Source organism: Hypomesus transpacificus, chromosome 8 (genome assembly GCF_021917145.1).
Source record: "Hypomesus transpacificus isolate Combined female chromosome 8, fHypTra1, whole genome shotgun sequence".
In the NCBI taxonomy this organism is placed as follows: domain Eukaryota; kingdom Metazoa; phylum Chordata; class Actinopteri; order Osmeriformes; family Osmeridae; genus Hypomesus; species Hypomesus transpacificus.
Genome location: NC_061067.1, coordinates 6,444,097 through 6,514,961, shown reverse-complemented (window position 1 = coordinate 6,514,961; position 70,865 = coordinate 6,444,097). Strand labels below are relative to the sequence as shown.

Here is a 70,865-nt window from a genome sequence, read left to right as displayed (position 1 = left end):
GAATAGGCACCGTCTTTCATTTCTGTCAGGGAAAAGTAGACATTTTAACTTTACCCGCCTCGCAATCTGTGAGGGGGACAGGAGACATTGAGCTGCACTTAGTGAAAGATATATGTGAGATGCTTTTCAGACAGGCCTGAGGGAGGGGAAGGGTGGTAAAGTGGGAGGGAAATCATTAGCTTTGTTTGCATGTTCCTCATTTACACTTCTCCCAAGTCTGGCGGGGAAGTGTAAAAAAGAATGAGATCAGCGTCTAGAATAACAATTTATCACTCGCCCTTGTGCCGCCAATGCATATGGCTTCAAAAACATCCTCTACTGGGCTGCTGAATTACGGCGGCGGCGGCCCTGCCAAGCCCCAATCAGGAAGCAACATTTCATAGCTAAGATGAGAACGAGCGACTCCTCGTCGTGACAAAACTATCGCTCATTTTACCTCTCAATATTTATCATGGTACAATCCTCCCCACCCCACAATCCACCCCACAGACATACTCTCAGGGCCTTGATTTATGACTGGCTTGCCCTGAAGCCTCATCAGAAACTGAGAAGTGTTCATCACAGGGTTTTTCCGAAACATCCGTTTTGTTTAATCCAAAGGAGTAAATGACAGAGACGTTGGGGGAGAAAGAGAGAGAAACCAACTGTGAGAGCAGGAGATGGAGTGAGAGAGTATGAGAAGGAGTGAGAGAGTGCAGGAGATTGAGAGAGGAAGAGATGAAAAGACAGCCAGAGAAAGAGAGCTAGAGGAAGAGACTGCAAGCAAGAAACAGAGAGAGCAGAAGATGTCGGAGATGGATGTTGGGAGAGGAGGAGGAAGAAAGAAGAGGAGTGAGCGGGAGATAGGAGCCAGCATCCACTTATCTATACATCAAAGAGGTGGCACTGCCTCGCAAATTTGCTAAAGCTCATTTGTAATGTTTTCCGCTTGTCACTGGGCTTAATATGTACTGCTCATGGGAGTTGCAGCCTGCCACATGATCAATGGGAGAACAGGAAAGTTACATCTCACCATTAAACGCTTTTGACTCACAATATGCAAAGCGCGGCCGACTGTGAGTGATGCTCTTTTTTCGGGCGCAGGCTGAGGTTAGTCGTCAAATAGATTATAAATTGCACTTTTGGCTCGCAACCTAAGCTTCTCTCTCCTGCATATGAAAACCCAGGCTTTTGTTGAGCATTCTCTCAATGTCACCCCGGAACCCCCACCAGTCCCCTGCGACATGCACACCACACCACCCATCAACCGGACCTCTTAGATCCAATGCCATGAATCTCCTGGCTAAGCCGATGAGGAGAGGTGACCAGAATGAGTGCTCGTTATCTACTCTCGACAAATGTGCTTCTATAAATAGGCAATGAGGCGGCCGTGGAACTGTCTTCAGTGGTCAGACAGGTCTCTTCTCCAAAATAATTTCGAAACAAGCCGCACAGCAATGTCAGGAATACTAATGACGAATGCGTCCCACACACTATGTAAAAAAAGTTTGTTGTTTCTTCTATATTAGATCTGTCGGATTTGTAGGCCTTACGACTTTCAGCCATTTTGACGGCTGTGCTTATTAGGCCAGTTGCCGTGTGCTCAGATTTTCTTTCGTCACCAAATGAAGCATTGTCCTTCAAAACACTTCTGGTAACGACAATGTACTTCTCAGATCTCGCTGAGAATTCCCTAAAAGGCACTCCACACAAAAACATTATTAAAAAGAGCTCCATCCGCATAGGCTAGCCTAGTAATTAAATTCCACTGGGTTAAAATCATCGATTAGAAAAGCCCCCTCATTTATTTATTTTAAATTGAATACCTGGGAGATAAATACCCACCTGAAGTGCTTTGACAGGTACAATGGCAGACATTAGAGTCCCAAGATGGGGAAGGCACTTTAAATGTTCTTGGTGTGGAGGCTGAGCGTCGGTGTGACATAACCTTACTATTGGACAACTGTCAACGCCTGAGAGCAGAGTGGGTAGAGATCTCATTAGAAGCAAGTAGCGTAATTGAGGATTCTACTGTTTAGCATGACAGCAGCTGATGCTTTGCGCTGTGCTGTGTTTCAAAGATGCTCACTGCGTGGTTGTCGATTACAGACCTTTGACTTGCTCATCCAAATACTGGTTGGCTTAGAGAAGCCTGGGAGCGGTTTTCAAATACATTGTTTTTTAGCAACAGCTGGACATGTCTTTCAGCTTACTGCACGACCTTTGGTATATAATTAGAAATAGATATTGGAATTGCAAGAGGTCACATTTGATCCAACCAACTGTATGTAATAAAACCAAAGTTGTTCCCCAATTGCTAATTGGTTCAAGTTGAATCAATCAGAATCAGAATCAGAAAGGGATTTATTCGCCATGAAAGTTTGCAGTCAAGGAATTTGCTTTGGCAGGAAGGTGCATACAATAAACATATAGGAATCTTACATTTAAACATGTGATCTAACTATACTAAGGGTACATAAACTAGCAATACTAAGTGGTATAGAATTAAAATAAAATATAGGTTGCCATAAAATAAAATATGAAGTATAGCTTTCCATCTTAGTGTTATGAGGACCTAATAGGACCCAAACGTCTTTTAAGAGTGCCCCAGACCTCTGTTTTAGAGGACAACTTGACTTATCTTTGCATTTCCTGCTGTCGCAAACATTTCACCGAATGTATCCATTCAATTTCCCCACACTCGGAAATCTATTTACTCTGTCTTGCCAAATACTCTGATGCAATGACTCACTCGTTGTAGCAAGGGAATGCCCATAATGATATAAATGACCACGTAAATGAACCTCGATTCCACCACGGTATGTCAGAAGGGTTCTATCAAACCCAGAGAAAAGGAGGGACTGAAAGCAAGCGTTGGTCGGTGGGTCTACAGCCCTGTGTGGAGCTGAGGATCCCTGTGGAGTGGCTCGTGAAAGACTTGGTTAAGCTGTTTATTGATCTTGCCAGAAAGGTATTCCCAGCCCTGTGCCTCCTGTGAAGACCAACCTTTCTGTCTGCGTGGACAGTCACTACTGATATACATCAGGTCTCCTTCCACCCACACACCTAGGAACACGAGAGCACACTGAGACACCAACACACCTTAACACATTATACACACTTCCTGGCAAATATCCGAACACATACAGACATGGGAATTCCACATTTACATGCACACACACACACACACACGCTGACTCATTCATATACTCTTCACTGCATAATAAGTTACATTTCAAACATCCTTATAGACGTGTGAGCAGCAATGTGCACTGACAATAGACCCGCTCATCCTCACATTCTCCTTTAAAGGCTATAAACTCCATATGGTGATGAAAAGATCTGCCAGAAACTCGTACAGACACATGGAAATACACGGTTATATTTCACCGGCAGGAATCGCATTATCGCTGATACCTGAATCAAAGCAGGAAATCAGTCCTCAAAATGAAGTGTCACAAAATGAAGTGTCACATTTTCTGAATAAAGATGATGAATGGGTTGAAAAGACAAACATGTACATAAGAAATGTGGAATCACAGCAGACAACTGCTTTTGCTGCCTCATTTGAGATCCAAGTGGTGGGAGGGTGGATTTGCATGACCAGCCACCTAGCTAGAGGTGGTTACAAAGGAGGTTCGAAAGTTTGATGGCGTGTAGTCCCATCGAACCCAAACAACATTGGTCGTCAAAGAGACAAAATATACTTTTGTATATAGTTGAAGTCCGCTCTGATCAGATAGACTGTGTGAGGTTCCCAAGAGTGCAAATGGTGTTTTAAGCTGTTTGTGAATAACTGCAAGATTTTTTCATTTAAGAGACTTCCTTGTTATCTCTCCATGTAAAGTGTTAATTAATTGATGATAATCATCAGTATAAAGAATTAGTGTATGTCTGCTCCTGACATAATTAATTACCTAAGCTCAGGCACTGGGGGATGGCACCATAATTAAATATGCACACTCGCTGGAAGTTTTCATAAATGTTTGTCTTAGTGCTTGTATGTATGTGTTTCTGACAAAAGAGGATGGCAGAGCAATAACATAGTATTGGATCCTGTGAAAGAAGAAGTGTTTAAACTGTCTTTTTCCCCCAGCACTTTTAAGATGCTTTGCCATTGTTTACTTTATTTGTTTTACCAGTGTTGGCTTTTGACATCTCCACGCCTGGTTCATTCAGCTCACCTCGGCTGTCAAATTGCATTGAGTGGAAGAGAAAATGGCTGGGATGCGAAGTTGTGACATTTTCCATTTCAGTTTCCAGTCTCCTATGCTGTATGTCCCCTGCTTTGTTGTGGCCCCTAAGCCACAGCCTCCAGTCACTCTATCTCTCGCTCTATCTGTCATAGCTCTCTTCCTTCTTCTATTAGCGTCAGCACGCTCTGTTGAGCTGCACTTGTCATACTGATACCAAACTAATCTAGACTAATGAATTCATTTAACTGATGATAATAATGTTATTAAAATGCAAATTGTTAATTTCTGTTAATTGCTCTACATCACATGTAATCAATCACAACAACTTTTATCGCTGTCTCAGATCTTTTTAACTCCCACCCATGTACCAGATTCTTCATTTTTCCTTTTGCTCTTATGAGTAGCTAGTTTGCGTGGTCTGGATACAAACTTGGATACAAAAAGCTCACTCTTAATCAGGCATGTCTCTGCTCGGGTAGTCATGAAGGAAACATTGGTGCAGTATTTGAAAAATTGTAAGATTGATTCTTATGAAATGATTTAAATATGAATTCTAGCTATAGTGTCAATATCAAATGACCCTAGATCAGGTAGCTTCATCATCCTGGTAATGAAGAACCACAATCCTAACTAAGCTTTGGTGGTGAATACATCAAATTGAAAGTGAAATTGGGCACATTTCACCTCTGTGTAGAACTCTACTATAGGTATAGAGCTACCAGTTTTTCCACAGAGAGACTTGTATTGCTGTGTGGGGTCAGAGTGGTGGGTAATCAGTACACAGCTGCATGGAAGACTTCTCACATTAAGTGTTTTTGATGTGTTCTTTTCACAGAAGCTAGTTTTTAGGGAATGTGATTTAAAACCAAAAGCAATTGTAGCATTATACTCAACACAACTAAACCATGTAACTGGTGGATCTACTCTGTGTGACTCCCACTGTGCCTAGCAAATAAAGTGTCCACTTCATCATGTGGTCAAGACAGGCTGGTACACGTTGTGCAGGCAGCTCTGGATCTTAGAAGGTATGAATGCACTCCCTGGACTGCCCTCTTGTGGTAGGGCAACGTCATTTCAAAATGTTGTTTGATCATGCTGTCAGTTCTGCAGAAACTGGAGAGAGAAAATACAAATTGTCTGCAGCTTGCTTCTAGTGCTGCTTGGCTCAGTTGGTGAACAGATCACTATCTCTGTGAAGTCATGGGTTCTCTCACTTCTAACTCCTACTGTGATCATTGTAGCCTATGCTGGGAGTGGTGCTGAGAGTGCCCTCTGCTCTACATCGCTGCTTCGGATCCCAGCAGGCTGTGCGGCTGACTAGGAGGGAGATTTAGCCAAGGTTATTTCTATTTCAGTTGTGTTCACAAGTGTAGGGTTGGGTTGTTGGTTATGGTTATAATGGCACAGTATAAATACTGTGCTAATGGATGGACAATGGGAGGTCAATTTCCAATAAGGAATGTAAAGTCATGTTTTCTTAATCCCCCGTGGCTGGTGAGAGTCACTTCAATAACATACATTCATGAATACACCCACACCCCTGTTCAGACTGCAGTTTCTTTTGTAGACTATGACAATGCACTGATTTATGAGAAACCTCTGGAAACCGTTGTCTCAGTCCCAGTGACTGCTAACTTTATGTCCCAGACATGAGCCACTCTACGCTTCCCTACAGGTGAAATTGATGCTGCCCATTGAAGATAAACTCTCCACAGAATTTCCCTTTTGCAAGGATGAGTTACTCATGTGTTTCTATTTCTCCTTAACCTCAGGTCACGGCTTAAGATGATCTTCCATCTATGTCATGATTCCCCCTGTGGTCCTGCCTCTATGAAAGGTTACCGTCTGCTTTCTGATACATGGCATCACAGATCAAATGAATTGTGCCCTGGGATTGGATAGGTTGTGGCCTCAGTTGGGCTTGAGCGATGGAATGTTTATGTGTACATTTCTGTGTGTGTATTTCTAAGTGTGTGTGTGCTTCTGTAAGTGTGTGTGTGTGTGTGGGTGTGTGTATGTGTACATGTGTTTGTGCAGTGTGTATGCATGAGTGTACATTCCCAGACAAAGCAGAGAGATTTTCAGGCTAGTTGCTCCATTTATCTGTCTGTCACTCACTTGTCGTGTACTGTGACTGTCAACGTCAAAGACAGGGGAAGGACAAAGACACTAATGGCACAATTAATCCAAGAAGCTTCAAATCACAGACTTGCGGACCATATCATCAATCAAATCAATTATAAATCATTGGTGAATCACCCACATCACTAACTCAGGCTGAGGTGTCTGTCATGTTGGGATGGGCTGTCTTCTGAAACAGGTCATCACTCGGCATTTACAGAAGTATCAGTTCCTGATCACCAACAGTTACTAGTACAACAGTAAGTGATTAATTCAATACTGTTTCCTGCCTAGTCCAACTGAGGCCTGTATAGGGCCAGGACTCCCCACCCTTTGGAATCCTAAATTCTCACACGGTCATCCAGTGGGGTATTCAACCTGAACTGATTATCCTTGACGCTAGGAATTAACACCTGGGAGGCAAGGATCTCGGTTGGTGATAAGGCAGGTGGATGGGAGTGAAGTGCCTGATGTGTATATTTCTTGGGAGACAAATTTTTTTCATAGCAGAACTGCTCTCTGGTGTCTGCAGTGGAGAGATATGCATTGGCTCTGCTGCATGCACGGCAGTTAGCTCTCCAAGGAGTAGTCATGATGAGGGAGGAAACATGCATGAACGTGTGTGAGGTGGGGGAAGGGTCAAACCTGCTTCTGGGAGCATTACTCCATACTTGCACCCTTTCACTGGTGAGGGTGTGCTACAGTACAACTGTAGCACGTTGATTAACAAAACATCCTGACGTTGCCAAATCCTAATATTCTGTATGGAGTTTCATGAATGACTTTGGAAGTGTTGAGACATGCTAATTTGTATAACTATCAATGTCAATATAAAACTGTATCTTCCTATCCTATGCCAGAGACAAAACTATGGCTCCTCAAACATTGAAGTCAGGGCAGGGGGCCTGATAGTGGAAGTCAGTCAACGTGCCATTTTCTAATTAAATTTCCCCCTTTCAAGCTGAGAAAATGTACCAATCTTTGGGAAAAAATCCACAATTTAAATATATTTCCCCTTTGAGTGATGGATGTTATAAAGATATTACATTTCCCATCAGTATGATAAGCGAGGGTTCTATCACTTACTTTAATTGAATATTCTGAGTAGACTATTTCTGCTGCAAAATGAGGATGGAGTATCAAGGGCCATTGTCTGCTTGACAAACTTGTCTAGACAAGGTCGCTAGTTCACATCAAGCTGAAATGAACTCCTTAGTGTGGAGCAATAGAAAAAATAATGTTGGTTCTAGATCTACCACCTTACCTATTATTTATATTTAATAAATACACTGTTACAGTTATTGCTACCTTTTTTTTTACATGTCTCGTTTTAACACTGAACAAAGATCCAATATAAAGGTTTCCATATATAAGCTAACCATATATTGTATGGGTGAGATCTGTAGAGGTATTTTAACCTTTATTTCCAAGAACGCATTTAAAGGTCAGGTTACAAAAGTGCAGAAATCTCACGTTTCACATGTACAGACAATACATCCAATAATTCACCTTACAACATGACTTCGGGGAGAAAACTTTATTCTAGTTTGAAGGGCATACCACCTAAAGTGCCAGACGCTAAGTATATTGTAGGAGCGTGAGACTATTCACACTTGTTTTAACACCCTTCCAGTGTCTTGCGTGTTTACCAGAAACAGAAAAATGGTTTCCCAAGTAATGCTCTGTGCTACTTTACAGTTGAAGCTCAAACTAAGCCTCCCTCCCAGACCCCCTCCCTCCCTCCCTACCATGTTTTTGTGTTTTATGACCCTGACTGATGAACAGCAATTAAGAAAGATGTTCATTAATTACGCATACGAGTCTATACAACTAAATGTCACACCCGGGGCACAGAGTGTGACCGAATTCGTCACCTGAATCCAATTTTGCCAGCTTTGCACAATATTCATGATTTGTTCAATCAAGACGTCACAGACAATTTGTCTTCAGTCTGTTCCTTGGCCGACGAATCTTCTCTGTGCAAAAAGAAAATTGGAGTATCCGTCAGCAGTCCCCGAGGATCCTGCCTTCAAGAGGCAGGCGGCCTCCACCTCCACTGACAAACCTGCCGCCTGCCTCACTTGTCACTCTAATTAGTTTTGTTTCTCTCCCATTGTGCTCAGCACCTTCCTTCATTGCCGCACAGCTGCCTTAAAAACTGCAGCTATTCCCCTGGACTGTAAAAAAGGGGTTGGGTCAAGATTCCCGGGTGTGAAAAAGCAAGTGTCAACCTCGCCATTGATCTCTTTCCTTCTCTTCTCAACAGCTTGTGATAAGTAAACATGCATCGTCTCTCGCTCCCCGACCGTTTGATGTGTTTGTTTCGAAAACAATAATGGCATGCTGTGTTGCTGTTCCATTGATTCATAAAGGGAGGCTTTCATTAATCTGTGAGATGCACTATATTGCCAAAAGTATTCACTCAGCTATCCAAATCATTGAATTCAGGTGCACAAAGCAAGGGCCATAAAGACATGGATGAGTGAGTTTGGTGTGGAAGAACTTGACTGGCCTGCACAGAGTCCTGACCTCAAGCCGATAGAACACCTTTGGGATGTATTAGAGCAGAAACTGCGAGCCAGGCCTTCTCGTCCAACATCTGTCTGACCTCACAAATGCACTTCTGGAAGAATGGTCAAAAATTCCCATAAACACACTCCTAGACCTTGTGGAAAGCCTTCCTAGAAGAGTTGAAGGTGTTATAGCTGCAAAGGGTGGGCCGACATCATATTAAATCCTATGGTTTAAGAATGGGATGTCACTCATGTTCACATGCGTGTGAAGGCAGATAAGCGAATACTTTTGGCAATATAGTGTAATACTGCATACCGACTGGCTCCTTATGACAAACTTGACTCACTGTGGATGGTAAAACACCAGTTGGTGAGATTGATCTGCGTGGTAGTTTATCAGGCCATAGGCATTCGTGGTCATTACAAAAAACAACTCTTATCTGGTGTGCACATAAAGCTCTATGTTTAGGATGTGTGAGTTTGTGCATGCCACAAAGGCGGCATTAATCATTAAAAAGTGTGCTCTGTAACTAATCAAGGATAGACACTGCTGATATATAAAAAAATAAAAAATTACACCTTTTCGTAGCGAGCCTTGACTTTTAAAGTCTTCAACACTTGGATATTTTTAGTTGTCTTAGAAAATGAGCCGTTTATACAGATTTAGACCAATTCTCTGTTTTCATTTTTTTGGATAATCTTGGAGTAGTTTGAGCACCTCCAAAGCAGTCACATGAAACAAAAACTTCACCAGAATTTCAAAATAACTTGAACACTGCCTCTACCCTCAACCAGTTTAAACAATTTGAGAAAATCATCACGTCTAGGTGATACATCCACTCTCCATCCTATCCCCACCCAGATAATGTCCTTCAACCAGCAAAACAGTATAATGAACTCGACTGGCAAACAGCAGACATCCTCTTGACCACATCTCCAGCCTAATCTGATTCACTGCAACCTGTAATGGCTTTCCCACCTCCCAAGGCCCCAGCATTACCAATACCACACACATGTTGTGGTTCATTTATAATCCCGGACAGCCTTTCGGTAATCAGATAGCGGCTTGATAGCAGCGAACTGCTGACTCCCCGGAGGAACACTTCTGAAGGACGATTTACCACCTCACTGCTGATGTGGTGTTGGACTTCTGTTGTGTGTGTGTGTGTGTTCATGTCTGCGTGTGTCTGTGTCTCTGTGTACCAGTCTGCAGTCACTGCTATGCATCAGCATGTGTGTGTGTTTGTGTGTGAGAGTGAAAGAGTTACATAAGAATAAAAGCTTCACATATCACACTGTCAAAGAAGCTAGACTGCAGTTTGAATCCACTCCCTCTTTGATGACACAGCATAAACATTAAATTGAGATGAAGAAAAAGAAGGCTTACAATGGCGAATGACATTGAGTGAAAATTCAAGGCACTTTTACAAAGCCTACAACCTGCAATTTGAAATGTCACTGGGGATTGACATGGTTGAGATGGGATCTTGAAGTAATGAGAAACACTGACATTCACACTCTTGGAATGAAAATGGCTCTTGCTCTCCTGGGGCTAGGTTAGATTTAGGCTAATTCCATTAGTGACAGTGTAACAACTACTGGTAAAAACGCGATATTGGTTGAGCAAGGGAGCAACCACACCCTGTTATCCAAATGTGGAAGTAATAGTTCAGTGTCAGTACCCTATTATGATACACGCCACACCCATAGTTTTGTATTGTAACATTTGAAATCCCTATACAGTCAGTCCTGGTTTGGTTTCACAGCTCTACAGCATTGTGATATTACACTTATAATTACTGTATAGGCGTAAGGCCGTTCATCGCTAAACCCGTGTTATTGTGCACTGTCTTGTGGTGTTTGTCATTCCAAAGATGTCAGTTTCTGTTTGCATGGGACTTTTGGCACCTGGTGTGCGCAAATACACGTTCCTTTGTTTTCCGCACACCTGCATGGAGGAAGCCAACCACACGCACAACTGTAGGCTATGCATTCACACGTTACATCTCACCTGTCTTCATTGTTCTTCCAATCCCAAGAAAGCTTTAAGCCTGTCGGTTGTTTCAATGCTAGGCTTCAATGATACATGGGGACTTCGATTAGGTCTTAGAAGTTTCACAAAGAGTGAAGCTTACTGCCTTTGTGCCTCCGCAGATTTATTTATTCGAGTTTTGGAAATGGGCTGCGGGAATAGCAAGGTTCTCACGAATTCTTCGAAAAACGGCTACGTTAGCTTTGTAAAGTCATTTGTGATCTGCAGTAACAAGGAAAGCGAGATAGAAAAGCCACGTAAATGTAACGGTAAACGAAATATCTCATGGGGAGACCACGATGGATCTATACAATCAACAGGAAGCATCCGGCAGCTGACAATCAATGATGGGCAGAGACAGAGAAAAGTTGAAAAGTACAGGGCTAAATTTGACTCTCGAGTGACAGCGAGGTAAAATAACTACAGTCATTTAGACCATCCTTTCCTTTGATTAATTCGTGCAGACTTTTCAAAGTAATACTTTCCTGTTGAGTAATTTTGACACAACTTTGTAACTGTGTGTAGCTCATGCATCCACATTATTCAGGCCAATTTAAATAAGTGTTGGCCATTTGAAACCATAATTGCACAGTAGAAGAACTGCGAACCTACTTCATCACTACAGGCTGTACTCCTTGCCCATATTCATGACCTATTGTGATTGCTTCTTGTATCAGGTATGACATCAAGGCCCTGATAGGCCGTGGCAGCTTTAGCCATGTAGTGCGTGTGGAGCACAGAAGCACACGGCAGCCCTTTGCCATCAAGATGATGGAGGTGGAGGCTCCGGAAGGGCGCCAGGTTTGTGCTTCAGAGCTGGCAGTTCTGCGCAGGGTGCGCCATGCCAATGTTGTACAGTTAGTGGAGGTGTTTCAGACCGCCCAGCGGGTTTACATGGTGCTGGAGCTGGCCACTGGCGGGCAGCTGCTGGACCGGGTGGTGGCCAGAGGGCACTTCACCGAACGGCACGCCACCCGCGCCCTGCAGATGGCGCTGGCTGGGGTGGCCTACCTTCACGCCTTGGGAATTACCCACCGAAACCTGAAGCCAGACAACCTACTGTACTACCACCCCGGGCCCGAGGCCAGGCTGCTGGTGACAGACTTTGGCCTTGCCAGCATCGGGGGAGGCCGGGACGCTGGAGGGGTTGGAGGAGGGACTGCAGAAAAAGGTGGGGATAGAGCTGGAGACAAAATTATAAAAGGAGGAGAAATGAAGAGCGGTGTAGAAGATGAAGAGAGGGTTGGAGGAAGCAGAGAAACAGAAGCTAGAGGAAACAGTGGTGGTGTAATAGCTGACTGGGCCTTGAGGACTACCTGTGCGACCCCAGAGTACATGGCCCCTGAGGTAGTGCTGAGGAGACCCTATACGTGTGCGGTGGACATGTGGGCCATGGGGGTCATCTCCTACATCCTGCTAAGTGGTTCAGTGCCCTTTGGGGATGAAAGTCGGCCCAGATTCTACAGGGCCATCGTGACAGGCAGATACAGCTTCCAAGGAGAGGTGAGTGTCTCGCCCATTTAGCCACAGCAAGTAAGCCTACTTGAGGTGCACTTGATTTACTCTGCCCCCGACAGAGAAAAAACAATGGATCCGCGCCAAGTAAACATAGACATAAATCAAATGCTCAGTGCTTAGTATAGGACCTATGCCTTTACAGTAACATCCAGGTCTGCTTTCCATGTTGTTAGCGTTGCAACAGTTTTGCTAAGTGTGTGTGTATGTGTGTTTTGTAGGCTGTGATCCATGAAACCATTTTCAGCTTTGCCACATAAAACACAGTCAGATACTATTACAATGTGTTCCCTCAGGCAGCACACACACACACACACACGCTCACACTCTGTATGCACACTATCAAATGCAAATTCTCATGATCTCTGCCTGCCGTGTAAAACACTGTAAATAATTGAACTGTCTATTCTTTGATAGGACTGACTTTCCCATTTATTGATCCCTTCCAGCGATCGGAGTGTGGTTAAACAACTGAAGGGGATGCATATGCTTGTTTGGGTGTCTCCGTTTTATGTTTGAGTTGGCGTTTTGAAAAGGCTTAGAGGGAAACAACGCTTTTTCTGTGTTGTTTACCTCCGCTCATCCCGCAGCTGCTGCTCCCAGTGTAAATGAACTGGATCTTTTGAACAGCCTGTGCTGTCTAGCCTCGGCTGTGGTGGTGAGTTTGGGGCTCTGTTCCTTCACGCCGATTACACCCAAGACTGGATTATTCAGTGGCTTTAAAGTCTGTATGACCCCAACTCTGGGGGATGTCGGCTGACATTTCCGTCTGGTGCTAGAGAGCTTCTCTTACACTGGCCATGGTCTGTTATCCTCCTGTTTACCGCTGCAATGACCACCAAGAGAACAATACAATCAGGCTAGAATTTTACACATCAGGCTTATTTTCTCTTATTCCGTAACGGGTTTAATGGGTCTCCTATTAAGGCCAAGACCACCTCGGGCTGAGGGAATGTCTGGGAGGCAGCTGCAGGGATTCTGCATGGCTCATTTTAAAGCTAAAAACGAATTTTGTATTCATTTTGTATAACTTTTTTCATTCTGGATCTGCTGAATAAGTTCAAAGAATTTCAGACAGCCTCATTCTCACAGTTTGAGAAGCTCTGTATGTGCCACTTTGGAAATCCTTTGTTGGCTGGAAAAGTCTCACAGCATAGTAGAAATGTGTCAATTATTTAATTGTGGAAAGAAAGTAAAGTAGCTGCGTGGGTAATTAATGAACAAAGCAATCAAATAAGTACAATAAAAGTCACATTCCTCACCTAAATGAAATAATTCAGATAGCTTAGTTGTTGTGCAAGTGAACTTTGCTGACATTAAGAATGAGATCTGGGGTTCCCTGGTGGCTCACCGGGTACAGCACATACCACAAAGGTTAAGATCTTACTGCAGTGGCCTGGGTTCAATTCCAGCCTAGCCGGTTTATTGCAAGTCATCCCCTCTCCCTCTCCTTGCCTTTCTTGTGGCTCTCAAACTGTCACTATAAACTACAAACAATGTTTTGTTCTGTAGGGGTGTCATAGCTATACCCTAAAAAAGGATACATTCACTTTACTGTAAATCCCTTTTGTATCATTTTTATTCATTTAATTCATTTAATTCATTTAATTCATTTAATTCATGTACTTGTTTCTATTGTGTTGCTTAGTGGTATACTGAAGTAAATATAAAATCCCTTATGGTAAATGTGTGTTACGGTAAGCTGAAGCACAAATTAGCTTGTGTCCTCCCATGACTGTGGAGGATAATATTGAGTCATCATGTAAGGCTGAATGTCAACACAGTGTTCTGTCTTTGATGGATTACACATCAATCACGTTGATCAGTGTGGCTGACCTCTGTTCACCACGCCATGCACACGTCTACCCCCACCCCCCACACACACTCTCAACTTGTGGATTAGAATGTGAATTCATGATGTCTTTAGTTTAAAAGAAATCCCTCGAAATGGAAAGCATTTTAAGTTGGGGGTGCTCAAGGTCAGTGGCATAGAGAGAAGCTACCTGACCACAGCCTGATGGGACCTGTCGCCCAGAATTTAGAAAGTATGTTCGGGTTTGGTCACGTCCCCGTGGTCTCACTTGATGTGGTCCTTCAACTTCTTTTGAGTAAAAATATAGATTAAAAATAAATAAAATGTTCAGTTCAGTGCTTCAGCTTACATGAACTGCGTCGGGCTTGGGTCGGGTTCTGAGATAAAGAACAGAATGCCTGTTGGGTTTGGTCTGGCTCGGTTAGGCTACTACTCTCTCAAACTATCAAATATCCCAGTATAGAAAATACTTTCATAATATTTCTTTCTAAATTGCCATCGCAGTTTAACAAAACAGAAAAGGCAGGGGGGGCTGCAGCCCCACCACCACCTCATTCCGCCACTCTGCCTTCCTTACATAGATGTTGTCTTAGAACAGAGCAAACGGAGGGGAGTTGAGGAGCGAGGCAGGAGCGTGGCAGGTGCGGAGGCGCAGACAGCAGAATAATAGATCCCATGTCATCCAGGGGCCAAACGGCGAGATGGGGTTGAGACCTGTTCAGCTGTGTAAACACCCTGGAGCACCTGGTCTCAACCTCCATCCCTCCATCTCTCCCCACATGGTCTGCCTACCCACCACTGCCCCAGTGCACCACAGGTGTGACATCTCCCACCCTGGGGCCCTGTGGTAGAGCCTCATGCTCATACGTTTACTGAGGGGAGGGGGAAAGGAGGGAGGGGGAGATGGATAGAGGGAAAGATGTGGAGGTAGCCTCGGGGCTTGTTACAGCTTATGGCTCAACCTGTGCACCGCGCGCAGGGTGAGAGCGTTTCTCACTCCTAATCAGAGCATCTCATCTGATGTGCATTCAGGTTATGGGGTAGGTGTGCGGGTCTATGTGCTGCGCATCCTTAAACATAAAAAACTGAGTTTTCCTGTTTTCCTGTGTCTGCAGCCTTCTTTTATAATTTGAGGGCTCATCGATTTTTCTGACTTTTGAGCAAAACAGAAACACAGTAATGACCCCTATATCTGCTATTTTAATTTAGCAATGTCAGCTCATCAACCGGGAGAAGCTCAGCCTGCCCCCTAGTGAGCGTGTTGTGAATTATTTCACCAGACCTGAAATGTCTCCTGCCTCTTTTCACATCAGAGCAAAGAGCAAAGGATATTTCTTGTAAGGCAGAAAATCTATACATTTTGATAAAGCTTTATGTACAAGTTAGAAAAATAGATCTCTGCTTCTCTCCTGTCCTTGATCTAAGTGAGATATTATACCAAAATGAAAATGAAAATCCCTCAGGGTGAAACAAGACTGGAAGACTGAGAATAAATTTGAATTGTCCGAGAGGCTTGCATGCAGTCTTACATTATTCAAGCGTGTATTATCCACATGCAATCACATTATAGTCAACCCGCCTCCAGCGCCTCCTTCATTTGTTGTAATTATGCGTTCTCAGGTAAGGCAGTAGCCAGATACTAACAGAGCTAGCGTCACAGTCTAACTGATGCCTCGTATTCCTGCTCTAACAAGATGTTGCTCAAGAATCCAGCAAGGCCCTGGAAATTCCCTGACCAAACTTAACAGTCTCTCCATCTGATATTGTACTTCTCTCTCTCTCTTTCTCTCTCACTTTCACTTTCTTTCACAGCCGCAAACCGACTCTCTTCGGCAGTGATGTATGACTCCCACTCTCTCTCCTTCCAAACCTAATAAAGCCTCAGTCTTTTTTGATGTGAAAAATGTTGGAAATAAAAGAGAAAAATAAAACTTCTTTAGGTGTCTCAGTTCCTAAGACATGACTCCTCTTCATAGATACAGTTTATTGACAGAGGTAGAACAAAAGAAATCTGCCCCACAAGATATATATAGATGCACTATATACACAACAAGAAACATACATAAACCATGCATTAAATAACTGCAAATCAAACAGCACTTTAAATAGGAGAGTCAGGACTGGCAGGTGTGTTCCCCAGAACTCAATCAAATACTTTTTCTCCTGGCAGTGTGACTGTCTCTCAGGTGTGAAATAATAACACAATGAGAGAAGTCTGTGAGATGCATGTTTATTGCGCTGCAGCAGTTGCTACCAACTTCGCCCTACTCTACCATGCTTTGTGGACTCTCTCTCCACAGCTCTGTGCATATAAGCGAGACCTGCTTCTTTGAATTCCTCACGTTGGCACCAATCTTGCAATTGTCAATTTCATGCTTGATTAATTGCCATTACTGTGTTAGAGACAGAAAAAAACTGGAGAAGAAATGCATTTCTGGATTAAAATGGAAGGCAAAACTTCTTTACTTGCATGTGCATAAGGTTGAATCAAGGATGAGAAACACTTTTTCCCCTTTCTAATCAGTGATGTGTCACAGAGAAATGTCAAAACAAAAACACTGACTTGATTATGGGAATATTTTTGCATTTGAGAGATTTCAAGAGAAATGAAGTTGATTAACATTATCGTTTTTTCCTCAGCACTGAGTGATACTAATCATTGCATGAATTTGCACAATAACATGAACTCAGGCTATGAAAAAAACACAAAATTAGCTAAATGCAAAACTTTAAAGTTTGAAAGATAAAAAATCTCTGGGGGAGACACACAGGCTAATGTGCCAAGCTGTTAGCGCAATAGGTATTGTAAGGCTTGTTTCTTACGCATTTCGAACAGAAGTGTCATTAATCTGTTACCCAGGAAAAGTTTACCTGCCTACCTCATGTCAGGTATTGGACTTAATCTCGAGGATGCTTTTCAGTCGGGTTGCAACATAATTAATGTAATCATTACATAAATATCTGCAGAAGAAAGGATTCAGTGATTCCACTCGGGTAATATAAAGGTCACAGAATAAGTGTCTGCCTTGCCCAGGGATTATACAATATTATCTACCTGACAGAAACAGAAGGATCATGTTGTATTGAATGGATTCAAATGGCCTTCTGTGCCGATATGAGATGCAGTGCACTGTTGTTGTGAAACACTCCTGAGTGGCATTTGGTTGGTGGCACAGGATATAGTTTGATATTTGAGTCAACAGTGAAGAAACCATTAAGATGTAAGGCAGTGTGGGGTTCTATTGTGACTCTCATAAAAGCTAAGAATAGTCCTGGGTCTCTCTCCCTTGTGTCCACCAAACGCCAGTCTTGTCATTGTCTGGCTCTACATTACAATGCCAAGGCCATATCTGATGCCCACTGACATTTAACGGTGCATTGGACTTGAGTCACAGAGGCCAGGTGGAATTTGTCTTACTTCCGTAGGTTTTGAACGTATTCCTCTGTGTAGAATATAGATTGTTAACGCTTAATACAAATACAATAATTTAGTCCTTCTGTATGAGTGAATGAAATTGAATCAGTAGTGTTACATTACATTATATTTACAGCAAGGTCAGTCACCCTCTCCTGTCTCCCTGTCACACAGCCCTGGCCCTCCGTGTCCAACCTGGCAAAGGACTTTATTGAGTGTCTGCTGGCCTCTGACCCCAGCTCCCGCATGACCGCTGCTCAGGCCCTCAGTCATCGCTGGGTTGTCACCATGGCAGCCGGTTCCTCCGTGAAGAACCTGCAGCGCTCCATCTCCCAGAACCTCCGGCGACGAGCGTCCCGCGCCTCCTCATGCAGCCCCAGCTTGGCAGGTTCTGGTGGGCTTCACCGCACGCCGGCAGAGAGAGAAATGCCTCAGCTGGAAGGAGACCAGGGACGGAGACAGTAGACAGAACATAAGCACACCACCCAGCCGCTCAGCCCTGGCCTGCAGATCCCCCCACCCCTCCCCCATCCTAAAGAAGTTCATCCCGGAGCTTCCTCCATGCAACACCAACCCCAGACCCACCACCTGCTGCCAGTCAGAGAATCTGAGTCTCAGGCAGGTTAATGTAGGGAAGAGAACATCTGCTCCAGCTCAAGCCAGGCTGCCATGGCAGGCCTCAGAGCCTCCCCGAGCTCACATTCTGTACCAGGCTCCAGTACCGTCTGTGGGTCATAGGAAGGCCATGGCAGCCCTGTCTGGTAGGGGTGTTGGGGAGAGGACGATCTTAGCAGCATCCACAGTGTGGACTGTAAACTCCCACTCAGACTTTCTCCAGGCCTCCCGGCCTAGATCACATACAGACTAACTGAAGGGTCCAAGCAAGTCCTCCAGGACAGCATCAGATCAAAACACAGAGATATTCAAGGTTTGCTCTACAGAATGGAATTAACTACTTAATTGTGTGTAATATTAGATAATTACATCCAACTTGCCATTATTTCCCTTAACTAAAAGTTCCATCCATTGAACAAATTAAGCAATAAGCCCCAAGAGGCCATGTTTTGCGCGGTAACAGGTAAGGGGAGTTGTTAGAAAAAAACCTTACCTGTTCTAAAATTGTTACTATAAATATTTGATATGGTTTCATAAATAAAAACAATTTGAAACAAAATAGTTTATTAATAAACCGTCATTCTTCCGCCACTACAAAGTATAATTCCTACATAAATCGTTGCCATGCAACAGCCAGATGGACACCTTTGCCGTGTTTTTTTATTTGAAATATTCAATGCGCAGTAATATGGAATGTTAAAGAATGTTATGAGGATAACCTGTAAGGTTATGCTGGATTTTACAACGGCATGGAACGCGATATTGCCAATATCACAATCAAGAATGGCAACAACCAGTTATAGAATTCCTCATAAAACCCCTCTGAAGTTGGGCTGATGTTTATATTTTTCAAGAAAACTTTCTGTCAATTTGTGGCCCCGAAAAAATACAAAATAGAAATCAAACTTTGAAAATACATAAAAATGCAAATAGGATGTGAGGTATAATTGCTAGTAAAGCTTCATTTCATCTGGCATTATTACAAAATATATTCATGGTATTTCTCTCCACATTGTTATCCATCTTGATGATTAATGTCCTCATTTGAAGACGACTGTCTGTCTGGCTTTCTCCCCTCTCCGTCTTACAGACAGGAAAGGTAACATTAAGGTTTGGACAGAAGAGGATATTTGGGTCAAAATCAGTGTCCCATTTTTGGAGTGCAAGGTGACAGAAACAAGGTGGAGTAGGAAGCCCAATGTAAATCTACACTGTATATATCATAACTTAGAACATGGCATGGAGTTGACATTTCATAACCAAAATTGTATTTGGAAATCATCTGGAAATAGGTGAACAATAGAGCATAACATGGCATTACACCGTATTTATACATCATTGTCTTTTTTGTAAAAAGAACCCAAGCAAAAAATACAGTTCTTTTAAGTAAATGTTGAACCGCCAGTGGATTGTACTAAATGAACAAGTTCCATTGTGTAGACAAATAATGTTTAACTAATAGAGAATGTGAAAACAGGTCTCAGTCTATTAATTTTCTCTCTGTAAATATCCCACTTAATGCCTCTGTCAACTTCTATCTTTGGAGCTGCATCATTAATAAGGATTATTTTAACCGATTAATTTACAGATCTCATTGCTCTGGAAAAAATGTCTGCTTTCCAATGGGATAAAACCCATCATAAATAAATCTGCCCTTTTCTCTGAATCGTGTTCCATTATTACTTATTTCGTGTATAATCCCACAAGGCTGAAGTAGGCATTTCTTTTTTATAAAGAAGTTTGACCTAAATCTGGGAAATGTGTACTGACACAAGACACAAACTAATCTGGAATGTGAATTCCAGTCACAGAATAAAGGCTACCTGAAGATTAAGATTTCCTCAGGGCACCTCCTCAACGTGTTAGGAAGAGGAGAGAGATAGAGACACACAGTTTGTTTTGGTGCACCACATCCCAGCTCAGTGGGAAGTATATGTGAATTGAAACGAGACGCTCTCTTTTTTTCATCTGTCTGCCAGCATGTGGTCCTCTTGTCTTTGACTCCACTTGCAGACATCACTGAGTGCCCATCACCCTGAAACATTAGGCTCTGAGCTGTACCCTGCTGTTGGAACTGGATCAGTAGAGAGGAGGGTGATCTTCAGCCTATGTCCTGTTCTTGGAAATAAAGAGGGAGCAATGGTGAGGTCCCTCCTCCCGAGAGAGGAGCCCAAAGCTGGGTTGGATAATGCCTGAGACCCCTACCCCACCACCACCACCTGCCCCGCCCAGCTCTCCCCAGGCACCACAGACATCGCTATTACAGTAGTACCAGATTCAGACATTTTGGTTGGTTCACTTAAGAGCATCGCCTACCTGTTAATTCGAAAAGGAAATCAATATTGTCGTTGTTATTAGAATAGTAAATGATGTTGAATGTCCTTACTAGATGAGAATAAATACTTCCTGTCGTGTTGTTATTATGCTGCCTGTCTGGTGGTAGGGGAAATCAAGTTAAGTCAATTCTACTCTCATTTTAAGATGCAATAAAAGTCACATTATACCTGCTCCTTTCATAATGTCCCATTGAGATTGGACATTAGATATGGGCGATAGTTTTGTCGCTGTGAATGCTTACTCTTTGTTTACTATGTCTCTGAAGTGTGTCCTGAATGGAAAGTACACAATCATATTACTTTAAGTGTTCAGCCCTTTAGCAGCAGATGAGAGTGTATTTATGACCTCAGGCAAGAGTCTCTTTTGTGCAGTGTCTTTTTGTGATGATTGCATTTTTATTACGGGCAAATCTAGAGAGCAAACCCCTTAACCAGGTATGGAGTCTACTTTATGTTGCACCAGCTGAAAGCTAGCTTTGTTGTAATTAATAATTATACTATTTTGGCCACAGGTGACATGGTCAGGGGGTGAGGATCCGTGGGGTTAGCCTGCTGTTGGACACCACTATCTTGACTTCATGTGAATTCCCCTCGCAGTATAATGTTCATTCAATTTCACATTATATTTACATGTCTAGACAAATGTTTAGTACTTTACTCTGTGACTTATTATATTTCCATGTGGGTTGTGAGTTTCAGGAATGTCATTCCCCTTCATGGCAGGGTTCCATTTGGGTTAGTGGATTTCACCTGGACTCCACCCAATGTGTGTGTGTGTGTGTGTGTGTGTGCGTGTGTGTGTGCGTGTGTGCGTGTGTGTGTGTGTGTGTGTGTGTGTGTGTGTGTGTGTGTGTGTGTGTGTGTGTGTGTGCGTGTGTCAGATTGGATGTGAGGGTGGTCCAGCAGGTGTTGGTTTGGTTGAGTACGCCTGGAGGAATGTACCTTCCATGATGAACAATATATGAGAAAAAGAGAACAGGGTTATTTCAGCACCAGACCGGAAGGTGCCAACGCTTATATGAACTTCAGTTTGATTCGTTTTTTCGATTGGGCTCTTGGGGGCACAAAAGTCAGTGATGTTTTACTTTATTTAAATTTGTACTATGACCCCTTAATAAACAGACCCTAAATGGAAAGACTGTAACTTATGTTTATGTATGTGTGTAAGTAAGTTATATTCAAACCTGCAAAATAGTTTTTGGCTACAGTTACATAGACTAACAGTGCAGGGCAATTTGCTGGGCTAATGAGGAGCAGAGAGCTATCCCGTTTGTACAGGCTGGTGAGACAGAGGTCAAAAACACTGATTTAAAGGCCAACATCAACTGTGCAATTCTGCCTACTACAGAGAACAGACATAGTCCCACACTGATGTAAAACAGCTGGAGAGGTTGCAGAATAATCCTGACAGAGCCTTTCATCTCTTAATCTGTCTGTGTCTGTGGGTGCTAAGGACGTGTGTGTGTGTGTGTGTGTGTGTGTGTGTGTGTGTGTGTGTGTGTGTGTGTGTGTGTGTGTGTGTGTGTGTGTGTGTGTGTGTGTGTGTGTGTGTGTGTGCAAAAAAATGTCCTTGTGTGTAAATTGTGGGCGTGAGAAAAAGACTTTCAGACAGAAATTGCCTTTGAGACCTTGTGTGTCTGCATATGCTGTATGACTGTCATCCTGTATGTGTTTGTCTGTGTTTGATATTTAAACTTCTTCTTCTAGACCTCTGTGGCTTTTGAAAGTGTCAAACCATCTGACCCACACACACTCTAGCAGTTGGTGGAAGTTATTATGGGTACATTATGAATATGTTTGAATGGCCACCCAGGGGGGAAATGGATGTGGGAAAATGTGGAAGCCTCTCACTCTCTGTAAATGGGATTTATTTATACTCCTTCTGAAGATGAAATTGAATGTGTGTGTGTGTGCGTATGTGTGTTTGTGAGGGAGAGAGAGAGAGAGAGAGAGAGAGAGAGAGAGAGAGAGAGAGAGAGAGAGAGAGAGAGAGAGAGAGAAGAGAGAGAGAGAGAGAGAGAGAGAGAGAGAGAGAGAGAGAGAGAGAGAGAGAGAGAGAAGGAGAGAAAGGGGGGGGGAATGGATGGATGGATGGATGGAGAGTGAAAGGAAGAGTATGAGAAAAAGGTTCATAAGTCAATTTCAGCACTCTACACTGCATTTCAGCAAATATAAATCGGATGTTCCACTTCTCTCAGGACTACTCTGTAACCCATCTGATGGAATGGAGAACATTCAGACCATTCACCATGCAAAGACCTCAGTCATCTGGATGAGGATAGGAGGTCTCATCTTTACATCCTCTCCACATACCCTTACCTCCTCTTTTTGTCTCATTATCTCCTCATCCAAGCTTAAGCACGAAATAACATGATCATATACCACAACAATCCATTTACATCAAAATACCATTACAGACGCTTTGGATAATACATATTTCCTCTGTTTGTTATCAAAATCAATTGGCAACGATGTAATTTTTATTCCTGCCACGGTCTGCCAAGATTCTTCTTGAAAAGAAATATCGGAAGACCATCCTTTAACTCCCACAACATTTTTCAGATAAAAGTGGAAGTTTACATTGTATATAAAGAAGGTCTTCTCATCCTTATAGATCCATTGCCACATATTCATCAGACCCTTGATACCTCCATCTCCAAGGTTGGAGAACAGCAAGCAGAGCCAGGCATCAAGGCTTTGAGGGCTCCAGTATCCTCATCAGTGAAGATGTAGGAGGGAGTTTGTGAGTTGGTACTAAAGTGTAAGTGCATGCGGAGCCACACAGCTGGAAACAATCTTGTGACGCTCTTTGTCTCGTTTTCTTTTTTTTACATAAATACATATGTGGTTGGTTTGGTTTATGGTAACTTTCTGTCTCTAACATCATTGTGGAAACCATTAGAATCCACTGGCAGGCTAAATGTCCACAACACTCTGATAACCATCCTTCACTGTGAACGCTGATGATATGATGACAGAATCCAAAACAAGTTAATTTATGCCGTTTCTGGGAGGCAGAGCTTGGCAGAGTGTTTGAGTGAAGGCTCAGCCTAGCATGTGTCCATCCACCAGAAGCCTAGTCTGGTCATCTGTAGCTGTGGTATCTGAGTCTGCCAGGATGAACATTTCCAGGATCCTTCCTGTGAGTTCTGCCAAACCTGCCTCCACAGCTGAACCCTGCAGACGTGAAGCGACAAAGATGGTGGTGCTCTTTTGTTCCTTTTCTGGTTTTAAAATAGCAGAAACTGATGGCATTAGTTTGTACAGAACATTAAATGCCAATTGTACACATAAGTACAAACCTTAAGTACATACATCTGTTCATGTTCCCTGTGGTTATAAGAATCAAGAACACACTTATAAATCAGCCCGTATGAGTTCTTTTAATCACACCTCCATACGATCTTAGATTAATAAAAGAGTTATGAATGGGAAGTAAAAAGGCACTTATATCCCATTTCAGTGTACTGATTAATGCTTTTCAGATTATCCCGAATTTGTATCCTAGGGAATGTTTTTCCACCTGAACGTCACTCTTGAGGGGGACTGAGAGCGAAATGGGTCTGGGTTCCAGAGTCATAAGAAGGGAGACCTAGAGGGCTGCTGGGTGTACTTCTAACATTGGACGAGGCTCTGGCTCGGATCCTGGCGTTGATGTTGGGCTCTCTGCTGCTATGGAAACTGCTTACCACTAGCCATGACTGAAGAGAGTTTAATGGCTTCCAGAGCTGAAGAATATCCACAGGATAACGGTTAGCTAGAGGCTTTCTTTACTCCTCCCCAAGCCTTCTCTCAACGTCAGACCAAACTCACCAAACTCACTTATTGCTACACATCTCTTTGATTTGATCATGATGCTGGCTTCTGTTGCTTTGCACAGTGACAATCCAATTTACCAGACTGTCACCATGACTAACGTCAACCCAAAATATAAAGCTTTGTGATTATGAGATGATGAAACTCAGTTAAACCCATTAAATCAATGGAGCACAACAAAACACACACACACAACGACATATTAATAAGTTAATGATGTATTAATTCAAATGTGTACGTTTAAAATAGCAGACCTGTGTCCATATGTGGATGTCCTCTGTGGGGTAAATGAGCTGTGACGTCAGACCATGAGAAAGCAGAGAAAACGTTACAAAGATGCTTGAGAATTTGCCACTACGTTGGTCTGCACTGCCCTCTAGATGAAGACTTGGTTCATCCCAATCTCTCTCACTCATTTTCTCTTTTCCTCTTTCTCACCACAACCAAAGGATATCAAATCAAATCAAATTTATTTGTATAGCCCTTTTTACACGCAAGCATGTCACAGAGGGCTTCACATGCGCCCATAGAACTGCCCCTCAACCAACCTAAACCCTCAAGGAAGACAAGGAAAAACTCCCAGAAAAACTCCCACCGGGAGAAAAAATGGAAGAAACCTTGGGAGGAGCAATTCAGAGAGGGATCCCCTCCTCCAGAGACGGTTGGTAAGAGAGAGGAGCAGAACACAAGCTAAACATAGTCATACAGTGTCAATGGGTTTTGAAACACCAAAATCCATTGTTCGGCTTTATAGACGTTGGATGGGACCGGGAAACTCGCTATTGGCCGTCATGGAGACTGGATTCCGGGTGACGACCTGGTTCAGCGTTGGCAGACCGACGACCAAGCAGGTCCTGACAGCTCAAACCCCCCACACCACAGGGAATGTGTGTGTGTGGGGGGGGGGGGGGACAGAGAGGAGAGCAGGGATTAGAGAATGCCAGGAGCAGCTAACAGTTACAGTCATAATAGAATGAGATCCCCACCGGTCAAGTGTGGACTAGTGCAGCAATTTAACAGAGCAAAAAGGGTATTTGATGCAGCCCCACACACCAAAACAACGACAGCCCCCCTCAGTTGGAACATGAAATCTGTTCCAGGGGAAAGAACTCTAAAGTAGGTTATACTTATACGAATAAGGATGAAAACAACCAGTCCCCCGTTGTCTCCAACTAGTAATAAAAACTATAACAGTAACAATATACAGCAACGGAACTATAATAATAATAATACTAACAATATACAGTAACAGGTTTACTTTATTTGTAACATCTAGCTGGGCAATGTGAACATAAGCTATAATTAAAATTTAAAAGTTACATGTGATGCACACATAGGCAAGCACACACCCCAGGTTTACATAGAAAGTACACACATACTTCCCTTTAACAATCATAGAATTGACTAAACAAGAACGTTTTTAATCTAGTTTTAAATGTCGAGACAGTATCAGCTTCCTTAATTGAGATGGGTAATTTGTTCCAAAGAAGAGGTGCTCTATATGAGAACGCCCTACCTCCAGCAGTTTTTTTCTTAACTTTGGGTATTACCAGATAGCCGGCATTTTGAGATCTTAGAGTCCTTGCGGGGCAATAGGGTGCAAGGAGACCGGAGAGGTACAGTGGTGCCAATCCATGCAGAGATTTGTAAGTTAGTAGTAGAACTTTGAAATCAGCTCTGGCTTGGATAGGGAGCCAGTGTAAAGAGATAAGAGTCGATGTTATATGATCAAACTTTCTAGTTTTAGTCAATAGTCTAGCAGCAGCATTTTGCACCCGCTGTAAGTTTTTTAGGTAGGTAATTGGGAGGCCAGAGAACAACACATTGCAGTAGTCCAATCGGGACGTAACAAAAGCATGTATTAGTTTTTCAGCATCGTCCTTTGAGAGGAATTTTCGTATTTTGGCAATATTACGTAGATGGAAAAATGCTGTTCTGGTGATTTGTTTAATATGGTACTCAAACGAAAGGTCTGGGTCCATTGTGACTCCCAGATTTTTTACCAGCTGGCTTTGAGATACTTTGACACCGTCTAAGTCTAAGGTTAGATGGGATAAATTATTTCAGTGTTTTTTCGGACCAAAAATTTGAACCTCGGTTTTATCCGAATTAAGAAGAAGGAAATTTGCAGTCATCCAAGTTTTCAACCCGGAAACACAGGTTTCCATAGCATGTGGAAATTCTCCCGGCTTTATAGACATGTATAGCTGAGTATCATCTGCATAGCAGTGAAAATCTACCCCAAAACTTCTAATTATGTTTCCTAAAGGCAACATATAGAGTGAAAATAACAGAGGGCCTAAAACTGAACCCTGTGGTACTCCATATTTTACAATGGAGCTCCTGGATGAGCAACCATCATAGTGGACATATTGTGATCTATCAGATAGATACGATCTGAACCACTGAAGTGAAGTACCAGAAATCCCAACATTGTTCTCCATACGTTCCAGGAGAATCTCATGATCTACAGTGTCAAAAGCTGCACTTAGGTCTAGAAGAACAAGGACAGAGCTAAAGCCCGCGTCAGAGGCTAATAATAGATCATTGACTACCTTGGCTAATGCAGTTTCAGTGCTGTGGTGAAGACGAAATCCAGACTGGAGAGGTTCATAGAGCTGATTTGAGGAGAGGTGCTCAGTGAGCTGTTTTGCCACAGCTTTTTCCAAAATTTTGGAGAGAGATGGCAAATTTGAAATGGGCCTGTAATTGCTAAGACAACCTGGATCCAGGTTTGGTTTTTTAAGAAGGGGCTTGATAATAGCTTGTTTGAAATCGTCAGGGACTTGTCCAGTTACAATAGATTCATTAATAATACTAAGCATGGGCGGTCCAATAATATGGAGAAGTTCCCTACAAAGTTTGGCAGGGAGGGGATCGAGAAGGCAGCTAGTGGGTTTCGAGGAATCTATCAGCTTGATGAATGCTTCCATAGAAATAGGGTTAAAGTGAGTGAGAGTCTCAACATGCAGAATGCTGGGTACAGAGGGAAAATCAGTGTTGATGGCCACTCCTCCAGGACTAGTCTGTAGTTTGTCCCTTATTGCATAGATTTTTTGGTCAAAGAAATCTAAGAAATCATTGGGAGAGAGATCTGAACTAACACAGAGTGTACTTTTCTTAGTGAGTTTTGCAACAGTATCAAATAGGAACTTAGTGTTGTGTTTGTTCTTACTAATCAACTTAGAGAAATATTCTGATCTGGACCTGATGAGGACTTGCTTGTACTCTATTTGGCTGTCCTTCCAGGCCAGGCGGAAAACCTCCAATTTGGTGGTACGCCACTTATGCTCTATTTTGCTAGTGGACCTCTTGAGAGTGCGGGTTTCCTCTGAATACCATGGAGCCAGTTTCTTGTCTATTCTTTTCCTTGGTTTGAGTGGAGCAACAGAATCTAGGGATTGCTGAAGAACCAAATTCAGATCCCTTGTTTTAGCATTTAATGATTTATTCGGAACATCAAGTGCTTCTAGTGCAGCGGGTAGAATACTAGCCAGTTCCAGAGCTGTATTTGGGGTTAAGCAGCGGCTAATAGAAATATTCTGGGTGCCTCCAAGGCTCTGGCAGAGATCCATTTTAAAGGTTACCAGGCAGTGGTCTGATAATATAGGATTGTGGGGATGGACAATGACATCACTAATCTTGATTCCCCGCGTGAGAACTAAATCCAATGTATGCGAGTGAAGATGGGTAGGTTTAGAAACCACCTGAGTGAGACCTGTGGAATCCATAAGAGCAGTAAAGGCCTTACTTAGAGGATCTTTTGGGTCATCTACATGAATGTTAAAATCACCCATAATTAAGATATTATATTGGATATAAGGAATGTCCCCTCATTGTTCTATCACAGTGAGATGATTACCAAGTTTCCCTTCATGACAGCTAAATGCAGGAATAGGACAGCAGACACGGAATAAAACTGCCTTGCATGAACATTGGTTTGGTGGGAGAAGGAGAGGAACACAGAGGGGAGACAGAGCCCAGCTTGCAATAATTGCCTCTGGAAAGAGAATGTTTCATAACACTGCAACAATATTGAGAATGAGATGGATAGAATGTGATGCTATAGCACTAAATCATTATGGACCAATCCTGTCAGGACTCATGAAAAACGTTCTTGAATACAAGTTCCCACTTGTTAGATAAACTGAAAACCATTGTAATACCCTCACAATTATTTATGGTATACTGACAGTTGGTAGCTAAGTAAATATAATTATGTATTATTATTGTTTCTCTACAATTATAATATACGATAAATTGAGCTTTCAGTATTTGAAGATATCTCACATGTCTAAAGGATGTACAATGTGATCCATAAACAGTAGGGCTGGCTTCCGCTGAACTCATCGTTCTTGAGTTTTCTCCACAGGTGATTGGTGGAATTTGCTATCCAATCACAAACCGTCTGCAAAGTTTTTAACCCTTCTAGCTTGGTCACCGACACAACTGTGAAGGTTCTCGAGCAAAAAAAAAATTCAGTCGTGAAAAATATCTATTTTAGAGGGCTGGTTAGCTAACGTTCTCTTTTCATACGGTCACTGCTGGATTATAACACTACTCATTTGAAAAGATTGGAAATCATTGCCTGGTTTTAGCTGGTCGATGCAAGTTGCTAACTGATCTCGATAGTTAGCTGGCACTACAAGATAGCTAGCTAGCAAGCTAGCATGACGACCAGAACTGTCATCATCCCCCTCCCTGGTGACGGCTTAATGGGTAAATTATCTGTATATCAGCAAGTGTCATCTTTCGCACTGTTTAGCCACACTGCGCTGAATTAAATATTGTCGTAATCCTGTAATTTATGTTTGAATGTAGTTTGTTGAAATAATGTATCACTAGTTGGCGAGTTATCAGAATAGCTACGGTTAGCTAGCGGCTAAATATCTGAAGTGTGATCTGGACGGGCTCTCTAGGCTACAGTTGCCAGCTAGCTAAAGACGACATTTAAAAGCTAGGCTACAGTATGGCTAATGGCGATGGGCCAGTCTATTTTCTGAGTGTTCGTATTGGAACAAATTGCTAGTCAGATGGTTAAATTATTCTCATATCAATATTAGTTTTGAGCAGCGTGAATTGTCATTATTTGATTCCGCTTGTCTATCGATATTAATCTCGATGATCCTTTGTGAATGCCAAGTTTTCACTTTTTGTTCTCCAAACTCATGTGTATGACACATTTTCTTTTAATAATTAGTTCTACCCTATCTATTAAGCTAGTAACTAACTAGCACTACTAGATTGCACTCGTTCACTAGCTTTTCTTACTAAGAGTATCATTACTAGTAGACAACATCGAGTATTCGCTTTCCGGGTTAGGCTATAACTTGTGAATTGTAACTAGCTACTACATGTGTATTTTCACACGATGTAGGCCAATCATCCGATTACAGTATTGTGCTTTATTGTTCGAAGATTTTTCGTGATTTTAGCCAACGTTATTTGTTTGAGGAGTGACCAAGTTAACCTACATTAGCATAGCAAAAGTGGGTTTCGAGTGTAGTCATAGTTAGGGTGAGTGAAGAGTGAGGAGATTGGGTGGTTGTCTATGCTGTCCGATTTTCTATAAATGTCTATGTAACTCTTGTCCATGTTACTAACTTTTGCGTCTCGTGTCGATGACGGAGCGTTGCCATCTCCAATAAATTATACCGTTTTGAACTTCAGGATAGCTTGAAGTCCAGCACTAAAATGGTTATTGTCCTAGACCCATTTATTTGCCTTGTTTAGATAGTCAAGTCTCGACTTGTCTCTCAGCAACACTGAAGAATAACCGGCTGCTAGGTGGCGCTAAAGATGCACTTCTGTGGATTTTGTTCTGGTGCCGTGTTTACATTTACATTTAGTCATTTAGCAGACGCTCTTAGATTACGTGTTTAGATGTCAAGACGCACTCCTTAACATATTAATTGTGGAATTAATTGTGATCATCCCTCATTGCCCTGGTGTGGCTATCATGCTTAATCAAATTGGTTCTATGTATGTTAGGCTAGTGTTCTCAGTTAATTGTCATTGACTAGGCTTACGTCTTACTTTATCCAGTTGTGAACAAGAGAGTACTAAAGTTTTCTACTTAAATCCAGTCTGTTTGAATGTTTGGATTTGCTATTCCACGTTACTCATTTGATGATCTTCATTTTTCCAGGGCTCCAAAGGCAATGGATTATGTTCTCTTTACCCAGTGGATGAAGACCATGGAGTACAATGTCATTCTTCACTCTTCTTGTGGCTGGACTCCATTCCGCTGTAAATACAGGTTAGCTGCTGTTTCTAATTTAGAATCTCCCCTAGCTTTCTAACCAGTCAACGGTATGAAGGCATCGCTAAGCTTTGAGGTGCTACAATTAATTTTAAATGATATACGTGTGTATACCTTAAAATGAAGGTTGTAGAGAAGGGCAAATCAGTCAATGGCTGATCAATTGGATGATTTTTTAAATACATTGTTATAACAATACTGAATGAACAAAGATTACTTTTTTAATGGGATGTAGTAGGGCTGGGTGATATGGGTAAAACATTATCACGATAGATATTTATATTTCCATTAAATTTTTTATCAATGATTTCTTAATTGGAAGCTCCCTCGCCATGGCTATCGCTGCCACTGTTTTCGGCAATAAGACTCATTTTCTGCGGTTAACATTAGTTCAAGTTCAAGTCTTTTATTGTCAGGTACACAGAACAACACAAGGTTAGACTGGGCACTGAAATTCTTAAGACAAGACAACTAGCTACTCCACTCGAGGTGCTCAGTATATTTTAGTGAGCGTAGGCTACCATTTCTCCGCAACTTCCTGCTGCATCACAGAAATTAAATGGACTGCTGTTCCTAATTATTCTCTATCGACATAATCAATATTATTGAAAATGAATTAATGTTACGATATCATTATTGAGGGAAGTCATTACTTCGATAAATCGATTAAAAAAATATATAACGCCCATCCCTAGGATGTAGGAAAATAAAAGTATTCAATTCCAAATTAATGAAAATGGGACAGCTTGGTTCAAATTTTGAAGCATGTGCTAAATATCACAGAAAATAACACTTAGGTCCCTAACTTAAATAAGTTGTAAAACCCATGCTGAATTCAGACCTGAATATTGATTCACAAAACCCTTCAACAGTCAACACAAGGGGGGGACATTTACCAATAAATGGGTCCCACTGAACATCAGCACACAACCTCGGGGCCTCTACTTTGAGCTGCCGCTTTATCTTCCAGATTGGATTATTTTCACAAATCGAGTTCATCTTCTGTTACACATTGTTTTGTAAACTTATCAAACACACATTGATATCATTATAAAGAGTAACTGTTGCATCATCATATTGTATGCACTAAATACATAAATCAATGCTGGTCCCTTCAACTGAAAAATATTTTTCTACTGCACAATATATAGGGTTTACTTGAGAATCTATTTTGTTTTGTTTTTCTGGGTTTTTTTCTCGAAGGAAACGTTTATTTTTTGAATAATTATTATTATTAGGAATCAGATGCTTTAAAATTATAAATCAGTAATGCAGTGTCATGATAAAAACGTAAATATAAAAGTTACATGATTTCGGACAATTTCATAAATTGGCATCCATTTAGCATAATTCATTTGCAAATGAATCATGATATCCCAGAAAACGGGGTACGGCATACACCTTCATCAGATGTTTTTTTTTTTTTTCAACCTCGGTGCCCCCGAGTACCCACCCCTCCTTTCTCCAAAGCTGACGAACGCGCACGCGCATGAAACCGTGTGGGAATGGTTGTTTTGTGATCGGGGGTTGGGCCGCTAGGAACGATCGGAGAGTTGCAAGAGTTTGTAATGTCCGCCATGTTGGCCATGGCGTATTGAACCAGGGAGGGAGAGCGGAGCATAAGAAAAAAAGAGACCGACAGAGAGCGACCAAGACCCGGGCCTGCCCGGCTCTATGCGCATCGCCATAGACTATCCGGCTAGCCAATCGAACGGTTGACTCCTAGAGAACGTTACAGATTCATCCATGATAACTCGAAACAGAACTGTTGTTATTCTTAGGAGATCGGATAGATTTATGCTGCATCTTATATTATAAAAATGAGTAAATTGTCGTTTCGGGCACGGGCGCTGGACGCTACCAAGCCTCTACCCGTCTTCCGCTGCGAGGACTTGCCCGATTTGCACGAATATGCCTCTATCAACCGGGCAGTACCGCAAATGCCAACTGGGATGGAAAAGGAGGAAGAATCGGTATGTTTTATCGCTGCAAGACAAGTTCTCGATTTTTGAACATTTTCACATTGTGAGGGGCGCCCCTATATCTTGTCTGCGCAAGCTTGCGCAAAATGGACGCCATGTCTGTTTTCCGTGCACACGATAGAACACGACGAATTTAGCACGTATTATCAGTGTTCAACTGTTATTGTGATACGATGTTTGTATTGGTTCGATATTTGATTCATAAGTTGTGTTATATGTTCATATATTGCATATAATTGTGTCGGAAAGCACAAAGGAGTCACGTGACTCGTTTCTCATCCTCCATTTTGTTGACTTTCTCTTTGGTAAAGACAGTTGGGGATGGGCCTTCCAAGTGGTGTACTTGCAGTTAACATTTGCAAGGGGGAGACACAGAGCAGACATGTTTCTACGAGCGACTAGAAAGAGGGATGTGAATTGCAATATCCAGTGTTAAAAACAGAATCATAACGTACTTGAGAAACTATATTTTGGTTTATAGCTGCATACAGTAGGCCACCTGTGTCGGGTTTCATGTAGCCTATTGCACATGTCCAAGGATTGGCCTAAAGGTATTGTAATTTAGACTAGTGTTGTCATTAATGCCATGTGTCACAACCTGTATATACAGAATATATATTCGATTTGAGTTTGGGTGTGAACTGAAAGATAGGATGGGTGTTAAATCTAAGAAAGCCCCTGCATGAGTATGTGCAGCATCTGGTCCTGGTGGTTCCTGATTCACCTCAGCCAGCCCCAGGGAGGCTGTGTGCTAATGTAAACAGAGGGTAGGGGGAGGGAGGGAACAGATGACTGAACCCAGCAGCTAGTCAGCATCGGCTCACACAGACTGTCTCCCCCCTCTTCTGTCTCCTTTTTTTTTCTTCCTGCAACTGTTGCATAACAGCCTGGAGTGATGGAGGGGAGATGAAATGTCTGTTTTACTACTAAAGGAGCTAAGTGCTGTGGCTGGCTGGCTAGCTGCCTGACCCACATTTTCTCCAGTGGGACCCGACTAGACTTCAATGGCCTATTTTGTGCTTGCGTACCTGTATGTGTAAGGTGTTTGTTGACTACAGGGCTCCTTTCGTCAAATGACCAATCATGGATGGGCCCTGCTCAACAGCAGTGACCTCAGATGGCCTTTAAACGTTCTGCGTGAGATGGACGCATTGAAGATTGTTGGCTGAAGCACACAGGAGCCTACCACCTGCACTAGCCTGTGTTTATAACAAGCGTCGGGCAAGATGTGTTCAACCATGTCACAATGCTCTCTGAGAGATTGACAGCTCAGGCAAGTCTCCGGCCAGAGAAGACACCACGTCCTCACGCGTGTGTGTGTGTTTGTTCGCCCCCCCCCCTTCTAGGAGCACCATCTCCAGCGGGCCATCTCGGCGCAGCAGGTGTACGGGGAGAAGAGGGACAACATGGTGATCCCCGTCCCCGAGGCGGAGAGCAACATCGCCTACTACGAGTCCCTCTACCCCGGGGACTTCAAGATGCCAAAGCAGCTCATTCACATACAGCGTGAGTAGGACCCAGCAGCAGTGGGCAACTGGCCCACGACGTGCCATGTCGGATGTGGGGCATGCTGTCCTCTCTCCGTGAACTGGAAAGGGCTGGTCTGTGGTTTGAATGTAATCTTATTGCGGTATTTAGGGAGCGTCGTCTGCAGTGTGTGTGTGTGTGTTTTGTGTGTGTGTGTGTGTGTGTGTGTGTAGCATGTGTAAGTGATTGTGGCAGCCCCTGGGGTGTCTCTAATAGCAGCTGTGTGATCCCAGAGGTGTCCTGCTGTCTGAAAGCATTTGAGCACACTCCAGCACTGTGTGTGTGTGTGTGGGGGGGGGGGGGTTATGTGCAAGGGTGGGGGAGCTCGGCCCCAAAAGTGATGGGTTAGTGTGGGCCACTGTCTGGATTTGTACACCCCCATAGACCCAGGGGACCATCTCTCAGACCCATTTCCTTGCAAGCCCACACAGTGTGCATCCCTGTAGAGTGTGTGTGTGTATCCCTGTCTGCTCCGCCGCCCCGTCTTTTTAAAGATGCAGGAGGATGGAGAGAGTGCGTGTGGAAAAACCAGGACATGCTTGTCTGGGGTCGGCTGCACGGTGCTCGCTGGGAATGCCATTTCTGAAATGTTACTTTATGGAGGTTCTCACCGGGTCCCTTCTCTTGCCCTCCCTCCCCCCCCGCGTCATAGCTTTCAGCCTGGACACGGAGCAGCCGGACTACGACCTGGACTCTGAGGACGAGGCGTTTGTGAATAAGCTGAAGAAGAAGATGGAGATCACCGCCCTGCAGTTTGAGGAGATGATCGACCGTCTGGAGAAGGGCAGCGGCCAGCAGGTACTTGGACCCGCCTCGCTCCGCAGGAGGGCTGTCCTCACTCCGCTGGGCCAATCCCTACACACAAACACTCACTGTCTCGCTAACAGCCAATGGCCTTTCGGCATGCTTGTAAATGATGAATCCGAATTTTCGGTGCTACAAATGACAATTCATAATATGGTTTCTCATTCCTGTTGAGCAAAAACAAGTTCAATAAAACAGTGCTGACAGTCGGTGACTTTAGGGCTTTCGATCGTTATGGGAGTAGCACAGCTGAGGTGTGCCGGCTTGGCGTTGAGAGATGACAATGTGGCCTTGTGATCCCCCTGTCCCAGGCGGTGAGCCTGCAGGAGGCCAAGCTCCTGCTGAATGAGGACGACGAGCTCATCCAGGAGGTGTACGACTACTGGAGCCGCAAGAGGAAAGGCTGCAAGAGCGGCACGCTGCACCCCACCGTGAAGCAGGAGAGGAGGGACGGATCCAGCACCAGCGACCCCTACGTGGCCTTCCGCCGCCGCACAGAGAAAATGCAGACCAGGAAGGTGAGTCTCGCTGGCGGGGAAACTGGGTGTTTGGGAAGAGGGCGGGTGGGGGGTGAGACGGGTATTCTGTAGAAAAAAATGCCTGTCTGTGTGAGAAAAGAAAGCGAGGGCATTCCCCCCCCCCCCCCCCCCTGTTTCAAACCCGTCCAACGATTCTCCCTCCTCTCCCCCCGGGGCTCGTGCAGAACCGCAAGAACGACGAGGCGTCCTACGAGAAGATGCTGAAGCTGAGGAGGGACCTGAGTCGAGCCGTCACCATCCTGGAGATGATCAAGAGGAGGGAGAAGAGCAAGAGAGAGCTGCTGCACCTCACCTTGGAGATCGTGGAGAAGAGGTGAGGGGCCATCAAAGCCAGAGGAGAACAGCTGCATGGGGTTCTGTTACATGGTCATGCCTCCCGAGATATGGGGGGGTCTGTCGTGGTCGTTTCCTTCAGGGATTCGCTGTGGTTTTTTTGTAACACAATTTCGTATGCTGTTTGTGTGCAGTCGAGTCCCAGTTTTTTTGCCCCGGAAAGTCGTGTTTGGCAGCCCTGAGACATGGGTTGTTATTGTAGACTGACGGCTCCTACTCAAGGCTGTTATGGCTTAGCTTGCCTGCCTGGGGTGGTGCATTGCTAGCAATGTTTTGCGTACCTGTGTTGGGGGTTGTTATTTATTGGAAGCAAGCTTGGCCGCTTCGGTGACTTGGGTACATTGCTGTGCACTGCGTGATCACCTTATTTGGGGGCTTGGAAGTAAAATCATCATGGTGACTTTCAGTCCATTTAAAGTTTATATACAATCTTTAGTGTTGAGCATAGCTTTAGAGTTCCAGTGGTTTCCACCCACACACTGTTGCGGTTCTCACGGTATTTAAACATGGCGTCTCAATGGGATGAATTTCATCTGAGGGGGAGCCTGTCACCAGCACCTGTAAATTGGAATCCTTCCCCCTTGAAGCCCTTTTTTGATTTGCGGTGACATTTCAATTCTCCCTGTTATCAGAGCCTCGCCTCGGCTGCTACTCGTCTCTGGGAGTTTGGCCCACCGGCAGGAGGGGAGGGGTGTTACGTTCTAGCGGTATAGCACCAGCTGGTTATCTAAGAAAGAGCCGATTCTACTTGATGTTTCATTCTGCTTCCTCTCCTTTATCTCTGTATTAGGAACGTGATGCCTGACTTTGGCAGTGAGGTGATGGCTGAGGCGCTGGCCCAGCGCGCCCTGGTCAAGCCCGTGTACGCCATCCCCATCCCCCTGTCCAGCAGCAACCAGTACCGCCACCAGGACCACATGGACCTGAAGGACTACAAAACCAAGGTGAGCGAGGATGCGAGCGGTCCCACGGTGCTGGGCCTCTCCTCCTGCCCCCCACACCACCCTCACCTCACGTCCTTCATGATGTCTGGATGAACTGGGCCTGCAGCAGCTCTCTACCTCTTCACTTCCTCTCCCTGGGGTCCCCCTCGCTTCTCTTCTTTTTGTTCTTCATTGTGCCAGCTAGTTGACTCTATTGTTCCCTTATCTACCCGTTTAACCATGTATTGATGGAACTCCCTCCCACCCCTTCCCCCAGCTCCATCACTGAAGTGTGTTCCATCTCCCCCCCTCCCCTCCCCCCCACTACCACCACGCCCCTTTCTTACCTCCCCAAGGAGGAAAGGGTTTGAATAGAAGTTGACTAACCCCCCGCCGTGCTGGAGTGTGTTCAGGCACGGCGTGGGCAGGGTCTTTAGGGAGTTTTAGGAGGGCTACGCACACGCCATCTGCCCGGGGTGTTCGGCATCTGGCACGCGCTCCCATCTGCATATCAATGATCCTGTGCTGCTTCTCCACGTGCGCGGGCACCTTCAGGGTTTCCACTCAGACGTTTCCATTAGACGGGGCTCTGCGGGCCTGCTTGGTAGGGGAAGGGGGGCGGGGGCTGTGTAGACTGAGTGTGACGGCATCTCTGATCCGGGTGTGTCTGTGTGCGTTTCCCAGCCGGAGAAGACGGAGGTGGTCCGGACGAAAAGGAAATATGAGAAGAAGCCCAAGATCCCGGCCGTGTCGGCGCCCCCCCACTCAGGCCCCTCTGTGTTCAACCCCAAGGACCTGAACCAGTACGACTTCCCCAGCTCCGACGACGAACCCTTCTCCCAGGTACAGCCCTGGAAACCGCTGCGGGGAAACCCTTTTAGCTTGCATCCATGGAATGGATCCAACACCCAAATGTTAATGGCACTTCCTATGGGACTGTACACAATGTCATGTGCTCGTGATGGGATCTGACTGTGGTACAGGGTCGGTGACTTGCAGCGTGTGTGCCCCAGATCTGACACTAGCTGTTTGTTTACCTTTCTTCCCTCCATGTGGAGTTCAGGTCCATTCAGGTTCCTCTGAGGCCGAAGAGGAGAATGACCCAGATGGCTGCTACGCCTTCCGCAGGAAGGCCGGCTGTCACTACTACGCTGTGAGTGCCCTCCCCTTGACACACAAACGCACACACGCTGGTCTATTTTTAGCCCCCGGTGGCCGAGCGGCCGGTCTGCCGTTTGGCTGCCAAAGACATCCCTCTTCCACGCTCTAGTGGCCCGATCAATGCACTGACAGTCTTTCTCCCCCTATCTCTCTATCATGCTTTCTCCCTCTTGTCTCTTCTCTCATTCCTTCTCTGTCTCTCTCTCTCTCTCCCCGTCTCTTTGCTCTCCTCAGTCTCGACCGGACCGGAGCGCCAGCTGGCCCTGGGCGAGCCCCGAGGAGGGCGGGCTGGGCGACCCGCGCTACCGCTACTGCCTCACCTCCCTCAGCGTTCCCCGCCGCTGCGTGGGGCTGGCACGGCGACGCGTCGGCCGAGGGGGAAGGTGAGCTGCAGCCCCCCCACCCGTTACCGCAGCCATAATGGAAGAACAATATATTCACTTGGCATTATCCTTTTATCCAGCCACACTGAGATGAACCCATACCACTTTCCGTGTATAAATAAAGTTTGATTTAACTGGAGCTGCAAAGAAGTGATTGAAGCAGCCAGCCAGGAACTCAGCAGGGTTCAGCCCCTGCACCATGGTGGGAAATGCCTGCAACCCCCTCCCCATGGACCCAGTCCAGTTTACCAGAGTCACACAGAGATCCTAAGCCTTTTGATGAGCCCCCACTGGTGGCTTCATCACACGTTGCATTTGATATCAGCGTGAGAATCTCTAGGCGCACCCAGGTGGGGGTGTAATAAACTCCTTTATTGTTGTATAGGGGAAGCAACTGATAAGGGCCCGGAGGCAGCTCAGGATTCACAGGGCTGTACCTGCTTGCTAGCTGACGTTTAATTATGGCTGCAACATGTTATCAGAGCAGGAGACCTCAGGGCTAGAATGGAAGACTGAACACCTTTTAGACTAGCCCTGTATAGTGACACCTGATGGTTTGGTGTGGTTATCATGTCTATGTTCTGTAACGAGGATCTCTGGTTCCATCGCAGGGTCTTGCTGGACAGAGCCCATTCGGACCTGGACAGCGTTTTCCAGAGCCTGGACTCGGACCCCGAAACGGAAGCGCTCACCCCGGCCTCGCCGCTCCGCGACGCCACCGCCAGTACCTCAGCAAACAATACCTCGAGTGCATCCCACGCCACCCCTCCAGCCTCCACCTCCCCTTTGCCATCGTCGGCAGCACACGCGGACCTCAACGAGATGCTTTTGAACATTAAGTCATGCCGCTGGAGGCACTTTAGACCACGGACGCTATCCCATCCCCGCTCGGGTGGAGGTGACACGTCACAAAGAGGATTTAAGGGCACGCCGTTGGGGCAGTCTGGGACGCTGGGCTCAGGAGGCGCGTCCCAACAGCGCACGGGCCCCCCTCCCGCCCCTGTACACGGTGAGCACCTGTCTTGACACGCACAGTTGGTTTGGGTGTTGTCTTTCCTGAGGCGATAAGGTGGCCATGCTATGTTTGTTTGTTGTCGGCACCTCAAATTGAGCTCGGATCCCTGGCAGAGGGGGAGAGAGAGAGAGGAGAGGAATGATGCATAGAGCCACAGAAAGTGTGCATAGTGCTGAGCAACAGATACTCAGGCAGAGCCTGGGTCTTGGAAGGGCCAGTTAGGTCATGAAGGTGCCTAGCAAAAGCAGCTGAGCGTCTGCCTGAAAGAGCCTGTCTGGGGGGGGTTGACCCCATAACACTTTCTCTCAGAAGGCTGTGTTTCTGGCACAGCTGGGAATGCTTCAGTGTTGAGGAGCAGGTTCCCAAGAACGTGTGTGTGTGTGTGTAGTAGGGGTGTCACGATACCAAAAATTCAGTAGTCGGTGCCAATACCATTAAAATAACACGATTCTCGATGCCAATTTCGATACCATGGTAAAAAAAAGAGGATTGTCTAGATTCCATGTAGGCTACTTGAACCATGAACTTCTTTAAAATATTTGAAAAATAGCAAAATGTCCTACAAAGACATACAAAACATGTGCAATAGAGCATAGCACAACATAATAAAGTGCAATTAAGCCATTCAGCTATCAAGATGAACATGACATGAGTTTACCTTCTAAGCTATGGGCTAACGTTAAAACTACAGCTAACCTAAACTATGTACATAAGCCATTGTAACACACGTGCCCACCATCTCAAACATCATGTAAGGTGTATCTTTGTGTAAACAGAAAAAGAGCATTCTTTGTATGTATTCAGAATTTCGCCGCGACTTCAACGAACATTGATTTATTTTGTATGATGCCAGATGTTAGCATAGGTGCTGCGCCTCTTCTGGAACTGAATCAGAACTTGCCTTGAATTCTTTAAACAAATCCAGATGACGATCTTTCAGGTGCTTAGCTAAATTGGAAGTATTCCCCCTTGGTCAGAAGACTGCGGTAGCATTTTTTGCATAATGGCTTCTGCGGATTAATTATAACGCCACGGTCATCTGCCTCAAACGCAAACTACTTTTTTTGCCTTTCTTGTCAACAAGTCGAAGCGGGGCGATCGCTAAAGCAGCAGTTGTCATCTTGTTTTTCTTAATGTAAACGTCGCCTGGAACACTCCTGAAGGCGCAGCACCGATGCTAACATCTGGCATCGGCGCTCACGGTACTTACGGTGCTTCAAAAAATGGGCATCGTCGGTGTTTTATTATTTTAGCATCGGAAGGTACCGTAAGTATCGGTTCTCGTGGCATCCCTAGTGTGTAGAGGAGTATAATTGGAATATGTTCCCATGCATGAAATGACAAGGGCTGCCTTTTTGTTCCATTGGATTTCGCTGTGTTTGCTGAGAGAGATGTCTTGAAAAGGCGGCGTTCAGTGTCTGCGCCAAAGTGTAAATGCCAATCTTAATGAGGCTTCAATGCTAGCTCTCTTCTGTCTATTACACACATACTGCTGCTGCGCCTTGTTGGAATACATGAGTTGCTGCTGGAGCAACTGTCAATTAGCCAATGTGTTAGTATGAATGGAGCAGTAAGGGGGCAGAGAGTCCCAGCAAGCAGAATGCAGACCACCTGAAGTCAAGGACGTCTCCTCTTCACACTCCTGCTGTTTCCTTTGTTGACTTTGGTGCTCCTTTCAGAGGCCTGGCGTGGACAATTATGCTGCGCGACTTTCAATATCAAAGAACATGTCATGCTTGGAAATCAGTTATATCATTTTAGTAGCGGGTTTTGTAACTTCCTTACTCCCTTACATCATTTCTTCCCTCCAAGCTTTGTTGTCCTTCTGACATGTTCAGGAACACGTTTCCTCTGCTAGGTGTCTCGGATATGTGGTTGCCATACAACAAAAGAAGGATCAGTGTTAATCAAGGTCTGTTTCCATGCATAGGCATCTTTCAGCTTATATCACAGCTGTCAATTTTTGTAGGAATCCGACACATCCACAAACGGTAGACATGCATGCTGTGGGAAACACTCAAACAATCAAATACATCCTCCTACCCTGGGCTAAGATTTCTGGACACTCAGTAATAATACTGTCACTCCTTTTAAGGTTGTCTTTCACATTCCTGAAAGAAGCGTTTGAAACTTAGGACACTCATATACTAGATATTCTTTCCAACCTTTCAAAACTTTTCGAGTTCCATGTTTTCATATTTAATCTTCAGTCTTCCCTTCTGGACACGTAGCTTGTCTAGTTGTTATTCCGCTGCATTGCTGCTTCCTTATTCCTTCAAACCATAATCACTGTTCAGACTTTGTATTCTAGGAAAAGCCTGAGCCACCCTCTTGGCTCTCAGCTGGTCCATGGCTGGCTTAAAGCTAGACCCCCAGCCAATACTGCCTATCAGTGTTGCATTCTACATATAGTTCCTCATTCGTTTCAGCAATGCCTTCCTCTGACATCTGCAGTGATTGAATGAGCATCCAGTATTCCTAGCGTGGAGAGATTTCCTGTTGGGTGAGGAGCAGCTGTATCCCGTTAGCATGCTAGCACAAGGCCATGATGAGGGTCTGCCTGCCTTGGTCACCTGATCTCACCCGGTTCATTCTTGGATGGAATCCATCAAGAGTCCCTCCAGGCCTCCTGACGTCTCCTCCAGCCCCATTCACATAACGAGCAGATCCTCAGCCCTGCGGCAGTCAGGCTGCACTCTGGGAGAGCACCTGCACTGTTCCCACTGGGCCCCCACTGGGCCCTCACCACCAAACACTCCATTTACAGGATGTCCCATTACCAGTCAGTTGACGCTGTTGATGCGTGTTTGAATTGTAGTTTAGGTGTGAGTGTGCCCGACTGTTCAGACCTTGGGATTGGATGTCCTCTGGCCTCCACTCCCAAGTACCGTGATCATATTAGGAGGGTCTATTTTAGCCATGTCCACGTTGTCAGGGGCATGGACGTGCAGTTACATAGGGTCATTGGAGGAGATGTTGTAAAGAACTGGTTAAAGCTTTCTTGTCTTGTGCACACTATCCCCATGGATCTCAAATCCTTGATGGAGTTGTTGTACCTATAACAATAATAAGCAGTGCTCACTTCCAAGTGCAGTCTTGTGCCTGGTTCTTCTGACGGGATCTGGTGTGTGTGTGTTGCTCCTCCCCAGGGTGATGGTGTACTTATTAGTGGCATGTTATTTTTTAAGCACGTGTTTGAACACAACGCAGCGTGTGAGAAACCAAGGATCTATGACACGGAAACCTGAAAATGTGCTTGTGCTCTTAAGCCTGAAACTGGTCCCCCCTCAAATTGATTTCACTGACAAAAATCTCTCAGTAATGACCTGGCTATTGATTTGCTCTGATTTACTACATTGAACATGTATGCTTTTCTGAGTGAAGAACCAGGGCTTGAAATTAACTTTTTTACTTGGTAGCACTGGTGCTCCCAACTTAAAAATTAGGAGCACTAGCAAAGATTTAGGAGCACTCACCGAAAACGTTGTCTTTTCACCTCTTCAAATGGGTGCGCATTAGCTCCAAGTGCTTTGGGATAACTTATTTTTCCCAGAAAGCTCATAGTGCTGATTGTGTGTGTGTGTGTGTCCAGTGTTCACAGCAGAGCAGTACCAGCAGCACCAGGAGCAGTTGGCCCTCATGCAGAAACAGCAGCTGGAGCAGATCCAACAGCAGCAGAAGCAGGCAGCAGACACCAACGCCACACCCAACACACAGGTCAGTGCCCCCACAACCTGAGGATTCCCCCCCAACACGGCCCGCCGCCCCCAGTCTTTGCTCCAGCACCTAGACGCCTCTCCCCGAGTTGCTCACCTAGTGTGTGTGTGCATGTGTTCTGTCCAGATCCTGGTGATTAAGACGCTTGACCAGGCCAGTGCCCAGTTTGCCGCCTCGGCCCTGCTCACGTCAGACCAGCTGCTGGCCTTGAAATCTAAGGAGGAGGGGGTGCTGGGAAGTGGAGTCAACGGGGTCCTCCCCAGTTCAGGTGAGTTCACTGAAATGGACCAGAACCTATCCCCAGCTACCCATGTGGGAGCCAAGTCTTTGGCCCATTTTTAAAGCTCGACATTGGCTGGGATACGTTAGTGAAGTGGACCTGGTCCAGACGGCGGACTAAGCTCTGTTTTCCGTGTGTCCTGCCAGGCGTCTACAAGGGCTTACACATCTCCAGCACCACCTCTGCTCCGCACCACGCCACCCAGTCCCCCCCGATCTTCCTCCAGCCCTCCCCCAACACCACCACTCCCTCCCCTGCCAGCGGCACTCTGGTGCCCACCCCCAATGCCCACGGCGTCCCCAACGCCACTCAGGTCCTGCTCGGTAACAACCTCCGCCTGAGCGTCCCGGCCGGGCGCCACATCCCCAGGACCCTGGGCGGCGTGACGGCATCTGCCTTAAAGCTGGCCACGGCCTCCAACTGTCAGATGCCCAAGGTCACCGGGACTGGCACCATGGACATGAGCTCCAGGTGAGGGAGACAGAGGTTCACACACACACACACACACACAACTAGCCGTGTCGTGGACAGCTTAGTTTTGGCCACGTCATGGTAAGGTCTTACGTCTCCAAATGTATTCTTGTGCTTTCCTGACGTTTAACATCCGAGGTGACCTGATTTTCTCGAATGTGTTCGCCCCTCGCCCTGGTGGAAGCCGTCGCTGCCTCTGTAACTGCACCAGTCGTGTTTCTACATCTCCGTGTTCTTTCCGTCCTCAGGGATAATCACGACCAAGACAAACCAGCACTGACCAGCCTGGCGGACAACACAATGGCCATGGAGGTGACGTAGTGGCCCATGTCACCCCCCTCTCCGACTCTCATCTCTCTCTGTCCTCCGCCAGGCCCCCGGCCCTCTCTCTAGGTGCTGTGCATCGTAGCAGTGGGAATGCAAAAGAGACAGCAGGACTTTCTCTCACACACACGCATACTGACTGATCTCCATGGCAACCGTGGGGGGATCAGACGCAATTCTCATCTCCATGCTTTTTAAAACTTTTTTTCATTTCTCGTTATTGTTAATAAGAGTAAAATTGACATCTGTAAATTATGAATATGGCAAATTAGTATCTGTACAGTAACTACATATTTGTAATACACTTCCCCCTACCCCTTCTTGTACATATGTTACTTGAATACAGAACTGTCCATTTGTGATGTTTTGCACTTGGGAATAAAAACGAGAGGAAAAAAAATTGAAACTACGAACCATGTTGTGTGAGAGATGCGAGAGTTGTATAAAAGACTAGCTTCATCATGTGCATGGTGCAGAGCCTGCTGTTTTATCTATTTATTGTGCTGTGTTTACAGTTTCTGTTTTTATTTTATTTTGTAATTTCTTTATTTTTCTTTTTTTTGTACACTGTATCTTCATTGGTTTCTGTGCTGTAGTAAATGTTTGGTAGCTCCGGACTCCTGGGTATGTTGTATTATGGTGACTTCCCCCTGAGGGAACACTGCACCTCCCTTGTGGATCTTGTGGAATTCAAAGTGGTGACATGCATACATACAGACTCTGTGGTGAGGAGAGCCGAAGGAGAGGAAGGTTGGCTTTGGTTTACTGAATGGGGGGGGGGGGCTTTCTCTCTCTCTCTTCCTGGGATCTTCCATTTACATTGTCCTGACACAAGTAACAAAACGGCAGTGAAGTCTCTTCTTCCCAGAAGCCTCTGCTGCTTCTGACTCAAAGCACTATTGTTTTTGTTTGTTTTATGGTTTTGATAATTATTGATGCTGCTTTTGTATTGATACTTTTGGTCTGTCTTTTTCATGCAATGGGAGTCCTCAGATTTATTTTAAGCCCTCCCCATCTTTTGTTTCTTTACTTTTCTTTTTTGTACTACAGAATTTAGTTATTTTTGTAATTACACCTGTTTTTGTGGTCAACTTGATTGTAAGCTTCTATTGAAAGACTTCATTATTTTGTTACTTGTTTGTGCATAGGTGATAAGGGAGGTGAGCAGCAGTTATGGCTGTACGTGTATCATCATCATTCCATTTTCGGACAAGGAAAAAAAAGAAAAGCTAACAGGTGATGGAGGAAAGCTGCTTCTTTCCTCTATTTCCCCACCATTTTGTTTTGGGAAAAAAATAAAAATTCTCCAGATGGCTGCAAGGCCAAAAAAACAGAAGTATCGGGTGCCTTCCCTCGGGAATTCTATATGTGCTCTCTTCTGTGAAGAGTTAGGCACAAAGACAGTGCTACTTAGTAGTACTCCTCGTCTGTGTCCAGGATCTGAGTGTCCAGTCCGATGGCAGGATATATCCTTGAGGTTTTCTTGTCCCACCTGGAGGCTGAAAAGACAAAAAAAAAAAAAGAAATGTGACAGAACTTTAACGGAAAAATATGACAATAAAGCCCAGGGCATTATATGTGAACTTTATAGACTTGCTGTTCTTTTTGTGTGTGGGGGTGTGTACACTGTACAAAGAATATTTGAATTATTTGATGTCTCTACTTAGCTATGAGTGATGGAACATGAATAAACTAAGTATCCTGGTCAATGTTGACAACGGGTTTAACAAGTCGAGATATATTTAAGACTTGATCGAATAGATCCATGGTGATACATTAATGAAAGTTTATGAAAATTCTACACTCACATGCATATTGAGGTTTAAAGCCTTTCTCTCGTTTCCTAGTGTTAGTGAAAATTCTCCTGCGACAACATGGTTGCAAGCAGCGAATTTGCCATGGAATGGCGTGATGAAAGCAGAGAAACCTTGAGTTGATTAGCCATTGTGTGTGTGGGTGGAGGTCGTACTGGGAGAGCTACCTTGGCTTAGGGAGAGACCTGTGGCGTGGAATCAATTATACACTGCATGCCTCTGACGGGAACGCTCTCACTCAATCAGACACACAGTGACCCACAGTGACAATTGTTCTCACCATGACAACGCTCGGTTTTGAAAGCTCAGCAAAGCGAAATAGCCACCTTTTCACACTTTGCTTCTGGGAACTCAACCTGTGTGCCAACTATAGTTTTACGGGCGCGCGCTCCATAATTCATTTAGAATTTCCGGGCGTTGGCGCAGCATTCGGGTATGGGGGAAACTGGACAGGGTGACAGAAATAACCGCATGGAATACAAACTGCAGCTGTTCACCGCTGGATCAAATGCCCTCAGCAATTGGGAGGGCTGGTCGCCAAGTCGGTTAACCCCCTCGCTATCCTTCTCCCTCGAAAACAGGTGCGACAGTCAGAGCCGGGTTTAGTTGGATGCAGTTCACCACCAGAGCTCAGTCTGAGGAAGAATTTGAGATCGATTCACCATCACACTCACAAAGAGACTTGCCAAAACACAATTGACTAACACACACATAACCCCCATTGACACCCCCCCTCCCCCCATCAAACACATTGGGCCTACACTCCCACGTTGTATTTGGTAGATACCTGTTTGACAATATTCCTTTGCTGCATTATGTATCGGTAGTGAAGGAATGTCCTGGCTTCAAGCTCTTGCTCTCTATTCTTTTGTATTGTGTTATAATGCTTAAAAAACAATATGTGAACCAAAAAGATAAAGTGAGGGGGAAAGAGAGAGGCTGTGTATCTTTCTTGTACTGCAGAAATGAAGTCGGACAAGTCTCGGTTTGATAACGAATGAGTTTATTTTGTTGGCCTTTGCCTTGCCAGGTGTGGAATATTGTATTCTGTGTACAATTTGTTCTGAGAAAGAGAATGATTGAGGCTTGCTGCCCCATTTCCTGCAGACACGTTGATGATAGCATGAGGCCCTTCTCCACACCTCGCTGGCCCATTCTCTCAGGACTAGTTCATTCTCTCTGGATGTCTGCTCCTTAGCACAAGGCAAGATGGAGCAGCAGGAACTGTTGTGTGCAGCCCCTTGAGAGAAAATTGCCTCGCTCAATAGAGGCCATTCAGTTTGTATGGTACCATAAGTGCTCACTCCTCAGTGAAGAGGAAACTTGGAGAAAACAGTGCTGAAACGCTCTGGCAAGCGCTGCTTTTTAACAGGAACACTGGGTCTCCATCAACAGTAGCTCTCACAAGGCTGACTGGTGGATTTATCTCTAATAAGCCAGCAAGCAAACTCGGCCCAAGTGATGGTACATAGGCTGTGTGTGTGTGTGTGTTTGTGTGTGTGTGTGTGCATTTGATCTGATCTCTCTGTGTTTATGTGTGTCTTTGTGGGCATGAATGTGTCACTGCACTGTCTTCTGCGACTTTGCCCATCACGTCAACCTGACGGACTGGATAGAACTGCTAAAGGAAGTGAATCATGGCTCGAGTGAGGGGACCTTCAGGTAGGAGGCAAGCACAGCAGAGGAAAATGTCCTGCAGTTTCCTGAGAGGCAATAGAAACAGCTTTCAATTGTTGTCTTCTTCTCTGGACGATTAAACCATCAATTGTATAATTGCTGTCTGTTTGTCAAGAAGATTACAAGGCAGGTTCAGTCTTGCACATGATGGTTGACAAGAATAACCAATGTATTTTTTTCTGCATATTTCTAAGCTTTGTTGCCACAGCAACCTTTTTTCTTGACATCCAGTCTCTGGTTCTGTTTCTGGTTTAGTCTTCCTACGTTTATTCTGTGGCAGTGAATTCTGCTACAGCTGTTAATTAGAGGAGTGCTTGAAAGGTCAGAGAAGGCACTCTTGCACTGGAAGGGTTATGTTATACATGTATAATGCATGTCTCCACACAGGTGCCAAGATGTGGGTCAGTAATTGAATAAAACTATATACAGATATAGTTGCTGTACAGCCTGAATTCTAGTCAATGTTCCTCTTTCATTTTACTTGTCTCCTTTACCACTGGTCACTAATTCTGCCCCCAAAAATCGAAATGTTCTTTCCAATAGGCCTACCCAATTAATCAAAACATATTCAACCTGCAACCACAAACATTTGAGTCCACAATTTTGGCAACCAACCACACATGGCTGTATTTCCCTGAAACGAACAAGTTTTGGCCTACATTATCAATGGTGTAAGGAGCCCTGAAAATCAATCTGCATTCAGACTGGAAACTTTCATCAAGGTAATAATGTCCAGTTGTGCATGTGTGTTTGGAGAGGAATCCTAATTAGTTGATCCACCACACCAAAGCAGAAAACAGTTCATTTCGGTGCCTTGGTTCTCTGTAATTATTACGCATCTTTTGTGATGTGGTTCATAAAAGGATAGAGGCAAAGCAAGACTGAATGTCATGATTCAGATGTTGTGGAGAGAAATGAGTGACATGCATAGCCAAGCTTTTCAGCATTGTTGAGAGGCCATTTCTCTGCAGCATAGACCAAGCCTTTTTGGCATTGATTTTGCGCCGTTATACTGTCAACCTGGCCTCTGTAGTCGTCGGTAGCTTTTTAGATTTTACTGATTTACCTATAGAAGAACATTGGTTGAGATTTTTCTACTGTGTGAATTTTGTGGTTCACTGCATACAACAACAACAAAATTCAATGGTGGATGAAATCTTCATATTTGAAAAGATGTCCCTACCCTTTACACCGCCACAAATGACAACCGGGGAGTGGAGTATTGGGTTTCAGAGAGAAAACCAACTTTTATTTTTATTAAATGAGAAATACTTCAACTCTTTCCATGACCATGTAGAGAAAACCCTTTTCTCTCACCTTCCTGAATATTTCACTGGGGGTACAATAGTTTGTTTCCTCAGTATCACTAATTCAACCTAATCCATTTACAAATGTTATTTGGATGATAAAATTTAATTGTCGAGTGTTAACTAACATAAATATCCATGCTATTGTAACTGCATTCTGCATTTTACTGTGAAAGAAAGTTGACTTTTCACATTCAAATAAAAAGTTGATCCGTTTTTTTGACCTTCATTATGAAATAATAAAATCAACCAGAGATCCATCAGATAAATAGAACAAGGTTGTTCACCCAGTCAGAAGGATAGCTTGACAGCTGCCAGAGGTGTGAGTCAAAGACACAGCTAGGACCGGTACTGCTAGTACATATGACTAATAGCCGCAGCTATCAGTGTTTGAGCACGTCTACCTCCCCTCTTCACTCTCGAGTTCTCTCAGCTTGCTGTGGCAACATCCCTCCCTATGTTTCCTCAGCCTATAATCAGGGCAGTCACACAGGGAACTACAACAAAGAAGACTGGTGCTCATGTGACAAAGGTGCGTGGAAACATCAATCCAAAGCTTTTGAAATCATTAACTACTATCGGACAGAAATCACACCACCGACCTCGGAAATGAGGCTGGACCTGGCTCTCATTGGCCATCGGCCTGCCAAAGAGGCTGAACCTTTGTCTCACAGACAGGCAGACAGGTCTTCCTGGAAGTGTTTTCTTCCATTGATAGACCAAGCTGAGGAGAGCTGTGACCTTTCAATCATCCCCTCCAGGGACAGGAAGGGGAGGATCCACCACCTCGATGCGAGAGATTGAAGACGGCGGCAGGCTTTTGTTGCTAGGCAGCGAGGTCCTCACAGAGACAATGTCAACAAAGGTGGAAATGAAAACTGGATCACGTTGGCCATTTGAGAATAAACACAACCATCCGAGTCCAGGGTCCATCTGTGTGTGTGTCTGTCTGTCTATCCATCTGTCATATGTCCATCCATCCATCCAGCCATCCAATTCATTAGTTTATCTATTCCTCCATCCATCCATCACAGTCTGACATCAGCAGCAGCCTGAGACAAGTAGGGCTTGAAGCACATTTGAATACTGCTCAGTATAATCTTAAACATGTTCACTGACAGGTGATCATACCCCTCTGTTGTGTGTTGACCTCAGCAGTGCAGCACCAGTGAATTACATTGTCCTAATGGACCATTTAATCAGTGCTGACCTAAATGGAACTTTGATTACTGTTTAATGGAGTTTTATTGGCCCTATCAGAACTCATTACCCTTGACAATATGGCCATGACGTTGATGGTACACTGAGACGGTTGAGCTTGTGGTCTGGTGACAGGAAATAGATGGAAAACGAATGGGATGCAAGTGTGTGTGATGGGGTTAGAACACCTTCCGCTCAAAATTGTTTGGTCCTCTCAGTTTCTCTGTAGTGCCTTATTCTGTACTTCAGCATCAGTGTTTGCCATGCTTTTCCATGAGATTAGATCACACAGGAAACATTTGGGCAGTATGATGTTGTGGCCGACATGTTTTGAAACCACAAAGTTGCATCTCACATTGGTTGACATGCTCTTTTCCCATCTGACAAGACGCAACTAAAGTACAATGTGCTCAGACCTAAAGGATACAGGATATCCTCGGGACCCGAGGCCCTGGCTAATCCAGCTAGTTCAGAACCAGATTAAAGGTTGTTCCTGTGGCCATGCACAAGAGGCAATAGATGCAGTACGAAAGAGAGAGCGAGTGAGATTTAGAATGGCGGAGGCATAGATTCCCACTCACACACCTGTTCCCAGAGAGTGTGGGAGTGAGAGACTGGGGGATGAGTGCAGCAGTATGAGTGCAGGGAGACAGAGAGAGCTCGCCACCACAACAGGCCCACTGTTCCCTGGCACCTGCCTCCTCCCTTCCTCCCTCCTCTCCACTCCCCACCAAACAGACCCCTTCTCTTAGGGCACTACTTTGAAAATGTAAAGGAGGGGGATAGTCATTTATCCCTCGAACCATGTTTAAAGCTCCGAAGAACCACTCACAAAGAAGGTCTTTCAGTGTACTGAGAAGGGCCAGGATAAACCAGCCTGCCTGCCAGGTATCTGTTCCTGATGTGGTTTTGAGGTTGCGTTCATAAAATGGCACCTGCCACCCATAGCCTGTTCAGGTCCTGACTCTCCAGCTGACAAAGGGAAGTCTACTTCCCTTTCCTCCTCTCCTGTTCAGAAGCCCTTCTGTGAGGCATATCGCCAGATACCTTATTGACTCATTTATTTTTCTTCTGGAAATCAATGAGAGAAGAGTATAAGAATAAAACTGAATTTTGCAAAGCAATTTTCCACAAGGACACATCCTGTCAGGCAATGGTCAATCAATGAGATGGTTTTCCAGGATGTTGAAGATAATTACAATGATTGAATCAGTGGATCTGCTGACTAGCCTCTAACTCTCCTTTAATTTGCATGTGTGGGAGAAATTGATATTGTGTGAAATGCTTAGCTTGCCTTTCATTTAATCTGTCACAGAAGTCTGTGTAAGTATTCGTTCCTTATTTCACATTTAAAGTACATGAACTAAAACTCCAGTTGAAAACTTCTTCCTCACTAGCCGTAGTGCCCTTGACAGAAAAATGTCCTGTTGATTATGTTTTTATATATATATTTAAATATATATTTACATCTTGTTTGTGTTCAGTGTCTGTGTGTTTGTGTGCCTGTGCTCCATCTGTCTGCGTGTGTTTACTGCACCAGCGTACTAGATTCTGATAGGATGGGAAATCATTGGTCATACAGTGTATTGATTGAAAAGCCACTAAGGTGGTCATTTTATGTACCAATTATTATGTCGGTCAATATGACTTTAACTAAGTATATAAATGGTGTATGAATTCTACATGGCCCATTAGATTTGGGGTTGGGGCAGGAGGTAACATTTATAACTGTTTTTCAAATGTGATGCTGCAGAACATTCTGCAAAGCAATAAATAGATTGAGGAAATGCAAAAGATTGTTCATCCCAATGGCGTGTTTTGTTTGCCAAACTGCCTCAGGATTTACAATGAAACCTCTATTTTTGGAATCTGACACAATTGTTTTGTTTACTTGATGGCTACACTCCTGCTTATTGGCTTAGGAGCCAGTAAGTGTCCCATATAGAGCTGTGACAAAACCCTTCCTGTTGGAATTTTTTATTCAGTCATTCACCACTGATCAGTAGATCTTTTATGGTCTTTATTTGTTTAATTTGTTTGCATGTTTGTAAAACTGTTGTGCGATGGTGCTTGTGTGTGTGTGTGTGTGTGTGTGTGTGTGTGTGTGTGTGTGTGTGTGTGGGGGGGGGGGGGGTATGAATGTGTGCACCTCAGTGTGTGTGTGCATGAGTTGTGCATGCTAATGATCATGTAAAAATGATGTGTATGTATCTAATGATCACAGTGTCATAGGTAATGACGTGTGAACAGGATTGCCTGTATTCCTCTGAGAGACATCCCCCCACACGCAGTTGTGCAAACACACGCTCACACACAGAGACACACAAACACCCCTCCTCTGTTAATGAGGGGGAACACGCAGCCAGCTGGTGTGGCTCACACACACCTAATCCCCCCCTTCAATTTGTCAACTCTCCAAATCCAATCCAGCCCATTTCCCGTTCAGCACGTCATGCATTCTGTGAGGTCCTCTCACAGAATGCATGACGGTCCCCAGCACCATCCTGGTTCTTGGTGTCCTTTGCCCTCCATGTAGAAGCCTTTAGCCCAGTGCTCTACCTGGCCAGCTTTTGCTGATAGCAACAATTGTGTTGACCAGCTCTTGAAGATAGCTGCCAACCACACCTAGTTTTTGTGGGCTTCCACCAGTAAGTGGGTGAGAATACATTGTACATGTAAAAGCAACAAACTAAGAAGAGCACTGTTTGTCCAATGGTTTCTTTGTAGCTAAAATATACATAATCCTTGAACAATGTCTTCAATAAACTACTTAACAGTAATCTGGACATACCTTCTGCTAACGGTACTAAACTAGCCCAGGACTAAGGCTAATCGTCGCAGACACCAACACCAGGCCCGAGCATCCAATGGCTGGTGCAGCAGGAAGATTTGACATGACCTGTGGTGGTTTATCAGCAGATTACCTGGTCATCCTAATCATCCAATGTGTTGTACTAACAAACAATCTGGTTAGCAACTTGCTGACAGCCATGATTACGGCTATTATACTGGCTGACCAAATGTTTGCACAGTTATTGGTCCATAAGACAGCACCTTTGCAAACTTTTGTGTTCATGAATAATTTAAAACATTGTATGTCCTTAGGGATCCTTCACATTCAAAACACATGCACTTGCTCTCAAATCTGTTTTGCATCACCCAGGATAACATAAAAGCCCTGAGTATATCCACACAGCTCTTGTATCACAGTGTTTCGGTGTACTGTGATGCAGGTTCATGCTCAGTATACATGTTGTAGATCACATGTGAGCTCTCTCCCAGTACCTCTCCTCAGTGCAGGCTAACTAAGGACCAGCTGTGAGGTAAGCGCTCATGGCCTCTCCAGTCCCAACACCACCCTGGATGCTGCAGTTCGACGTGTCTGCAGCTGAATGAGTCTGATTAAGGCTTGTTCAGAGGCAAGCTCGTGCCCGGCCCCCAGCAGGTAGGCTTCAGAAACACAGTATCAAATCAAACGTACCCCCAGAGGAAAGGCTCCAGCAACACAGTATCAAATCAAATTCACCCCCAGAGGAAAGCGACGGAACATCCAATCCAAAGGGTTTACCTGTTGACAGCTTACCTCTTTAGAATCCTTATGATGAAGTATTGGACAGGTATGGTGATTCATTAACTTAGAGGATAATAAATAAGTAGAAAGAATGTTGAATGTGTGTGCATGTGTGAACTGTTACTCGATTTATTGAGTGACAGAAAATGGGGTGAGTGTAGACAAAAAATTTGTATTTTTTTATTTTGATGGAACTGGTAAGATAACAGAATGGTGCACTTAAAGTATAAAGATAAAACTAAATACTAAAAACAACAAAACAATATAATTAAATGATATTTTAACCTTTTGTTTGATTGTTTAATTTTATCGAATGTATTTTTTGGAATAGATAGGTAATGATATTCAACATGAATAAAAACTTGTAATATATCTAAAAACACAAAGTGGTTCTCTAAGCAAGCATTACTGAAATGGAAGGACCATCTGCCATCTAGTGGTAAAGGTAGTTACTGTTGGAGCTTCCTGCTACAGCCCACAGCGTGTCACAGAAGTTAAAAAACGAAAGCCTTTATATAAATAAATAAATTCAAGTGTAAAAAATTATTTCATTCTTTACAGGCATAGTAGTGGTCAACATCTTTAGTCTGCATTCTTTGTTTTAAGGTTTTCAAGATTCTGCAGATCTCAAGGACATCTTAATGTAACAACAATGGTGACAACTCTTATTATCATGTTTCTGTTTATTTTTCTGTTTTTTTTACATGTGCTTTATCAGGAAAAAGTGTGCCCTGACAATGAACATCATCTTTGGTCCCCAAAAAAATGATACACTGTCTCTAATCACTTGTCATGCTGCACTGCCAGGTTAGTCTTTAGAGGTCAAACGACCAACCGGCAACACACTGGAATCAACAGGAGCAAAGCCCCGCACAGCCACCGTTACCATAGAAACTTCAGATATATCCAATTGCCGCTGAACACATATGTGCTCTGTCTTGTGGATGGTTTTTAGTGAACATTCTGTGGACTGAAAGCTGTATGGATTGTTCTTAAGACCATTCTGAAAGGATGTTGTTACATTGTCTATATGAGATACCTCCAATTCATATTATGTGAATGACCATCATTTATTGATTGTCTCTAAGAGGTTAACAATGTGCAGAAAATGATATACCTATGTTTCAGGTGTACTGCTCATTCAGTCTATGATTATGTGTATCAGGAGCAGTATGTATTTATGTTTGTGTGTATTTGTATGTCTATAATCTAAGTCTATACGTGTTTTGTCTGTTCATCTGTTCTTTCATTTAGATGTATGGATGTACAGTATCCATCCATCCATTCATCTCTAGTCTACATGATGTGTGTATGTGTTGTTACTATGGTGACAGCCTTAACAGACAGCCCCTCTGCATGAGATGAATAGGGGGACACATGAGGCATCTGTCTTTGTGTTGGTGAAGGCTACACCACCCTATGGCTGCCTGCAGTCCCACCTGTTCCCTAATCAACATCCCATGGCCACATCAAAAGACAGTCAGGACCATGTCTTGTCTTGAAAGGAAAGCAGCAAAGCTGAAACCCATTCAAGCCAAACTCTTTAAGGTTCATTTTTTCTGATTGTATGCCAGTGTGCGTGGGATGCATGAGATGCATGGGTTGAATCAAACAAACCCGTTGGACTGCTGCCCAGTTTTGCTGGATTCCAGCCAGGTTCAATGTTCAGAATACTCCCACTCTATGAATACAGAAATGAGAGAAGAGGAATTCTGGAAATATATCCAATGTTTCAGATCATCATTGAAAGTGTAAAAAAAGAATGAAAATAACAGATGACTTCCATTGTTTAGAGAGAGTACTCTAACCTCGGAAAGCCATGAATTACTCATCAGCACAACAATTCTTGGAGAACACTCATGGTAGAGAGTGTATCAAGCATTTATTTTACATCCTGTGGAGACAGAACACACCATGTTCAGTAGATTTCACTGCAAACAGAAAACAGATATGTTTCAAATGGTCATAGCTATGATAGAAATCCTCTACAAAGGAAATCTTTTGGGGATTCTTTGTTTATTAGTCTGCACCCCTCACCCCCTTATTCCCCCAATTACGCCATATTTTGGAATCTATATGAATAAAAGTAGAGAGTGTTTGCATGTGAGGTTTCTGTTGTACTTATTATCAGGCTGCTTGGTATAAACAAGGCTGATGGGACGCCTGTGCTAATTAGCCATTGCAGGGTTCCCTGTAATTATGACAAGACCGAAATATTGTGAGGCAGAAAGGACAGGGGCTGTTAGGCTAGGAAGAGAGATGCTGGTGAGGACAGTGTTGGCAGAGAGGACAGTGTGCTCAAAAACAATCTAAAACAATTCAATACCAAGATGTATTTTTCTACCTTTTCAAAAAATAGACAACACAAGGGATTAGAACACATTTATATGAAAACAAATTATATTTAAGAGATTCATTTTGCCAACCAATTCAACTTGTCGGGTCTTGATCTCATTATCCATGCTTGGTTTAAGTGCCAAACATGAAGCAATTCATCTTGACGGTCCTCATTGGTGTTGTAGTGGGGAGGAAGCGTCCACATCCCAGGGGACAGTGTTCGACAAGCAAAGGGGAGCAGAAATGATTATCTGTGGCACTACAGTTCTGTCAATCAATCCTAATTAAATAAGAATAAAATAAGAATTAGGATCAGAGTTTGTATCCCACCAAATGTACAGTACAATAAAGTGGGGGGGGAAAGGAAATACAGGGAAAACGGGCTAGAACATTTAAGGAAAAAAGGAAGTAAGTCTGCCCACTGGCCTTATGCCCAAAGACAAGAAAAAACGAAAAACAATGTATTTCCCTTTCATCCAGACACAGCTGACAGTAGAGGTATATTTGTCTGGGGTCCACCTGCTCCATCTGGAACTAAGCCCAGCCCTCTGTGTGAGTTCAGCACACGCCTGGCAGGCTGGCACAGCTCACATGTGTTAGATGAGAGGAATGTCTGTCTGAACACTGCATGCTGCCATCATTGATCTTCTCTTAGGCTCTCATTTGTTATCTAAACAAACACCTGTGTAACTGTGTGCTGTGAACTGTGCAAGCCAAGGGTGTGCACTAACTCAGCAGTATGACTCGGCAGAGATCTGTTTACTTGCAGAAAAGGATAGAGTCAGTTTATACCGTGACACAAATTGATACCTTTGACATTTGCATCAAACAGCTTGTTAATGTTTCCTGCTGGGTTTATTGTTACTAGCAAAATGCAGATTTATCCTGTAAAGTATTTAAAGTAGAGCTACCTCCCGCATACACCACTCAATCCCTGCTGAGGTTATGGTTGATTCACTGATTTCTGAGTTAATTACAGTCAGGCCAGGCCGCGTAGTGCTTTTGCTGTCGTGCAAACTTCCCCTTCCCTGTTGCGATTTCCCTGTTTGCTACCATGATACAGAGTGCACAGTGGGGTCCTGTGATAAGCCTGCTGTGCATACAGCCTGATAAGGACAGGACTGCCACCATGAGGTTGTTGTTGGTGGGTGTATTGCAGTGGGGGTAAGGTGGAGGCCATTAAGAACTACCAACAGGTTTTGACTGACCACACAGTTTTCTTTGTTTGTTTGTTTGTTTGTTTTATTGCCAAGGAAAGGTATAGAAAGATATCAAAGGTGCACAAACTTAATAAAAGTAATGCATACAAACACAAGCGAGAAGGGCAACAAGAATATACAAATACTATGTGTTACATATATATAACGTTTCACAAAATAACTTAAAGCGGTAGCCTAGTGCTTGCAGATCACTTTAAAACTTTTTAAAAATACGGCTTTTGATGACTATAGTTTCTTCCATTAATTTTGAAATTTGGCAAGTAGCAACAATAAATGTATAATAAAATACTCATTATTTCTTCATTGTTAATGCTAATAATAGAAACCAAACAAGTTATCCTTAAACAACATTGAAAAACCCAAATGTAAGTTAATATAATAAACTTACCTGATCACTCAGTTTGATGTTCTTGTGGGACCCCGGGCTGACGTCACCGGGACATTCAGATCACCCTGGCCTGGGTGAGTGGATCCAGTAGAGCACGACAGGACGGGATCGAGACCGGACTGTCGGCTGGCGCTGCATCATTATGTCTTCCACATTTGTGTGGAAATTATTTCCTTTTAATTGATATTTTTTCTCTGGAGTTGACCAAGTCAGAGAAGAGGAAAGACCGAGCCCATCATTGAAGCGTTCAGGGGTGCGGCCTCGGTTTGCCTCAGGACTTGTCTTGTTGTAGCCAGATACTGATAGCAAGCAGTACTGTTGTGTTGCAGCCGGATCGGTCTTGTAAGTGCATCTGTGGACTTACGCGAAGATGGCGGACCCGGCCGAATGCACCATCAAAGTGATGTGCCGTTTTAGGCCATTGAACAGTTCGGAGGTGACGAGAGGGGACAAATATATCCCCAAGTTTCAGGGGGAGGACAGTGTACAACTTGGGGTGAGTCTTTTGGCACCTTGCTAGCTAACTAGCAGTTGCTTCGCTTAGTTGTAGCTTAGCTTGTACAGTAGTAGGTGACCCTATGGATATTTCATTAATAATGCACCCATAGTTTTCTTAAGTTTACTGTATGGATATTGACAGTCCGTACCCCACCCTGAATGATCAAGTGACAAGAAATTGTTTGGATAAAACAAATTAATGTGACAGAATAGAAAGTTAGCTTGCTAGACCTAGTTTAGCCTACACAACAGCAGCTACTGTAAGCTAGATTACTACAAGGACAATTTGACAACTACCAGCTGAAACATTAATCGATTTAATGACGTTCAAGGTATCATTCTTTTCAGACATGTTAACTTTAGCCTGTTAATTAGATGGCAAACTGGCATTCAAGAAATACTTTGATTTGGCAAGAAAAATCTAGGAAGCGTAGGCTACATGGTCCCAGTTTATGTTAGCTAGTTGACTAGCTAGCTAGCTTGTCATCATCGCACGGGCCCGATGTCTCCAACAACTACTACCTAGCTAGAGAATGTGTCACATTGAATGTATCACATTGAAATAAGACTAGACAGTCTCATCAAATAATAATGAACGAAGTTGTTTTGGCTGGTCTTGGTAACCTTAGGCTAGCTAGCTGACTGGCTAACTACTCCCAGTTGACACATGACATGGGCATGGTCAAGTTGAAGACGCAATCATCACAGACATTAATTGACAGATTTATTACCTTAACTTCTACAACAAAGTAGTTATACTTCTCTTTGTGTTTTATGCAAGCTGAGTATCTTGAGAAAACACAAAGCGAGCTAGAAGATTAGTAATGCATTGAAAACAGAAGTCTATCTCAATTTCTTTGCCTAGGTCACACGCCCTTACAATTACACATGACTCCAGTCATAATCGTAAAATTGTTAGCTGGGTCAAACTTTATGGTCAAACTTCCCACGTTCCTAAGCAAAACGTTAGCACAACCAAAGCTCAACCCTCGGAGTGTTACATAAATGGGTGCTTTGAAAGTCAGACACCTAAAGACAACATTTGGTTTGTGCTAGACTATATTCGGAAGGGTGTGGCGTGCATCTCAATGGCTTTCAATGAAAAGAAAGTTGTATGAGACTATGTACTTACTAAGCTTTTACCTATAGGGGATTGCAAAACCTGTCACGACATGAGGGCTCTGCAGTAAATATTGTATGAATCCAGGATATTCCTCATCCTTTACATTGAGGCATGAATGTTGAAAGAAACTGGTTTTGTCGTCCAACCTCTGACAGATGATAATTTTAGACTGTGCTGTGTTGTCATTCGCACAGTCAGTGAGAACAACTGGATGGTTGAGGGGTGTGGTGCTATTATGAGGTGAGGAACTATGGGGTATTACGGGATAACACTGTAATAGGAGTGGAACATTTCTTTGACCCCATTTGTCTTTAAATAGATAACCCTGGTGCTGGATACATTCCTTTACCCAGAACAATGGGAATCCCTAACAGTTCAAGTCGGGCTTTCTTTAGCCGATGTAGAAACCTTGACTTCGCCCCCATGATTGTTCACTGTCAGTTGTTGAATCTATTTAAATAATGTGGATCACTCTATCCTTCAGTCCATGTGATGTCCAGCCTCTGGTCATCCCACTGTTTTACTTCTGGCAACAGACTACCCAAATGCTGCCTCGCATATCAGGCACAGACCTGCTGATAGTCTGGGAGATAGGAGCTTGCCAGAGGCTCTGTGTGGGTGCACGCATGTAAGCGCACCAGGGAGGTCCCTACAGAAATCGCACACATCAGAAAGACATTTCAGATGTCATTCACAACCAGAGTTCTTCTTCTCTTCCATGTCCATCCCCTAGCAGGCTGTAACTGGGTAACAGTCCACCCCCTAGCAGGCTGTAACTGGGTAACAGTCCACCACCTAGCAGGCTGTAACTGGGTAACAGTCCACCCCCTAGCAGGCTGTAACTGGGTAACAGTCCACCCCCTAGCAGACTGTGCCTGGGTAACAGTCCACCACCTAGCAGGCTGTGCCTGGGTAACAGTCCACCACCTAGCAGGCTGTGCCTGGGTAACAGTCCACCCCCTAGCAGGCTGTGCCTGGGTAACAGTCCACCACCTAGCAGACTGTGCCTGGGTAACAGTCCACCACCTAGCAGGCTGTGCCTGGGTAACAGTCCACCACCTAGCAGACTGTACCTGGGTAACAGTCCACCACCTAGCAGGCTGTGCCTGGGTAACAGTCCACCACCTAGCAGGCTGTGCCTGGGTAACAGTCCTCCCAAGCAGGCTGTGCCTGAGTAACAGTCCACCCCCTAGCAGACTGTGCCTGAGTTACAGTCCACCCCCTAGCAGGCTGTGCCTGGGTAACAGTCCACCCCCTAGCAGACTTTGCCTGAGTTACAGTTCACCCCCTAGCAGGCTGTGCCTGGGTAACAGTCCACTACCTAGCAGGCTGTGCCTGGGTAACAGTCCTCCCAAGCAGGCTGTGCCTGGGTAACAGTCCACTACCTAGCAGGCTGTGCCTGGGTAACAGTCCTCCCAAGCAGGCTGGCTGCAGGCTTGTTTCTCGTCGGCAGGGTCGATGCAGCATCTCAGAGCAATTCTTTGCAGCTTTTCCTCCTGTGCCCTCAGCTTAGACTGAGCCACCTGCATCTGTGCTGCAGCTTTGGTTGTGGCAAGTCTTGCTGAATCAGCGTATGCAGTAGTCCTAGGTGCTGCCAAGACAAGGCTTTGATGGGGCTTTCTCATGCTGTCCCTAAATCCCACCAGACCACCCCCGGCCCGGCCCGCTGCTGTGTTCCGTGGCTTCCCAGGCCTGAACACAGTTTTAGCATGAGCAAACACTAATCTCCCTCTCTCCCAGTCTGTCTTCTTGCTGTCTGTAGGACACATCTCTAAGCCTATCATGAAGAATCCTTCTCTTTAGCTCTTTTTTTTGTCCCTTCTTTGTCTAATTGAGACTAGACATTATACAGACGCACATCAGTGTCTGTTGCAGCCAGTAAGACCCTTTGCATATAAAACAGAGACAGATGGGGATTTTTCCTAGGCTAGCTGTCTCTGGGTATTAGTCTGGTCTTGTCAGAGCTCTTAGAAAGGTTAGACTGTAGATCTCCCTTCAATAATGACCGTCTCCTCACTGGCTAACCTCATTTGGAATGAGTGTTTGCCCTGTGAAAGTGGTCTGTCAGTGGTTCTCAAGAGCCAGCAACTACATGGCTAATGGTCAGACTATTAATCGCGTACCTGTACACTTCCATTGCGGTTTGAGTTGTCTGACACATACGTTGTTTGAAGTGGGGGTTGTGTAGATATAGACATAATCAAAAATAAGACAAAAGTATGAAATGGCAAATAGGAAAGGCAAAGGGTGAATGGGCCATTTTATGCTTAGGTCAAGGTGACTATGGCCCATTTTCCCCAGACATGGATTAAACCTAGTCCTAAAAAAAGAGAAAATTCAATGAAGATCTCCTTTGAAAAAAGTGTTTAGGCTTTGGACAAGGCTGAGTCCATGTCTGGGAAACTTGGCCTCTGAGTTGGACCTACTTATTGTCTTGTCTTTTCGAAATCATTTCTGACCTCGTTGTTTTCGTCTCCAGGGCAAACCGTACATGTTTGACCGTGTGTTGCAGTCCAACACGTCGCAGGAGCAAGTGTACGAGGCGTGCGCTCAGAAGATCGTCAAAGGTATGCCTGGGCTACCCACACACAAGTGTGGTAACTTTAGCACCAAATGCTGGTGTCAAGGTGACAGTAGACAAATTCCACACCTCATTGGTTTGGCCTGCCCTCACACTAGCACTCCAATCATTTCCATATCCTCTTCCTCTACAGATGTCCTCGATGGCTACAATGGTACCATATTTGCCTATGGGCAGACCTCCTCTGGGAAAACGCACACCATGGAGGTCAGAGCTAGGGCTAGCTACGAGTTAGCTACTGTTTAATTACTGCTTCTAATGTGGTTGGTTCTTCCAGTAACTAGTGTTACTGAACTCCTACTACAAAGTGAACCTACAGATGGTTGATAATATGTCTGGGCTCTGTACAGGGGAACCTCCATGATCAAGATGGTATGGGCATCATCCCCAGGATAGTCCAGGACATCTTCAACTATATCTACTCCATGGACGAGAACCTGGAGTTTCATATCAAGGTACGGCAAGTTAGCATTGATAGCATAGACCTGAAGATTGTTAGGAAGCCCATGTGTTCAGGGAAGTTGAAAATAATTAATGTAGGAAGTCTGCTACTCTTAGTCGTTTGGTAACCAAATCTCTCCTTAACAGGTCTCCTATTTTGAGATTTACTTGGACAAGATCAGGGACTTGCTGGATGGTATGTGAGCGCTCCGACACTAAGAATTTGTCCCTAGTTCTTTTCCTGGACTAGTCCTACATACTGTTGAGGCCTTCGATGTTAACAGTCAAGACAATCCAACCCCATGAAACACGGAATAACATTGAAACACCGTGTCTTCATCTGACTCCCCTCATCCACAGTATCAAAGACCAACCTGTCTGTGCACGAGGACAAAAACAGGGTGCCGTACGTCAAGGTGAGAACCTTCTTTTATAGCAAACCCGAGTACAGCCTGGTTGATGGGAAAGTCTGGGCCTAGATGGGACTCGCAGAACATGAGTGCATGACGGGGTAGAAGGAAAGGTCTTCATTTTAGTGTTCTCATTGATCGTCAACGTTACCCAACAACACAGTCCCTCCCAATAATAATCATCCCATTGTGGAAGCCAATATTGCTTTGCCCGTTAAAAACAGTGGTTCCTTGTGTGGCCCTTGTCTCCAGGGGTGTACCGAGCGCTTCGTATGCAGCCCTGAGGAGGTCATGGACACCATCGATGAGGGCAAGTCCAACAGGCACGTGGCCGTCACAAGTGAGCGCCCCCCCCCCCCCCCCCCCCCGTCTCCCACAAACCTCCACAAACATCCCAGATTCCAACCTCAGCCCCCCCCCAGCCCCTGCTGTCTCTCATGGGTTCCACCTCACCACATCTCCTGACTCTCCGGAGATGGAGGCCTAGCTTATGCCTACTCGTACTAAGTTCCATCCAGCCACTCAGTAAACACTGAAGAAATGTTGCATGAGTAAAGGGACTGGATAGAGGCCCTCAACTCCTACTGTATTGTGTGTGTGTGTGTGTGTGTGTGTGTGCGTGCGTGTGTGTCGTAGACATGAACGAGCACAGCTCCCGCAGTCACAGCATCTTCCTCATCAACGTGAAGCAGGAGAACACTCAGACGGAGCAGAAGCTCAGCGGCAAACTCTACCTCGTCGATCTGGCCGGGAGCGAAAAAGTAGGAGCCCGTCAGTTTTTATTTTATTTTTTCTCTCCTAATTTTTCTGCCTCCCATTGCCATTTCGTCACACAGACACTCCGTGTTCACACACCTTTCCCCTCAGAGACCACAACCCCTCAACAAGGGGATGTGTTAGCATCCTAAGCTAGCTGAGCGCACGGACATGCAGGTACAGGAGCTGGGAGCGCCCGCTGCCTCCCCTCACACACGCACACGTCTTCATAATCTCCTCATCAAATGAGCTGACGATAAGCCAAGGATGGCATTAAGCTCCAACCAAAGACATTAACATTCTCTTGTCACCCTCTTCGTCATAATCTGGTTACTGTCACAACTTGTCATGCACGGTTCTTCTTGATTCCTCCTCTATCTGGTGGTGTTCAGAACGTATTCCCTGTGTGTCGACTCGACACTGTCGAGGGCCTTTATCTGCAGGTTGTGAATGTCTATCTTCTCTCAGACGATGTGATCTAAGTTCTACAGTTGTCACAAGGACCTGTTTGTTGCGTCTGTGCTGCTCTCCTAAAATAATGTGTGACTGTGTGCGATGCTGTGTGCATGTGACCGTGTGTGTGACTGTGTGTATGTGAGACGCTGTGTTTGTGCGTCTGACGTTGTGTTTGTCTCGTCCTCTGTGCATGTGCGCAGGTCAGTAAAACCGGAGCGGAGGGTGCTGTTCTGGACGAAGCGAAAAACATCAACAAGTCGCTGTCGTCGCTGGGCAATGTGATCTCAGCGCTGGCAGAAGGCACGGTGAGATCACATTGGTGTGCAGAATCCAAAACACACTATTGCTAGCGGGTTTTTAGGAAAGCTTTGCTCCCAAAATATAAATCCATAGTTGTGAGAACTGCTCCCTAGCTACCAGTAACTGCACTCTGGAGGCTGTTCTAACCCCCCCCCCCTTCCCCCCCCAGTCCTATATCCCCTACAGAGACAGCAAGATGACCCGTATCCTGCAGGACTCCCTGGGGGGCAACTGTCGGACCACCATCGTCATCTGCTGCTCCCCCTCCTCCTACAACGAGTCCGAGTCCAAGTCCACCCTCATGTTTGGACAGAGGTGTGCCCGCGGGGCCTGGAACACACATGACACACTCCCACGCACAGCCTGCCACGGGAACCTTCACGTACCCTACCGTGTGTGTGTGTGTTCCCCTCAGAGCGAAGACCATCAAGAACACGGTGTGTCTGAACGTGGAGCTGACGGCGGAGCAGTGGAAGAAGAAGTACGAGAGGGAGAAGGAGAAGAACAAGAGCCTGCGCAGCACCGTCACCTGGCTGGAGAGCGAGCTCAACCGCTGGAGGAACGGTGAGCGCTAGACCCCCCTCCCCTCCCCCAAGCCTGGATGGGATGGGGAGGCCGGCCACCTCGAAACAAACGCACCTCTCCGCCTGTATTTGATCCCCTATTCTCAACTGTTTCTCACTAGAGTAACTTTATCGCCGAGTCATGGTCGTCCTCTCTTGGGCTCAAACAGGAAATCAGACCATCGTGTTGCCTGGATACCAAAGAAAGAGACTTTTGTCTGCTCGCGGCCGCTTCTTATTAGACACGCACAGGGTCTGCGCGGCTATGTTGTTGACGTGTGGCCCCCCCCCTGCAGGCGAGAGCGTGCCGGTGGAGGAGCAGTTCGACAAGGAGAAGGCCCACGCCGAGGTCCAGGCTCTGGACAACGTGGTGAACAACGAGAAGATGGCGCCCTCGCCCGCGGGGATCCCCGGGGTCCGGCTCACCGACGCCGAGAAGGACAAGTGCGAGGCGGAGCTGGCCAAGCTGTACAAGCAGCTGGATGACAAGGTGGGAGGAGGAGCGGGGGCAGGCGGGGGGGGGGGGGGGGGGGGCGGGCGGGCAGGGGCAGTCTGGAGTAGTTGTCGGGGTTTCAATGCCTTCACCTGAAGGACGAGGACATGTTCCGAGCAGCTGTTAATTATCCCAAGACGTGTCATCCGCCGGTGTCTCTCTCTCTCTCTCTCCCTCCCTCCCTCCCTCTCTCTCTCTCTCTCTCTCTCTCTCTCTCTCTCTCTCTCTCTCTCTCTCTCTCTCTCTCTCTCTCTCTCTCTCTCTCTCTCTCTCTCTCTCTCTCTGTCTCTCTGTCTCTCTCTCTCCCTCTCTCTCTCTCTCTCTATCTCTGTCTCTCTCTCTCTCTCTCTGTCTCTCTCTGTCTCTCTCTGTCTCTCTCTGTCTCTCTCTGTCTCTCTCTCAGGATGATGAGATCAACCAGCAGAGCCAGCTGGCTGAGAAACTGAAGCAGCAGATGCTGGACCAGGAGGAGGTGAGCTTTCCCCCCCCCACACACACACGTCCCCCCTCCCCACCAGTCCTAGCCTCTGGCCCCCATCAGTCTGTTATTAGTGAGCCCATTAGTCCCTCCACAGGGGGTCACAGCAGCACTCCATTAGGGCTTTGGAGTCTGTCTCTCACTCCACACGCCAGCATACACATGAGATCCGCACTAAGTTTTGGGCCGAGTCTATTGATTTAGAAACGCCGAGGCGATGCACTGCTACCTCAGCTGGTGTGTCATGGCGTGACTCGCGGTCATCAATGACATGATCTCCTCCCCCCACGCCGTAGCTGCTGGCCTCGTCGCGGCGCGACCACAACAATCTGCAGGGGGAGCTGAACCGCCTGCAGGCGGAGAACGAGGCGTCCAAGGACGAGGTGAAGGAGGTGCTGCAGGCCCTGGAGGAGCTGGCCGTCAACTACGACCAGAAGAGCCAGGAGGTGGAGGACAAGACCAAGGAGTTCGAGGCGCTCAGCGAGGAGCTCAACCAGAAGTCGGTGAGAGACCGATTCAAAAAGCCTCAATCACACCCCCCTCCCCCTGCTTCCCTCTCCCCTCTGCTACAGGGAGCCCCACCTCAACATTCACACTCCACAAAAAAAAACTAGAGAGCTTCTCCCAGGCTTGACGGACGTTCTTGGACCTTCTCCTCACCCCGCCCTTCCCCCTGCGTTTCTCTCCTCCAGAGCATCCTGGCCTCCATCGACTCTGAGCTGCAGAAGCTGAAGGAGATGACCAACCACCAGAAGAAGAGGGTGACGGAGATGATGTCCTCTCTGCTCAAGGACCTGGCGGAGATCGGCATCGCCGTGGGCAGCAACGACATCAAGGTCGGTCTCTGGGGCCGCCAGGAAGTCCTGGCGTGAGACGGGGATGCTACTGGAACCATGCTTCTTGGAGGCACCTGTCTCTTATGCATGCACTGATCATTGATGATTACTACAATAGCTACAAGAGCATGATGGTTGTGCAACACGTCTGCCACGCAGTGCACCTGACATGTTTTACATGCATATTTCTCTCTCACTTCTCCACATACACACACACCCCCCCACCACCCCGCGCAGCAACACGAGAGCAGCGGGCTGATAGACGAGGAGTTCACGGTGGCGCGCCTCTACATCAGCAAGATGAAGTCGGAGGTGAAGACCCTGGTGAAGCGCAGCAGGCAGCTGGAGAGCTCGCAGGCCGACAGCACCCAGAAGATGGAGGAGAATGACAAGGAGCTGGCCGCCTGCCAGCTGCGCATCTCCCAGGTAACGGCTGCCCACCGCTGGCTGGAAGCACACAGGCGCAGTGGGGGGGGGGAGCCCCCAGTCACAGCGCTGGGGACAGTTCGTTTAGCACGATGCGCAGATTCCATTTCGACTCCGGTTCTGCATTGGGGAACCCAGGTTGTGATGTCTGATTTATGTTCTATCCACAAGTGCTGACCTGTCTCCCCCTCCACCCCCCCCCCCCCTCCCCCCACCCCTCGCCTGCAGCACGAGGCAAAGATCAAGTCTCTGACGGAGTACCTGCAGAACGTGGAGCAGAAGAAGAGGCAGCTGGAGGAGAACGTGGACTCCCTCAACGAGGAGCTGGTCAAGATCAGTGCCCAGGGTAAACACCGCTGCCCTCCAGGGACGAGCATCACTCACCTCATCGAACCCCACACCCACTCACCTCAAATGCCTGCCTCACATTCCACCATGACAGCATGTGATGATGTGATTTGATGATGAGTAAAGTCAACAGGAATTGAATACACGGTTCTCAGTGAAGGTGAACTGATTTATCTCTCCACTGGCGCCACCAAGTGGTCATATAGTGAATGACACAAACTCCCTCCACAGAGAAAGTCCACACCTTGGAGAAGGAGAACGAGGTCCAGTCAGCCAATGAAGTCAAAGTATGAGCACACATCCAAAAAGACTACACCAAAGAATGAATGTAATGGTTTTACAAACTTTGGCTGGTTAAAGCATGATTCCTGTGGTGGTAAACGTGTGTGTGTGTGTGTGTCAGGATGCCGTGGAGAAGCAGATCCAGTCCCACAGAGAGAGCCACCAGAAGCAGATCAGCAACCTGAGGGATGAACTGGACACCAAGGAGAAGCTCATCACCGACCTCCAGGAGTACGAACACACACACATCTGTAGACTCACTCACACACACACACACAAACACACACCTGTAGACTCACACACACACACACCTGTAGACTCACACACACACCTGTAGTCTTACTCACACATTTATACACTCACATATTTATACACACACACACACACCTGTGCACTAACTCACACACATGTATATACTCACTCACACACCTTTACTGTCACTCTTTCACACACACACATGCACTTCCTCTGTCACACACACAACCCGAGTCCAGAAGGTTTACTGGTGTTTGCTGTGTGTCCAGTCTGAACCAGAAGATCATGCTGGAGCAGGAGATACTGAGGGTGGAGCACGAGAAGCTGAAAACCACCGACCAGGAGAAGAGCCGCAAGCTGCACGAGCTCACGTATGTACACACACACACACACACGTCAATATAGAAGTGTTGGTTTGTGTGCTCACTTGTGTGTTTGGGTTGTTTCCAGGGTGATGCAGGATAGAAGGGAGCAGGCCAGACAGGACTTGAAAGGACTGGAGGAGACAGTGGTGAGGAGCTGTGTGTGTATGTGTGTCTATGCCTATGTGTGTGTGTGTGTGTTTCTCTAAACTCCCTGTCTCCATACAGGCCAAGGAGCTGCAGACACTCCACAACCTCCGCAAGCTGTTTGTCCAGGATCTGGCCACCAGGGTCAAGAAGGTACACACACACAGATCCACACACACACACACACACACAAACACAGGCATGCATCATTTATTATTGGCCTTTGTCGAATATCCTCCCTCAAGGTGGTAAGACTGGAACGGAACCAATGATTCTTTATCGACACACTTTGGGTAGACTACACACACACACACACACACACCCACACACCCCGTTAGCTGTTTATCACTTGTTCTGAGTCTGGGTCTGAGGAGGAGACGCGTCTGACATTAACTAGGTCAGCTCTTCTTCAAAGGCAGCGCATGTAAATACGCTGTTGGCACTCGCTCACATTCCCCGGTAAGGCTCCGAACCCCCCGCCCCCCCCACAGGAAAACCCAACTGAATGGAGAACATCCTTCTCTGGGATCGGAGCGAATGCGATCCACCCTGCCAGTTTAGCGTAGCGGCCCCGTGGCAGAATGGGATTTCTCAGCTGCTGGGAATGACAACATTGGATTCCCGTCTATGTTCCATGTCCCTCCACAACATTGTTGTTTTTGACTGAGCCCTCGCCAGAGGTGGAAAATGAGCTGTTTAGGAATCTACAGGGACTGCAAAAATGAGAGGGGGTTCAAAGTTCTATTGATATGAGTGTGTCACAAAAGATAAAGAAGACTCAATCAGTTCCTCCCTACTATATACAGCCTCTGCCTTGCTATAGAACTAGCTTTCTTGTGAGCCCTTGGTTGGATGCAGTATGTCGACGTTGCGGTCGCCCGGTGTTGAACTCCAGTCTTGTGTGTCCTTCCAGAGTGCCGAGATGGACTCTGATGACACGGGTGGCAGCGCCGCCCAGAAACAGAAGATCTCCTTCCTGGAGAACAACCTGGAACAGCTCACCAAGGTCCACAAGCAGGTGAATGCACACGCACACACACACACACCCTGTAAGCTTAGTTTCAGCCAGGTGCTCTGTGAACTGCATCCTCCTTCCCGGTGTGTGTCCAAGCTGAAGTGATCCCGCAATAACACCCTCCCCCCCACCCAGCTGGTCCGCGACAACGCAGACCTGCGCTGCGAGCTGCCCAAGCTGGAGAAGCGTCTGCGGGCCACGGTGGAGCGGGTCAAGGCCCTGGAGACGGCCCTGAAGGAGGCCAAGGAGAACGCCGCCCGCGACCGCAAGCGCTACCAGACGGAGGTGGACCGCATCAAGGAGGCCGTGAGGGCCAAGAACATGGCCAGGAGGGGCCACTCTGCTCAGATCGGTGAGGCTGGGCACACACACACACACACAGACGTATGGAAGGGTAAAAAAATGCACAGCCGGCACACACTCACTTTGAAGACTGCTCTCAATGGGTGTGTGTTTCCACTGTGGATGTATGACACTCCAAAGCAAAGCACAGTGTGACTAATGTCCCTGTGACTGATCTGACCTGGGTCCCCAGACTGGGTCTAACCCCCGCTGTGTGTTGTCCCTGTCCTCCCTCTTCCCAGCCAAACCCATCCGGCCAGGACAGCCCCCCGTGGCCTCCCCCACCCACCCCAACGTCCACCGGGCCGGATTCTTCCAGAACAGCCCGGCAGTGGGCATCAGAGGAGGCGGAGCCAACAAGCAGCAGGAGAAGTGAGTGCGGGAGGAGGCGGAGAGGAGGCGGGTGCCCTAATCCTCCTGTTAACATGGTCTACACAGCACTGGGCCCGTCCACACCTCCAACACAACTCGCTCTCTCTCTGTCTCTCTCCCTCCCTCTCTCTCTTTCCCCCTTAGCTGCTGAAGAGAAAAACACCATAACAGGGAGAGACACCAAGATCCCCCAGAGACGCTCGCATTCCAGAACAGTGTCCTGTCACACGGGACCACTCCTCCAACACACACCCTAAACACTACACACACACACCCTAAACACTACACACACACACCCTAAAGATGACATACACACACCCTAAACATGACACACACACACCCTAAACATGACATACACACACCCTAAACACGACATATACACACCACAAACACTAAATACACACACCCTAAACACGACATACACACACCCTAAACACACACCCGCACGTGGGGTTCACACGTCCTAGTCCTGGGTGGGGCAGTTTCTCCCTTGAGCTCGTTTTGTTGCCCAGCACAAAATTGATCATGAAATAATCATTATAAACATAAACAAACATGACGAGCAATCCAGACGAAGAATTAACGTCTACTAACACCCATGGCTCCATTTTGATAGCACCAAATCTGTTGTTCACATCCTCTGATTTTAGTCTACTGTGCCAAGATGAATGTAACCTTGTGGGTTTTCCTGAAGAAAAGGAGAAGACAAAACACTAAAATAAAGAGGAAAGGAAATAGAGGAAGATTGTCTGCAGGTGATGGTAATAATAATTAATGTACTGAAAGTACCCCTCT

At 45.4% G+C, this 70,865-nt stretch overlaps 3 protein-coding genes across 4 annotated transcripts; all 3 read left to right on the top strand.

Moving 5' to 3' along the window:
- The first annotated feature begins 10,986 nt into the window (after window positions 1–10,986).
- LOC124470346 (serine/threonine-protein kinase H1-like) lies at window positions 10,987–18,632 on the top strand. Its single transcript, XM_047024187.1, has 4 exons — window positions 10,987–11,252; window positions 11,519–11,960; window positions 12,120–12,344; window positions 17,759–18,632. Exons 1-4 carry the CDS (start codon window positions 10,987–10,989, stop codon window positions 18,047–18,049), a joined length of 1,224 nt encoding a protein of 407 aa, XP_046880143.1. The 3' UTR covers window positions 18,050–18,632.
- Window positions 18,633–28,758: 10,126 nt separating this feature from the next.
- On the top strand, window positions 28,759–45,692 carry LOC124470059 (enhancer of polycomb homolog 1-like). 2 transcript variants are annotated; one of them, XM_047023746.1, is made up of 15 exons: window positions 28,759–29,070; window positions 30,500–30,610; window positions 33,942–34,101; window positions 34,775–34,920; window positions 35,238–35,444; window positions 35,630–35,778; window positions 36,589–36,742; window positions 37,406–37,564; window positions 37,785–37,874; window positions 38,117–38,265; window positions 38,877–39,274; window positions 42,873–42,997; window positions 43,124–43,265; window positions 43,424–43,748; window positions 43,997–45,692. In XM_047023746.1, exons 3-15 carry the CDS (start codon window positions 34,002–34,004, stop codon window positions 44,067–44,069), a joined length of 2,217 nt encoding a protein of 738 aa, XP_046879702.1. In that variant the 5' UTR covers window positions 28,759–29,070; window positions 30,500–30,610; window positions 33,942–34,001; the 3' UTR covers window positions 44,070–45,692. The 2 variants fall into 2 exon arrangements, with proteins under 2 accessions (XP_046879702.1, XP_046879701.1); XM_047023745.1 differs by lacking the exons at window positions 28,759–29,070; window positions 30,500–30,610 and adding an exon at window positions 32,139–32,586.
- Window positions 45,693–57,627: 11,935 nt separating this feature from the next.
- LOC124470196 (kinesin-1 heavy chain-like) lies at window positions 57,628–70,384 on the top strand. Its single transcript, XM_047023966.1, has 26 exons — window positions 57,628–58,082; window positions 61,687–61,774; window positions 61,922–61,995; window positions 62,139–62,243; window positions 62,377–62,425; window positions 62,590–62,645; window positions 62,892–62,979; window positions 63,276–63,400; window positions 64,052–64,156; window positions 64,321–64,466; window positions 64,567–64,715; window positions 65,011–65,204; window positions 65,611–65,679; window positions 65,982–66,188; window positions 66,378–66,521; window positions 66,759–66,947; window positions 67,176–67,293; window positions 67,527–67,582; window positions 67,699–67,808; window positions 68,102–68,203; window positions 68,283–68,343; window positions 68,423–68,494; window positions 69,255–69,359; window positions 69,492–69,708; window positions 69,941–70,070; window positions 70,215–70,384. Exons 1-26 carry the CDS (start codon window positions 57,957–57,959, stop codon window positions 70,219–70,221), a joined length of 2,892 nt encoding a protein of 963 aa, XP_046879922.1. The 5' UTR covers window positions 57,628–57,956; the 3' UTR covers window positions 70,222–70,384.
- Window positions 70,385–70,865: the final 481 nt, after the last annotated feature.

What these genes read in the sequence shown, in the direction of transcription:
- LOC124470346 (XM_047024187.1), top strand. Translation starts at nt 10,987, where the DNA reads ATGGGCTGCGGGAATAGCAAGGTTCTCACGAATTCTTCGAAAAACGGC. An exon ending in GACTCTCGAGTGACAGCGAG is followed by an intron (nt 11,253 to 11,518) that starts GTAAAATAACTA and finishes TTCTTGTATCAG; the next exon opens with GTATGACATCAAGGCCCTGA. An exon ending in CAGACTTTGGCCTTGCCAGC is followed by an intron (nt 11,961 to 12,119) that starts ATCGGGGGAGGC and finishes GCTAGAGGAAAC; the next exon opens with AGTGGTGGTGTAATAGCTGA.
- LOC124470059 (XM_047023745.1), top strand. Translation starts at nt 32,434, where the DNA reads ATGAGTAAATTGTCGTTTCGGGCACGGGCGCTGGACGCTACCAAGCCT. An exon ending in TGGAAAAGGAGGAAGAATCG is followed by an intron (nt 32,587 to 33,941) that starts GTATGTTTTATC and finishes CCCCCCTTCTAG; the next exon opens with GAGCACCATCTCCAGCGGGC. An exon ending in ACCATGGACATGAGCTCCAG is followed by an intron (nt 43,749 to 43,996) that starts GTGAGGGAGACA and finishes TTCCGTCCTCAG; the next exon opens with GGATAATCACGACCAAGACA.
- LOC124470196 (XM_047023966.1), top strand. Translation starts at nt 57,957, where the DNA reads ATGGCGGACCCGGCCGAATGCACCATCAAAGTGATGTGCCGTTTTAGG. An exon ending in AGGACAGTGTACAACTTGGG is followed by an intron (nt 58,083 to 61,686) that starts GTGAGTCTTTTG and finishes TTTCGTCTCCAG; the next exon opens with GGCAAACCGTACATGTTTGA. An exon ending in ACAGGGTGCCGTACGTCAAG is followed by an intron (nt 62,646 to 62,891) that starts GTGAGAACCTTC and finishes CCTTGTCTCCAG; the next exon opens with GGGTGTACCGAGCGCTTCGT.